The sequence below is a fragment of the Nelusetta ayraudi genome, unplaced genomic scaffold (assembly GCF_046127955.1).
Source record: "Nelusetta ayraudi isolate G7.1 ecotype Tasmania unplaced genomic scaffold, CSIRO-AGI_Nayr_v1 ptg000136l, whole genome shotgun sequence".
In the NCBI taxonomy this organism is placed as follows: domain Eukaryota; kingdom Metazoa; phylum Chordata; class Actinopteri; order Tetraodontiformes; family Monacanthidae; genus Nelusetta; species Nelusetta ayraudi.
The window spans coordinates 6,057,126-6,126,518 of NW_027466186.1; the positions used below are offsets into that span (position 1 = coordinate 6,057,126).

Sequence of the window (69,393 nt, forward strand, 5' to 3'; positions counted from 1 at the left end):
GACTTGAAATGACCTTGCGGTGTAAGAGGCCACTGTAATGTGATGAACCTCATGGAGTATTGAGCCCAGTTTTTATCTGCGGGCAGCCGAACAATGATAAGACTCCGATAGCCCAGTAGATGGTATTTATAGACCCCAAGGTATTATTGCTAATCCCTCAACCTTTAAGAAATCACAGTACAGGCACAAGTGAGGCCGAACGCGGAGGTGTAAATGATAGAGAAGGAGCGTGTCGCCTACATGTGGACGAGCCGCTAATGCATTTCCATCAGGCGGACGGTGCTGTTTGGTGTCCTGTGAAGCCAGAAAGCCAATTTCTTGGATAATAGAGCTAATGCTGCCATTTCATGCTTTATGATCTCCTATGATGACATGTTTGTCACTGCGAATCAACGACCCTTTGATTTTGTCCTTCGGGTAGAACATTTCCAAAAAAAAAAAAAAAGAAAAAATCCCGTGTTTTTCATTCAGTTCCCGCCTGAGAAACGGAGCGGGGAAAAAAAAGAGTCCACCAAAAAAGCAGCGGATTCTTTCAGGACGGCGTTTAAAGGGAACTTTAAAAGCAGAGGCCGTAAAAACGAGAGTTTGTCCTTTTTTTTTTCTTTTTTTACCCATACGAAAATTGTATGGCTGTTTATTCCCGCACATACCAAAGCTTCCATGTAATTGAGTGAGATATTGTGCAATTTTTTTTTTCTTCTTTGCAGATTGTGTTGCAGCTTTGATTCCAGACAAGAAATGCATGAACGATCCTAGCGGAAAATTCTGATATTTTCTGAGGCGTTGATGTGTTTTACAAGTCTGAGGATATGCTAAAGCTGGAGCTGAAATCCCCCTTCCAGAATAAAACCTTGTAATTATGGAGACACGCTACCATAATATAGAAGTTTAGGAGTTCAAATAATCCCACGGCGAGGTTGCCACAGAGGCAACTCTGATCGTAAATAATTTCTCGGCCAATTTTGTTTTTAACGATCTGTCTTGAGCGAAAACAAACAAAAAGAAATCTGTTCTTTAAGCTTTTCGCTTTCCATCATGTTGTAATTAAACTATCAAATTTCAGTTCAGCAATGGTTTGTTGCCGCAGACTGGCCTCTGTGTAATTAAAGCGTCGCTGAATTTAAGGCCCAGATTTGCCATATTGATCTCACGTACTGAGCGCTAAAGGCTGAGAAGGCTATGAATAGGACGCGCCATTGTGCTTGTTTTCATCTTTTAGAGTCCTATTGTCACAAAGACTGGTGTGCAAGTTAACATTTGCAAGTGTCCCAGAAAAATATTTGCAAGAGCCTCAAGAAAAGTCAACAAAAAAAAAATCTAAAAAGAAAAAAAAAGGGCCACTGTTCGATTGGGTTTCTCTGCTAAGTGGTAACTGAACAGAGTCCTGAATATTCATCAAGCAGATGGGGAGAGAAATTCCTGCTGTAAAACCATGACATGATAATAGTGTATTCAAGTGTTGTATAGTACTCGAGATTGGTCTTGCTTAGTCTCAAGACCACTTTGGAACGGTCTCGGACTCTGGGGCATTTTGACTGGGTCTTGTCTTGGTCTCGGACCGGGTGGACTCTGGCTTTTTGATCAAGACCAGTCGAGACTCAGCCAACACTACAATGACACGGAAAATAATCCAGCTGCTGCTGTTTTATACTCAGTTTGTGACACCCAGAGTGACACCCTGCCTCCTGATTCCTAGTTCTTTTATTTTTTTAATTTTACGAAGCAGTTGTTTTTTGAAAATGGTTCAAAATAGTTGGCAAAGCAGCAAAATGTCCAAGAAAATAATTTAAAGATACCTTGCTGAAAATAGTTGCTGTTCAATTTAGAAGCAAACCTGAATTTAAAAAAAGATACTGGTCTCTTTTTGCTGTTTTGTTGTTATTGTTCTTTGATATATAAGGTCTTGGTCTGGTCTCAATCTCGATACTCTCTGGTCTTCATAATGTCTTGGTCTCGGTTGGTGCAGTCTTGACTACAACACTAGTGTATTCAATGAAGTGATTTTGACAGTTAGTCGTCGTTAGCTTAGCTCTGAAAATGTGAACAACACATTTTTCCTCCACACCACACTGCAGAATTCAACGTTGCACCAACGCGGCGTAAATCTGTTTTGCTCTTTACATTGAAGCATTCCTATAATTCCAGAACTATTTCTTCTTTTCCGTTCGCACGTTTCCCCTCAACCTCTCGACAGTCGCCTTTTCCCCAACTTCTCATCAACGCTGTGACCAACCGTTCTCCTGTGAACTGCTGTGAGACACTTGCTCAGGTTGGTAGGAAATGTGGAGTCAGGTCGGTAACAACGGAACGAGCTCGGAGTAACGGCAATGCAGCAGATTGGAGAAAACAAATTAAAGCGATCACAAGAGACCAGCCAGCAGTATGTGAGGCCAGCAGGGCTGGTTGGTGGAAGAGACGGGATTTCTGAAGATGAGCTTGGAGGTGTGATTCAAACAAATCTGGCGCTAGGTGTTGATTCCTGATTGGGGACCACAGCAGTGGAACATCCACCTCTGAGCTTCAACTGAAAAATTTGGGGCCCTCACAAATCCGCTCTGTTCCGGTGAACGCGTGTTGTTGTTGTTGTTTTCACTTCACGTCCTTCGCCGACTGCAGCCGCCTTCCTGCCAGCGGTGTTTCTGCTGCTCAGGGTCTTTAACAAAGTCTGTTTTTTTTTTTCCCTCTCTAGAACTTTACCAAAATCTGCCCCACCCTCAGCTATGACTTTTTTTTAAATCGATCTTCTTTTATTCAGGCCGGACGTGGTCGTTCCAGGGCTGCACGTGTCCCCTCGGTGTGTCGGCGCCCTGCTAAACCTTCCTCCTTCCCTGTCTGAGGGTGGTGGAACGCCTCGAGACAGCGCAGACCTTGAGAATAAAGAGAAGCGTTTCAACATTTAGGGCGCATTCCTTGGGTTGCGTCTCATTCAGGTCACAGCATTTATTGAATAAAAGAGAGGTATATCATATCTTCCCAGACAGTGACGTGATTGAGGGCCACTCTGGCTTCCTGCGGGCAGTGTGTCCTTCAAAGCCTTTCATTAGTTTCACCCATAAAAAGAGATAAAAATGTAGCCAGATCTTAAAAGCGTAGCTACCTCTGCTTATTACTTGCGTCAAACTTCGTCCCTTTACTATGTAGCTTTTTTTTCCTAATTTTTTTGAGTTAAGGAAACTTTATTGCTTTTTTTTTTTTTTTTTTTTTTTTACATCTGTTTTCCCTGGCGTGGAGTTTTAAACTTTATTGATGATAAAGTTCAGTTGATCTTCTCACCTCGCGAAACGAATGGCGGCCGGGAACTGCACACGTCCTTCAGCTTTCTGCACAATAAGTTCTCCGAGATTGCACCTTCTGGCAGTGCCGGGCAGCACTGAAGTAGAAACACGTTTGCTCTCACTGAGTGTGACCTCTGCCACAGGTCTTTGGCTATGATTGTTTACTTATAATGTGTGCCCGTGCGCATGCGGCTCTTTTATCCCGCCAAAAATGCTTTCAACCACATCCCACCCGAGGACCGAGGTCTCCGGAACGTTACTTGAAATCTCTTGCACGTATTGCGTCTACGCTTCATTGTCAGATACAGTATATTTCCCAGAGGGGATATCTGACCCTTCATGCAGTGGAGAGTAAAAAAGTTAAGCTGTTAAATCTGCAAAGTGGGTTTTATAACAAGCAGAGCCGCTACGTAAATGCTCCGAAAAAGAAGAATATCCCTGTTTCACTCCATTCGTTTGTTCCGGCGATTCATTTAAGAGCCTTTTTTTCAGTTCCCCCTCACAGTTGGTCAATAGTTGCTGCACTTTACTTCTGCTGAAGTTCTCTGTGTGGAAGCCCATGTGTGTGTTGTCAAAGGAAGGACCGAGTCGAGGACTGCCGAGTTTAACAGAATTTGGTAATATATCCTCAACAGAAAACATATCAGAAGAAATCTCTCTATTGTGTGAAAATGTCACAAATGAATCGCAACAGACGGAACAAATCTTCAGATTTCTTTTTTTTTTTTACTTGTTCATTCTATATAAATGAAAGACAATAACACTTACCACTTACCAAACCCATTCCTGATGTTTCACCACAGACAGATTGCCCATCAGGTCGGGTAATTACTGGTGCGGACTCTCCCTTCCAGTGAATCGCACAAAAGCTGCGATGAATACGTATAATGAGGGAGCGATAGACGAAAACTGGTGCCGCCTCTTCGCCGCCCTGCTCTGAATCTAACATTTTCAAGGAGAGCAGCCGGGACCAGTGCAAACAGGAGAACATCATTTCCCCAGACCTCCGACACTCACTGAGAAAATTGGAGCGACGGCAGAGTTTGGCCACGTGAATGTTTTTGAAATTTCACACAAACAGTCGACTGGATGCCGTTTTGTTTTATTCCTCCTCAGCCAACATGCTGGCCGTTTGAACCCGGGCACTTTTTGAAATCATGAAATTCATTCCTGAACACATCCAGCGTAGCCGCACGGCCACTGGCGACTGCACGCTGTGACAAAAACTCCCCGAGTTATTTGAGCAGCTTTTTATTTAGAGGAGCCGGAACCAGACGCAGACGACTTTAGTCAGTCACACTTCCTCCTCCTACTCCTCCTTCCCCCCCCCTCCATCCTTCCTCTCTGTCTCACTTTCATCCACTTCTGATGTGCGACACTTTGATAGCGAACATCCCATTTCCCATGGTCTGGCCGATTGGCTTTACATGCAGATGGCTTGGCAATTTGCATCAACTCAAAGGTCTACCTCCTCTACCCGATGCTCTGCTGACAACGGCGCTCCCGCCATTCATCCCCCCTGTGTTAAGCATCCCCTCCCGGGACATCGGCTGAATTGCCGTCTCACGCTGCTTCAAGGCCCATTTTGCGTCGCGGCAGCTGCTGTGGAAATGGATTAGGGAGCATATTCCTTGAGAGAAAAGCATTTTCCCCTCTGCCGTCGGGATGGGCCGGCGTCTGAAATGGATGGTTCACTCCGATATCAAAGCCCGTCGCCTGTTTTTGTGCAAAAAAAAAAAAAAAAAAAAGTCTCACCAAGTGATCTCGAGTCATGCTGAGAATCCACGGGCACGCACGCACACACACGCACGCACACACGCACACACACACACACACACGCAGCGCTGAGGTTGTGGAGTGCTGCTGCACTATGGGGAGAATTATGAAGCCACACTTGAATTTATCAGCGGAGCAGGAAGTATAGTTGGACCTAATGCAGAGGAGAAAACTCCCATCAGCCCCGACCGCTCCTATCCTCACATCACCTTAAGTGGCTGCAGTCATCAAACCTCCTCCAGCCAACCTGAGAATCTGCCTTTGGAGAACCAATTAAGGTTTAACAGCCACCGAAGGACAAAACATTGCCTCTTTTATTTATTCCCGTTCGCTCCGCTTTGTCTCAAAACTGCTTAAAAGCTGCCAAATCTGAATTCTGCAGGTGTTTTGTTTGCAGTTTTTTCAGGAGAATTGAAACCGAGCGCCTCTTAAAAGAAGCGAAGTCTTAACAAAGACTGAAACATTCAAAGCCCCAGTCAGCATCCATATCCTCCCATGATGTCACCCAGGATGTGCTTTTTTTCCCTCTTTCCATTCCCAGATTCAGTCTTCCAGGTCAAAGCTGAAATGTCTCTTTTAAAATTCATAAGAAATGAATTTCCATGTGGAAGGCGGCGAGGAAGGAAGCGGTTTGATGGCTGCAGCTGATAAGTTGGATGGATACGCCGAGTGAAGGAGAGGCAGACAAGAGGGATGAAGATGAGAGCGGCGGAGTGACAACTGAAAGAGGGTGAAGATGAGAGCGGTGGCAGAGAATGAAACGCATCGGGACAGAGGTAGTAAACTTTAGAAAGTCGTCACGCGAACGTCTCCATCGATTTGGCCTCGCTACTTTCAGCAAAACGCAGTCGGAGTATGGAAGTTGCTGTCGTCGGTGATCAAACACAGTTTAAGCCAACACAAGACTAATTCAAGACTTCCCTGGGAGCGGAGTGAATGTTTTTTTTTGTTACTGCCAGTCTTCTAAATTCATTATTGGATCTTAATTAGGGAGACAGTGGCGCAGTGGTTAGTGCTGCTGCCTCACAGCAAGAAGGTGGCGGGTTCGATTCCGGGCCTGTGGACTTTGCATGTTCTCCCTGTGTCTGTGTGGCTTCTCTCCGGCTTCCTCCCACAGTACAAAAACATGCATATGAGGTGAATTGGAAACTGTAAACTACTGAAATGGGCGTTGAAAATGGATGGATGGGTATATTGATTAATTCAAATCATGAATTGACTGCATTCTTGCCTCAGTGTGCCTCAAACAACCAAAGTGCTTGAAACACTGCAGTTTTCTGCAACTCCAGCAGAACCTCCTTTGTATTTAATGAAAATGTTTGCATTAGTTTAGCTCAAAGGTCCTATATTATTCAAATTTCACCTTTTCTAACATCAGCGTGGCTCTCCAGAGTGAGAAAATGAGAAAAGCCCTTCCTTCCCTTGATTGCTTCACTTTTCATGCAGCTGTTGTACACTTCTGCAGCTTTGAGATCTCCAAGTGGATACTGATACCTCCTCCAGGTTGTTGTTTCCACTCGAAGGGAATTACTTTTATCACGTGGGGAAAGTGGAAGCGTCCGTTTTTAGCAGGAAGCTGCCTACAAAAAAAGTTTAGCGCAGGAACCTAAAAAGTTTTTGTATGCAAAAGAGAATTAATTATCCTGTTTTTTCCTGGAGATTTATTGAATATTTTGGGGTAATTTATCGCGCAAGGCTGCTTCGCCAGAGTCCAAAAAGAAATATTTGAAAACAGGTGAGTCAAGAATATTCAGCCCAGCAAAAAGTAAGTAACTCTAGCTGCAAAACAACAAGCCGCATTGGAATATATGATGGGGTAGGGGGGAGACTAATATTCACATTTCAACGTTGGCTTAAAAAGGTCCAATCGGGTCTATTTGATAGCGTAACAGATTCAGCGCGGACATGCCGATTAGTGCATCGTTTCTCACAACACGATGTAATACAATACAACACAAGGGGCGTAAGTCCAAGTTTGCTGTGTACTCGTTGCAAGTTGATTACAACATAATTGTCTCCTACACAAACACCATTCCAGACGATGTCCTGTTGTTGATGATGATGTTGTTGTTGTTGTTTTCTTTCTTCCTGTGCACTCAGCGTTATATATCTGCAGTGATTACGGAGCCTCCCTTCTATTGCTGTTATTATTAATAAATAAGGCAGCCGTGACGCCCCCCACCCCGCCAGCAAGATAAGCAGAGCGGGTATCGGAGAGGGCCGGTGAACGCGGCGCTGGTAATTGCCGGTGTAACAGTGTGTGCAGCCCCGCGGTGGCCTCGTAAGCGACCCGCTTTATTAGATCGGCCGCTATCGATCGTCGCTGCGCCAGGTTTGACTAATCTTCAGGCTGGGGGGGGGGAGGTGGGTAGGAGGTGGGGGGGGGATCGATGAGCCGGGATTCAATCCTGTCTCGAAACAGAGGTCATTTTCTTGTAATCATCGGCGCTAAGTGGAGGACGGGGGGGAAAATGTGCAAAACAACGCCCCCTTGAGGCCGAAACTGTGAACTGCAAACAGGCTGGCGGCTATTGAGAGTTTCAAAGGTCCCGTATTAAGATGATGGGTGGAAATAGGACACCAACAACAGCAGGATGGAGACAGGATGCGTTTAGGCAGAAGTTTTACTGGAGATAAAAACAGAATTTCCCCGTTTCCCCCAAGGCACATGACACCCCACCAACCAATCACAGGCTATGAAAGCTACAGATCAACTTCACTTTTAAACCTTACAAGACATGTCCATGGTCTGACAGTGAACCCCAAATGAGAAAGGCCACCACTTTATTCGTTTGCTTGCCAACATTTTCAGGAACAAAACCCCTCACTGATACCCCCTTCAGCTAAGTGCTCATCCCACCCTCTCGGATCACCCTTCCCCCACCTCTTCCAAATAGTTTGCCAGTCCGACTGAACAATTTTCCGCAGGAAAGCCAAGATCAAACATTTCTGCAGGGGAGTTGGCAAACAGAGTTCTGCTGTTTTCTGAAAATCTGTAGCGCTTCATGGATTATTAATAAAGTGAGGCTGAGCGAGTGGGAGTCTAGGATGAAAAATAAAGATTTAAAAGTGTCTTATAATATGGGACCTTTAAACAGAGTTGCAATTATGGGTGCTCAGCGCGAGACAGAGTAATCAATACGAGTCTGCCGGTTGACCTTCACCAGTCTGCACCAGAGGCGAGAACTCAAGTGCTCCAAAAAGGAGATTTCCTCGGCTTGACGGAAAAAAAACCCTCTTCGCATTAACTGCTAATTCACCTCGATTGATGCCGTCTCCTCGGGAGGTGATTGATCTCGTCGGATCGGGGCGACCAGACAAACGGATCCAGTGCGACAAAATCGGGTGTCGTACAGAAACGGCCGTGCCCGCGCTGCCATCTGCGTGCGAGATCCCCCCCCCCCCCTTAAAAATAGCACCGAGACAATGGAGCGAGATGACACAGACTGATGTTTTATTCAGCAGCAGTGAAAAACCATTACTTCAGGACGAGGCTGACATGTATAAAACAAATAGCATACACGCACGCTCGAAGCCTTCCCCACGCAGCAGACTTCTGCCGGGCGAGTAATTACGCGGAGACTCGATAAAAACGTCTCTGCTCTCCGCGGAGGGAGAGGAGGGGGGTGACGGGTGACACAGAAACGAGGCGGGCTTCGGTCAGGCGCGCGAGGTCCGCTCCTCTTCCTCGTTCTCCAGCAGGTAGGCCGGCCTGTAGCGCGCCACCCCTCGGCCGTCCACCACCTGCAGGGCGGCGTTCCGACAGGTGTTGTCCATGCTGCCCAGGGACGTGTATCTGCGGAGGGTGGACACAGAACCATTCAGGCAAAGAGTCCCGCATGTCAGGCTGTCATGTTGTTGTGGGGGTGGGGGGGACGAAAAAGAGAAATGCATAGCCTACCCTTTATCGTAGAGAATGCAGTAGGGCACGTATAGCGTTCTCAGGAAGGACCAGATGTCGTGATACGTCCAGTCCTGCAGAGCAGAGGGAAAGAGCGTCAGTCGGTTTCTTGGTGCATCCCCTGCGCATTTGTGTAAGGTTCGCCGCATACTCGACGACACTGGGCTCAATTCTGAGCCTGTTTTGTTTCTTTGTTGTTTTTTTCCTCTGTTCCTGACTGAGTCCAAGCCTTTTAGGTCACCGGCCGTAGACATCAAACATGTCAGTAACGTGCGTTTCCATGACAGTTTTTCGCAAAATAAAACTCGTACAAAGTACGATTACGATTCGCAGGTGTTTCGTTTCCATTGAATGGTATGAAGCATATAAACCAAAACTCTCGTAAAATCTCGTCCCGTGAGGCCCCACTTTGAGGAGGAGGGAGGTTCAAAAGATTTTGCGATAAATCTGCATTTTGAGGTTGTTTGCTGTCAAGAATGCTTGTCATATTTTTCTCTTTGATTACTTGTAAAAAAAAAAATTCTGTGGCCTCCTCCGTCCAAACATAACGCGTCATTTTCACTTGAAGTGAACTGGTCACGTGACCCCGTACGTCAGGTCCGCTGACATGCAAATGCGAAAAAAAAAGTGTTTCCGTGACACTTTTGTGATATCCCTCTGTATTGATATGTCTGGAAAAACCACCTCATGAGAGCGTTACAGCCTTTTAGCCAAGTTTGAGAGTTTTTTCCAAGTTTAGCTGTTCCCATTGCCAGTCTTTTATTGCGACGTGCGCAATTCAGGGGTCATGGCAGCTAGAGAGAGAAGTGTCAGTGAGAAGGAGCAGACCGGCAAATTGTGTACTTTACAGTCCACTCCCTTCCCAGCACTAACACTATCTTGCCATTCCACATTCTTATTTTTTTTTTTTTTCTCCTTTGTGCTTTGTCAGTGCAAAACACGGTGAAGGCTGCAAACAGCAGGCTGACAATGTCGATTGTGCTACGTGTTTCTTTTTCTTCTAAAGTTACGTCTGATCACTCAAGGACCTGTAGTGTCTTGTGTCTGGGACATTATGACGAGTGCTGCGTGGGTATTCTTGTGTTCTGGACAGATTGCCATTTCAGTGATTTTGGAGGATGATAATGTTTAAAGCTTTTTGAACCAGTCCTTGTACGACGGTGAGACCCGCAGGAAAACCAAACCATTACCGTTTGTAGCGTTAAGGATAAAATATCGGGGATAATTAATCGGCGAGTTTAAAGCCGCTGGAACACTGCAGGGCCGCTGACATGCGTCATAAACAATCCAGCGTTCGTCGTGTTGTTCTCGGCCCTGAGGATTTGCACTGTAAAGCTTGAGGCAAATAACATCAAGAGCAACAAAGGGGAGAGTGCCAGGTCAGAGCAGGGAAAACAGATTGATATCAGCAGTCGAAGAACTCCTGCAGCAGGAAAACATTAGCGATGAGGAAGCCGAGGCCCGGCCATTTGTACGATGTCGCAATCAGGGAGCAGCTCTTGAGATGAAAAAGAGGTGCTTGTTCAGCACAAGTTGGATATTTATTTTGTCAATTTCTCCTAGTTGGAGTGGGAGCATGATTTTGTGCTTTGGAGAATCTGACCTGTACGTTTGTGTGTGCGGGTGTGTCTTACCAGTAACGGGTTGACTCTCATGTATTCTGGCCAGCCAGGGTCGGTGGGGCACATGGGGGTGAGTGTGAGCGAGTAGGGGTCACTCCTCCTGGTTCCCATCAGCACGGCCTTCAGCTCCGGCCTCCTCTCTTGCACGTCGCTCAGCGCCTGCCTTATGCTGCCCTCCACGGAGAACAGGTCCAGGTCGTACCTGCGGCGGGCCAATAACGAGTCGACCGTGGATCAATGCAAGGTTCCCGCGTATGAGCCTGAAACGCGACGCGGATGAAAACGTGTGCGGAGTGTTGAGGAGCCTGGGAGGAAGCGTTGTGTCCCGGTAAGACTGCCTGGTGTTCTCACCTTTTTATCGTGTCCTGAAGGAATCTTTCCATTTCTGGGAATGGGGAGACAATTCGGATGTACAGGGCTTTTACCTTGTCTTTGCTATCTGGATACCGCCTGGGTCGAAGAGAGGAGAAGATAAAATAAGTTCCCATTTATCGTGGTCGTCATCCATCCCTGTCCAATTCTGCTTAACAGCCCTGCTGGTCATGTCTCGGCCCAGGATATCTCTCTGCTGTTGACATAACCTAGGCCTTGTTTACAAATGTGGCTATTTTAAAAACACTTTTTTTTTTGGTCACTTCCTTTTTTTGTGACACAGCACGTTGAAAAAGAAGTCTTATTGTTTTTCAATCTTTCATTCCTTTAACCTCTGATCAACAGTTTCCCCCACCAGATTAAAACGTCCCGTCTCTGTGTCCTGTTACCGTTTCAGCGCAGCGTAGTAGAGATGCAGCAGCGCCGTGCAGTCTTTACCCCCGTTGAAGCCGACACACACTGCATCTGTCGAATACTGATCCAGCGCCGCCTCGATGGTTTTCAGTGCAGACTTGACTCGCTCGCCCAGCGGTGTGCCTTGGAATAAAATCAAAATGACAGTGAAGGATTTTGTTCTCATCAAATAAAACCACAGTCTTCTTGAGCCTGAATTAAACACTTATTACTCACTCTGAAAGAATTTAGAGTAAAATAATCTGATTGGTCTCCCTGCCGTATCCTTTCAGTTGCACATTATATCCAACACGGAGACCAGAACGTTTTAATATTTACTAGTAGATACCAAATATCCCAAATCCACTTTTCAATGTTTTCAAACACTAATACGTGCTTCTGGCCTGTCCAGAGGTTTGTCCTTCTCTGTCCACTTCTTTTCTTGTTTTACTTTTCACACACGTGAGTGCTTAAACAGAGAAAAACAACCTCTTGTGACATCACAAAGGGCACGACTACCTCTTCCAGATTAATAATGACCCTCCCAAGTGGGAAGTGACCATCCCTGCTTTGGCACTACTGCGTGTGAAACAATATGAACCTGTTAACTGCACACTTTAAAATAAAAGTTCTGATGCTTTTTTTAAATCATGTTTTTGTAGAGAAACTAGATACTCTCATCCGATACTCATAAACACCAGGAGAAAATCAGACATACAGCAGGAGGCCAATGAGCAGCACAAAAGTGGCCGTGATCACAAATTTAGGACAAGGTTTGCAGTTTTGTTTGCCGTTGCTGTGGCACTAATGAAGCCTGTAGCGAGCAATGGACAGCTTGTTAGCACATGAAATGAATTGTGCAGCTTCTAATGGCTAAGCAACATCCTCTCTGTTGTTTTCTCAACTACTAGCTAGGAAAAAAAATAGTTCCTCCTCTGCTCTGGCAGTTACATAATAGTGCTGTGTACAGTGGAAAATGCTAACACCGCTTGGATTAAAGTGCAGATTCAGAGCAGAGTGCTTCCAAAGGTCACTGTGGCAGAGCTGCGGGATTCTGTTGCTCACCATTGTTGGCCAGCAAGTACACCTCGGCGGTGGCGATGGACACCGGGTCCGTCACCAAAGGCACCACGCTCCCCTTGGGAAGCTCGTCGAGCAGCTGAATCCGAGCGTTGTCCACCTCTTCCTGGCTGTCTGAGTCCAGGACCAGCCTGACTCTGTGATAGTTGCTCAGCCAGTCCGGGTAGGAGCCCAGAGCCACTCGGCGACCCCAACCGGCCTGCAGTTTGGTCAGCACGGGGGCGATCTCTGCTTCATCTGCATCCACAAACACCTAAAACAAAAGGTGACAGAGAGTTGGACTCAAACTATTCAAATTCATTATTAAAAGCCCCATATCGTGTCAAAAACTTCACCAATGTTTTCCCGCAATAATATGTGTCTCTGGCATGCCAACAGTTAACCCTAAAAAAAGTGAGTGCTTGAACGGTTATAAATGTCAACCCCTTTGTGATGTCACAGAGGGTATGATCCTTCTCCCAGGTGAGTGACAACATCTTCAGGCAAAAGACTGCTCTGCTCAGCAGGGGTGCCTGATCTATCAGAAGGTACAACGAAGCATTTAATTTACCCAACAAACCAAAGCAAGCAGAGGGATGAATACACTGGTTTGTGAAGCTCAATATTGAGTTTCTGAACAAAAATCTGTACAAGGCAGCTCAAGTGCAGTCAGGAATGAAAATATCCAGTCCCTTTGTAGCACCTACAAAGGGATATGTGGTGACAGCTAAGTTGGCGGTGTTACCTCTCTGGAGTAGAAGGTGGTCCCTGATCCAGCAAACAGGTGCTCCAGCCCAGAGAAAGCCCTCTCCATGAGAGATGGGATACCAGGGAAGACGAAAACGTTGCGCACACTGACCTGGGGGAAAAAAGGAGATGGACGCCTTTGTGTTATTCTTTAAACCAGAAAATGTCACTGTCACATCTCAGAATCTCGCTTACTGTAGAGGGAAGTGAGGTTGTGCCACCAGAAAACAGTAAAAAAAGTCAGATTAAAGATTTATAAACTGCAACCCAGTAGGTGTGTTTTTATCATGCTCTTGTTTTCCATCAATGATTAATGTGATTTACAAATGGGTTGTATGTTGTGCAAGAGGTGACTTTGCATTCCTGCAAAGTCTGGGAAGAAGTTGATGTTGCAATCACTACAGCGCTATAAAAACAAGCTGCATGGCATTTGCCAATTGCAGACTACTTGCCTACAGCCTTTTGCACTGACTTACCAGTGGATATCGAAGCGGTTTTCCAGTCTGTGGGTCCGTTCCATAGTTGAGTTTGGCCGAGCGAGGCACCATGGCGAGCTTCATCGTGGGACTGTTCTCATCCGCCACCCCGAAGAATTCCTGAACCAGACGGGAGAGCTCTGGGTGGACATGTAGCTCCTCTTGGAACGCCATGGCGATGCTCTCGAAGGTGACGTCGTCGTGGGTGGGGCCGATGCCCCCCGAAGTGATGAGGTGTGTGTACTGAGGTGACAGGAGGGACACTTCTTTGGCGATGACCTCTTGCTTGTCGGGTATAACGATTATGCGCTGCACGGACACCCCGAGCTTCCTCAGCGCTCGTGTCAGAAAGCCGCTGTTGGTGTCCACGGTGTGACCCTGAGAGATGACAACGGGAAGAGAATGACTTCAAGGTCTGGCTGGATGAAATTTCAGTGACTGGTCCCGGAGCAGTGAGGGTGTGCCGCGGCATTGAAGTGGACCAAAAACTTCATGTTTAAATCATTATTCTGTCAATATATGTATATATTTTTATGAGGCAAGGCTGAGCACAGCTGTCACGTCAAATAAAAAAAAACGTCATGGGACTTTACAACTTTTGAGTACAGGCAAATTAGGGCGTCCTTGAATGAAATACACATTTTATAAGCGAGAGTTTTTACTGAATTTATTCAGTGCAACAGGTTTAACAGAAGCATACTCATAGGTCCGTATGTATTTATGCATGTACATCAAATCTTGTATTTACCTTGAGTATCTCATCTCCGATGATTAAAATAGCTGCAGTAGGAGCTTCTCCACTGGCAGGAGAGGGCGGACTGGTGCCAGAATAGTTTGTGGACATGGTTGCTTCACAGAGATGAGCTGCCAGTCTCCTCAACCGCAACACCGGTCGCATCAGCATGGAAGAGGCTGGGCTAGAAGGCGAAAAGGCACACTTCATTGAGCGCTCTCGTGTTTGACGTGTTGATTTCCTCTCAGTTGCGATTTGTGATTCAGCAGTAAATTATCATCATCATTAGCTTTGGTGAATGGCAACATTTTAAAACACCACACACATTTACTTTTCGACAGGTCTTGTGCACGAAAATAGAAATTAAAAAGAAAGAGAAAAAAAAGAAGTCTAGCACTTCCACAATTATTGTGGGTAGTACTGTGTGCACCTTTTCCCTTTCTTTGTTTCAGAAGCACAAAAAAATAAAGCAAAATGCAATCTCTTCTTAACTTGTAATATGCTCTCAAATTGTTTTTTTCCTCAAACTGGGTACTGTCTATGAAGTTCCATGCCACTGAGTTGTTTCTCCCGATTGACGATCAAAATAAAGTTAATATACAAACAAAAGGGAAGGCATTTCATTTTGCACCTGGTGTGTGATATTTTTCAAATAATCCAATGGAATTTGAGCCTGAAGACTGAACATCTAAGCAACAAGCTTTAGACACTACAGTCTATATTTATATCATGCAAAAGAGAGCACAAGACTAACGGATAACGCGAAAACGTGAGAGGTGAAATTAATTTTCAAAGTTAAAATCACAAATGCTGATCGTGGGCGTTAAAGTGCAAATGCATGCATCTTGTGAGTGGGGGCGTGCGAAGTTTCAGATTCGAAGGTTTCGTGGAAAGTATTAGGTAAGTTCGAAGGTCATCGTGGCGAACGACGGCATCGTTGAAGGTTGTGAAGTTTGGTTGCATCGGTCTGAACGTATTCGACTGTTCAACCGTAAGACTAACCCGTGTATAAAAGGATAACTACATTATCCTTACTCCAATCCCCATTGCATGCATTTTCAATGAGTCACTAAACTAACGTAATGGAGAAGCTGTAACCATGGCCGGGGTCTTCAGCCGTCATAAACACTTCCGTGGATAAACTAACATCAAACGGAGGCATCAGATGTACGTTTCCCAGGAAATATTACCGACACGTCGTGTGCCTGTCCTTGCCACAGTGAATTTAGCAACGCGTTTTAGGCTTTACATCATTTTGTGAGGATGCTTTAGCAGCAATACAGCATTAGCAGTCACGTCTGTTAAGTGTTACGATATGAGCTCTTCAATTGAACAGGAGTTGTTCAATTAAAGCGGCTACGTCGCAAAAGGGGACGAAGACAACTATTTATGATAATCACTGTCCGATTATAAGCCATCGAGCTCGGGGTAACTTACTCCTGAGCTGCATTTGTCCTCGTTACGTATCCGACAGATGACAGCCGAATGTCACTTTAAAAGACACGTCGTTTGTTGTCCAATCCCAGACACGAAGGGACGTCTCAGGGCGACCCAGAGCCAATCAACTTTCAAAAATATATATCACGACGGGCAGTCTTTATAACATATGGAAGCGGGTTTTCTGCCGATGGTAGACCCCGAACTATATAATAATCTAAAAGAATCTTATAATACATTCGTGTAGTAGACTGGTAGACTTCTCCTCTCCGTTCCTGAATTTGAAAAAAAGGTTGCGAAGCAATACATATTTCCTAAACGAATGATAACGAGGTCGCAGCTTGCAACGCTACACTCGTTAGCATTATGCTAGCCGCACGAATCACTCTCTCCTGCAAAGATGAAGACTATTGCACTAGCGCGCCCCTGCTGGCTGGAGGAACGCATTAACCGATGGTTGACCTAAATTCCTACATTACCAGTTCCCTTCCTGCCTACAGATGGCGGGCGTGTAACTGGATTTTGCGGATTCGATATTTGTAAGGTCGCCTATTTTTATGTACGACAATACATTTTACTGTAATTAAGTGTACTTGTGATTTAACTTTACCGTGATGTGTTTTTGTGTGAAATAAGTAAATCCTACATGGTGAATGAGGTAAATATTGGATAGCAGTGATACAAATATAAATCATCGACTTATGATTAGTCAAGTTGTGATAGATTTTGGATAAGCTCCGTATGTAAGTTCATATGCAATGCGGTACAACTAGTTTTAGTGTGACAGTCTATTAATGTTACATGTTTGTTTGTTTCATTTATTATATGAATTCTCACCTCTTTTGTAATGATGCATTATAGAGTTCTTCTGGATTTTTTTTTTTTTTTTTGTAGATAAACAATATTAGCCTATTCAACGTATTTTATCATTAAAGTGTTCAGCTCCATCACAAACTATCTGTGACTCGAGAGGAAGTCTTAACAAGTTATCATACTGGGCGACACGTTGGCGCAGTGGTTAGCGCTGCCGCCTCACAGCAAGAAGGTCAAGGGTTCGATTCCGAGCCTGGGACCTTTCTGTGTGGAGTTTGCATGTTCTCCCCTTGTCTGCGTATGTTCTCTCCGGCTTCCTCCCACAGTCCAAAAACATGCATGTGAGGTCAATTGAACACTCTAAATTGTCCGTAGGTGTGCATGTGAGTGTGAATGGTTGTTTGTTTCTATGTGGCCGTGCGATGAACTGGCGACTTGTCCAGGCTGTCCCCTGCCTTCGCCCTATGACAGCTGGGATAGGCTCCAGCAGACCCCCATGACCCTGAGCTCGGGACTAAGTGGGTATGGAAAATGAATGAATGAATGAATGTACATACTGTATATCTGGTATGAAAATGCATGCAACCTCTTTTTATCTGCATTTTCTGTTATGAGCTGTAAGCGGATGTGGAGTCAGTATGCTGTGTTCTTTGTAAGAAGAATTAATCTTTTTTTCTTTTTTTTTTATCACGTGGTTTGACCTATCAACTTGAGGTAAGATTGTGGTATTTACTGATGTTTACTTTAAAGCAGTGCCCGTGCTGACAATGCTGCTTATTAAAAAAAAAAACAAAAAAAAAAAACACATCGTTTTTTAAGCATATGTCTGAAGGCATCCACTATTAAATATGCTCCAGGCTTCTTAAGCATACAGAAACAAATTATATTTGTCCTTCAGTTCACCAGGAACTTTATAAGGAACAAGTGTAGCTACAAGCAAGGCCCAGGTGTGTTTCAGAAACTGCTAATGCAGTTTGCAGAAAATGGTACAAGAAGAAAAAATAGCCAGAGTGTCAGTTCCTAAAGGAACAACAGACAACTCAAATGACCACTCATTACAACCAAAGTATGCAGAAAAACATGTTGGATGCGCAACATGTAATCTTAAAGCAGAAGGGCCACAGCAGCAGAGGACTACAATGGTGACCGCGCCTGTCATCTAAGAACAGCAATATAAAGCTGTCATTTGCACAAATTGACTAAAAATGAAAAGTAAAAGACTGGGATAAAGTTCTAATTAATCACAGTTTCTTCCGCACCATTCAGATGATATAGGGTCAACATTTAGCGCTTTAAATTTTAAAGCATGGATTCATTCTACTTTGTTTAAATAGTCAGTGGTGTAAGGGTGCGACAGATATTTTCGTGGCAAACGTCTGGGCCCTTTGCACAAACTCTGCATGATTGAAAACGCCAGAGCCTACCTACCTAGCGTTGTCACTGACCTCATCCATCTGGTCAAGACCACAGTCTACCGTCTTCTGAGGGCGACATCCAGTAGGATAATTTGCCATGTCATGATGCTATAATAAACTCAAACTGCTGCCTTGAACTTGAAACAATGAATTCATTGTACTCACATGGTCTTAGGGATATAGTGGAGCGAGATATTGGCATTATGGACATGCAGCCAACAAATCTGCCTCAACTGTGTGTGTGTGTGTGTGTGTGTGTATACATATATATATATATATATATATATATATATATATATATATATATATATATATATATATATACATATATATATATATATATATATATATATATATATATATATATATATATATATATATATATATGTATATATACACATATGAAATGTGTATATTTGTATATGTCATCTATTGTAAGTGAGAGCAGAGTACAGCAGTTTCTTACAAAACATATTAAGTACTGAGAAACCATTGCATTCTGCAGGGGAAAACAGTATACTGACATTTGGACTAATCATTGGCTCTCAACGCAAAGTGTTCTATATTCATACCTGAAAGCTACATCCTCCAGAGTGTCCAACCAGCTGAGTGAAAATCCCTATTTTAAAAGTGTTACCTCACACAATGTCACAAACTTTCAAAAGATGGAATATGCGTATATGTGTTCCTTTTGACCAGGGATTAAGCATGCAGCCTTGTGTGGAGGACGATGCTATCCTGCCTTTCTTTCACGTTTGTCGTACGACCTACTAGCAACTAAATAAATACATAAATAAACAAATAAATAGATAAATAAATAAACATGAATGTTTCTATTTGTCTTGTTTTGTTTATTTAAAGTACAAATGATGTTTCTGTTTAAAGTGTGCGACCACGAGCGTGAAGTATATAAAAAGCACATATACAAAAAAAACATAAATATCTCGATGTGTAGAATATGAAAGGTGTGGGCGGTAATAAATGATGCACAAGTCAGAAGTGTGTCAGTTTCCCACACAATACACAGAGTGGGTTGAAAATGTTGCTCTGCGCAGAAGAGAGGGAACTACTACTAGTAGTAGTAGGGGCGCTATAGAGGTCACGCAGTCGACGCTGCTGTCTGCGTTTTCACAGGAAAATAATAAATACGCACGCTTATTTCCTGAGCTCGTCCGTTCTGACCTACAGATACACAGACGACCGCGCTGTCGCCCGCAGCTGTTTGCGCCGCAGCGCTTTTGTCTTGCTGTGTAGAGGTTTTGTTTTTGCGTAACCTACAATTGAATGGGCCAGGTGCAAGGCGGGTACACACACACACACACACACACACACAGGTCCGCGCACAAGTCAGGCAGGAGCCGCGGCCGCATGACGTCACCGCTTATTCGCGGAAGTGGCTTGTGTCGTTGCCGTGGCTGAGGGGAGGGGGGGCAGGAGGAGGAGGAGGAAGGAAAGGAAAAGGAGAGGAAAGAAGAAATTAAGAATCCTCTCTCATGAAGTTCGCCGCAACCGAGAGTCGCCCCTAAGTTTAGAGGTTTAGAGGACCGTCGACTTTGTAGACGAGTTTCGATGCGGCCGAGCTTAAGTTTGTGACAGCAAGAAGTCGAGGAGCAACTCGAGGAGAAGGGAGTGAGAGGGAGAGAGAGAGAGAGAGAGAGAGAGAGAGCTGGTAAGTTGCTCGTTAAAAGTTGACCACACTTTTCTGTTTCTTGGTGGGGTGGTAGGAAGTGAATGGTTCAGGGTCGTGTGCTCGACTCTGCCATTGTTGTTGTACACAACACCACAAGAAGTTTTTTTTGGGCGACTTTTATCTGCCCAGCCTCGTTCTTCTCGTTGTTTGCTGTTTTATTATTATGATCATTATGATTATTAATACAACGCTGTAGCTTCCGAAGCTTACTGTAAAGGTGACGCTCACTAGCGGACACACCCGTTCTATTTATTTATCTATCTATTTATTTATTTATTTATTTTAACAAATGTTTAGCGAGTTTGTCCTCGCCGTCGTAGAAGCCCAAAGCCCTACCAAAGACTCGGCGTAGCAGCCAGTTGAGCAACAGCGTGCAGCTGGAGCAACTGTCGAAGCGCTTGAGTTTAGTTGGCTTACAATCGGCAGTGATGAGAAGTCAACCGAGGGGCTTCCAGCTCATGCTTCTTTCCGTAAATGTTGAGGAATATGATTAGTCACAGACTAAAATCCTGATCACGATCGGTACAGTAAATGTGTTTTGACAGGTTTTGTGTTCCAAGTCTTGAAAGAAAATGACTGGTTCCATCTTCAACTTGAAGGCCGCATGTTATACTTATTTTCAAATTTTTAGTTGTCATCACAGTGTAATTTGCAGCGAAGCTGTCTTACGCAGTTTTTAAGCGTTTAAATTTTTTTTCAGAAATCAACAGTTTTAGTTTCCTGCTGTAACTGATGCAGTGTATGTTTTAGCACCCACTTTTTGAAAACAGGAGTAAGCAAAAAGAAAAAGTAACAGTTAAAAAGCTCGGCAGTAAACTTCACTTTTGGAAATTCTATACTTGCTGTATTATATTGTTTTTACCGTCTTGTGATTCCACAAGCGTCACTTGTCAGATAACATGTCATATGATTTTATAATTGCATCTGTTACTACTCAAACTTAAGTTTATGCCAGACATACACATACACACATGCTACATGTTTGTTTCAGCATACACACACACAAATACACATCCTGTTGTGAAATGTGTGTACAGCACAGAACCCCCACTGCATGCGCCACCTTTTCTTTCTTTTTTTTTTGCTGCTACAGAGACATCAGACCGGGGCTTAAAAATCTACTCATATGTGTTAAATTGGGGTCACACTAGCAACCCTCAGTACATCATAAACGAGTGAAGGACAGAGACGATTACGGGAAAGTTTGTGGAATGATTGAGGTGACCAGAAGCAACTGAGCTCGCGACTTGGACTGGACTTATCAGGGTCGACCATGCGGCTCAGATCGGCAGCCCCCTGACACCATATTATATGGTGGAAGTTATCTTCAGTGATGAAACGGTGGCGAAGAGAGGGTTCAATCAACACCTTATTGGAAAGAAAAAAAACCTGGGAGATTCAGACACATGTCAAAACCCAGTCAAAGAAGAGCACACAGACACACAGAAATATACCCACGTTTAAACACACACACACACACACACACACAAACAGAAAGACTGATACAGAATCTGTCAGTCACAGGGTAGCATCTTGGTCACAGCGATGGCACGAAGCGAACCCCACTTGATTAAAATTGGATCTGTCCAATTCTGCCCGAGCCGTGTCAGTGGCCAGTGAAGGCTTTAGTCCTGACTGATGGCACAGTGTGACACTTGTGCCTGTTACAATTTCACTCTGACAGGTGACAGGTGTATGCAGCCATACACTGGCCAACACACACACACACACAGCCAGGTCAGAAATAGACTTTGATTTTTTTTTTTGAGTGTTATTGCTGATATTAGCCTTGAATTAAACTGTTGCTGATACATGAACTCAGCTTGTTAAAGCACACCGGTGGCTCTCTAAGCTGCTTTTAACATCCAGAGTGATGACAGTTACAGGAGCCAGCATGTAGACATGCTATGCTGAGTCTCTTTGCCGGGTGGGTTGGTGGACCGACAAACTGTCTGCTGTGTTTTGTTTGTTTTTTTCAAACAGAGTTGAGTCGCTTGTTTTTGCGTGTATGCATCGTACCTCTGCCGCGTTTCCTCCCACACTGCATAAGGTCAAATGAGACAATAATGAAACTCTTTCACTGTCAGCTCGATGCATATGTTCTTTTGCTCAGTGGTCAAGTGAAATGCCACCACCTACTGTGTTGGCTGTGCATATACAAAGTTCACCAATGCAAAGGCTGACCAGTGACGAGTGCGGTGTAAATCAATTGGGCCTAATGTGAAAATGGACTCAATCAGTCTGGGTTCATGCAAAAGCTGACATTAGCTGTGTTTCCATGACTCCTAGAATTGCGCAAAACCTAATTTTGCACCTCCATCCTCAAAGTGGGATCTCGCAGGACAAGATTTTACGAGAATCACAGCTTATGCGCTTCACACCATTTAATGGAAACACCTGCAAATCGCAATTGTATTTTGGCGAAACTTTAGAAATATCGCTTTTATTTAGCGAAAAACTACAATGGAAAGGCAGTTATTGTAAAACTGGAAGCCACACCCCCCCTTTTCTCTTGCTGTGAGGCCACGCCCTAACCAGCTGTCATCACGTCGTTGTGCCGGATGTGACGTTGAAGCCACAACTCTGCTAATTAAAGTAACTCTACGGTTGGGTTGACACTCGGGCGGGATAGATTCTCATTTCCTGCTCTCTTAGCTGGCTGAGCTCTTATCACATTATCATATCACAGATTGTTACTGCTAGTAAAGTAAATCATCACTGTGTTGATAGTCTTGGGGCAAAGTGCTGTTTTGACTGTCATAGAAGTTTAAAGAGGTTAAAACAAGTTGAGTTAACGTTATTCTGTTGATAGAAATTGGCTTGGGGAAGGAAAAAAACAGGCAAGAAACACCTGACTGGCCAACTGCAATATAAATGAAACCTTCTTTTGATAATCAACAAATTGTTCATTTTTGAAGTAATTTCTTTGGCCAAAACATTTTGTCACGAATTAGCTTCTTTTGTGATTGATTACCGTCATCTTTATTTTGAAATGTTGATGAGAAGCAAGTAATTTACAAGTTTTACTTTAGGCTCTAAGTGATATCGATGAGAATATATACATATATATATGTATATATATATATATATATATATATATATATATATATATATATATATATATATATATATATACATATTTTTTTTTTTTTTTTTTTTTTTTTTTTTAAGTTTTAATTAATGTGGTGATTAATTGGAAAATGCATTTGTTAATTCATCTGTAACTAGAAAAATAACTTAGGGTAAAAGGATTTTAATATTTTACCAAATAATATTGACATAGTAAAATGAAGTAAATGAACATTCTGATCTGGTCTGTGTAGTTGCACAACTTAACATTTTGATTTGGGTTTTTGCCGTAGGAGCAACAACTCCCGGTGCGTTTGTAGTCACACCTGTCTGACTAGAGAAAGTCTCGTTAATAGTTTGCAGTGAAACAGGGAGCAGCCAAGTGCCATTAAGTAACATTTTGATTCCCTGAAGGCTTGTCTTTAAAGGCCCAGTGTGCGGCAGAACGCAGGCGCCTTCTGCCGCATGCTACTAATGTTTCTCCAATGAGCAAATTTCATCCGAGAACTCTTCCCTGCTTGTAAGTCCCTGCTCTCTGATGTCCCGCTCACACCCATGACATTATCACTCACACCCATTTGATCTCACACCTCTCTTATATCAACTGTAATGTTGAGGTGAAAATGACAAGCCCCTGAGCAGAACATGGAGCTGTGCCACTGTATAAGCATGGTGGCACATTATGGTTGTGCACCTCCACGAAGAGTGGCTCTTGATACAAATCTTATTTTTTTATTTATTTATTATAGAACGATTGAAAGCACAGCAGTTACTTTCAGCCACACTGAAACTACCTCATTTTCTCATCCTTTTTATAGCCATAGATCACAACAGTTCACCGACCAACTCAAAGAAGCCGACGTCACAAGAGAAAGTTTGCTCAGCTTGTATTTCCCTTGCAGCAAACGTGTTGTTTATTGCTTAAATGAACCGATTTCTGACTGACGTCGATGCAAACGACAGCCGACAAAGCCTTCCGCCGCGTTCGGCGAGCGGCGGCCCCTGACGACGCGTCACCGCTGTCAGCTTGGCACATTGTATTAAAGCCTGACATGGAACCTTGCGTGAGGAAATAACCGCCTGTGACACCAACCGTTTGAGCTAATAGGAAGTTGTAAATGGGGAGAGGCAGAGAGTGGCAGGAGGAAGGGACTGATGGGAGGAGATTGTGTGGATGTGAGTGTGTGGTTGGGGTGGGTGTGGTTGGGGTGGGTGGGGAGGGGTGGGGGGGTGGTAGTGACACAACCCAAAATAGCCGTCTCACATGTTTGCTATGTGGAGCTAGCAGGACGGGTCTCGCTCTCTCGCTCTCTCGCTCCCTCCCTCCGCGTGTCTGGCCAACATCAGGTTCGCTCTCACCCCTCATTTCTCCAATTTGAGCGGCTGTTTACCGTCTGCAGCCGCCGTTTCCCTCAGCGCCCGTCCTTTTCATCCCCGCCGTCTCTGGTTTGGCACTTTGACGTGCTTGACGACGACTCCCAACTTGAGACAGCCCAGAAGGGAGCAGGTTCAGTGACTCGGGCCTTGTTTACTCATCTCTCTTCTCTTCTTTTTCCTCCTTCGTGGCCTGTTGGTTGTGAAGGCGGGTCGAGGAGCGAGCGGCCGGTCAAATGAGATTACACGCAGCCACACTGTAGTTTAAGAGCAGAGCGCGGATGAGGCCCTGCATTCGTCTCAGTCCATCTCGAGATTGTTTCATCCAATAAAAGCTGACTAGCAGCAGTTACAGCTGACAGTGTTTTTTTTTTTTTTTTTTTCATTTCATCCCTCCCCAACCTCGTGCGCGGAAGCAGAGAGCAGAGAGAGGCAAGCCGAGGCGCAGACGTCCTACACGCGCGCTCGCTCGCTTCCGAGGCCATTCCGTTCATTCCACAGGGTGTGTTTCGACACGCACGCCGCATTGTCGCTTCTTCTCACTCTGCCTCCCCCCTTTTCCGCAACTTCCTTCAAATTCCTGCTCCGCTGTCTCGGCTGTGTGTCAATGTTGTATTTCCGCGCGCCCGAATCCAGCCGGAGGGGGTCCCGTGACCCTTCTCCACAGCTGATCCTGGGCGCAAAGCATGCTGGGAGTCCAAAAAGCAGCTGCGAGCCAAGCGGTCGGAGCGGGCCGCCACCGTGTGCTTGCACGTCTTTGTCGTGTGCGTCTTGTGTGTGTGTGTGTGCCCAAGTGTGCTGACGTGCACTTTGGTGTTTTTAGGGTTACAGACCCGCAGACAGCCTGTGCTGCTGGCCAATGGATTATATGGTAAGACTTCTATATGTAAGAGCCAGACAATGGGAAGCGCACACACTCACAGTGGCAAAGGGTTCGCTTTGTTCAACAGAGACACTTCTCCCATTTTCCAATTGAAAAAATCGAAAATAGAGATTTGGAGATTCTCATCAAAGGCCTTAAATGACAGTGCAAACAAACTGGGGCTGCATAATTCCAACGAGGTCATTTTCAATTTGCTTTGCAAAACTTCTGAAGGATTCTGCTGCCGTTTACAAGAATTCCAGTACTCATAAGTGATTATAGTAATATAAATATTAAATTACATTTTGAACTGAAAAGGTCATTCATTCTCTGCCTGACCCATTTACATGTGTTCTGCAGACAACTGCAGCGTTATTTAACCGACTCCTAACAAAGCAAGGCCTCATATTTTTTGTGCATTATGAAACATAATATATTTTGCATCCCTGCCGGTCCGAGGGGATATTTCTGGCCTCCTCCACATGACACATTGGACCTCTCAAAAAAAAAAACTGCACGTTCGGCAGCAGACCAAAGTTATTGTAACCTCTTCCTGTGAAACTGGAGACCTGAGAGTCGCAGCGCACGATCATGCATTAATAATTATGCAGCCCTGCGTTACTTTAATGTTGCAGTTTTTCACATGACTGTTAACATGAGTCCGGACGAGTTCAGCTCGGTTTTAGAATCAATTCGGGACCTTTATAAGAATTGATTGACTTTGTGATGATATATATCTGATTTTTGCCAGCCCTGCGCCACAGTGTGTGGTGTGTTTCAGTGCCGCTACTGGTGGTGGGCGCCGTCTACGCCATCCCCCTCACCTCAGTCTCTTTCCCGTTTGAATCGCTGTGAGACGAGCGACACTCTGTTCCTCCAACCCCTTATTTCGGTTTCTCACGTCCTCGGCTGAACCCCTTCCGTGTGTGTGTGTTTGTGTGTGTGGCCAAGCGCAGTACTGCAGGGGCTGAATGTTGGGGTGTCATTTAAGGACTCACTCTTCTCTCGTCTGCGCCGGGTTGTTTCTGGGTACTTTTCTTCCTCTTTTTATTTATTTTTTTTAATTCCTTCCCCCACCTCCACTCCCTGCCTCCTATCAGATCTGCCTGGATGTCGGCTTTGATATGCTTCATTTCCACTCATGCACAGTCACCCAGCTGTAAATGGTGCTTCCCTTTTATTAACCTGTCCCTCTTTCACCCTTGAGAGCTCTCGCCATGCAGTCACACAGGAAGTAGTGTTCAAAAAAAAAAAAAATACACCTCCCTGTTTGTGTGCCCGTGTGTGTGTGTGTGTGTGTATCCATTTTCATCAAGGTTATTAAGTGACCTTGGGTCACGCGGGAAGAGGGTGAACCCTCTTCCTCTTCCTCTGCCTCTCTCCATCCTCCCTCTCGCCTCCTCTCTTGCTCTTTCTCAGGTTACCAAACATGAATAAGGGAGGAGCCTTGAACAGCCGACATGGACCACATATTTTCCCCATATAACCCCCCCACCCCTCCCCCCCATCCTTCTTTCCTCCCCTCCTCCTCCTCCTCCTCCTCCGCGTCTCCATCTCCCGTCGGAGAGTGTGCATTAACGTGGAGGGGCGCAGCATCTCCCGGCGCGCGTACACACGCACACACGCACGCCACTAAATGAATGAGGCTGCAGAGAGGAGGTGGGTGGAGGGGGAGGAAACAGGAAGGAGGTAGGATGGGAGGTGGGGAGGGCACAGGCAGCAGCAGTCGCCTGTGTGTGTGTGTGTGTGTGAGTGTGTGTGTGTGTGTGTGTGTGAGGGAGGGAGAGAGAGAGAGAGAGAGAGAGAGCGAGGCGGTAAGAGAGAAAATGAGAGGCAGCATAACCCACCCAGACTGGGAGGAGGAGGGAAGGACAGACAGCGTGATCATCCCCAGAACAGCCAGGAGTGGAAGGGAAGTGGGAGCGAGAGGCAGACGTGAGGGGACACGAGGAGCACAATGAACGCGTGCCATTGTCCACCGGGGCGGCGCTGACTTCTCACAATCTGCCGGAGGAGACTGGAGACACGGAGGAGGGAGGAGAGGAGAGGAAAGGAGAGGAGAGAAGAGAAGAGGAGCTGCCGCCACTGACTTTGTGAATTAATCGAGCGGATCAGAGGAGAAGCACGCTGGTGTTTTTTTTCCCCCTTCCTTCCTTCCTAGGGAGTGGACGGACAAGAGAGAGCCAGAAGAGGGGGAAGAGGAGGAGGAGGAGGAGGAGGAGGAGGAGGAGGGATGACCGGACAGTGGGATGCAGCTCAGACATTAATATGTTCTCGTGTCGGCCCGACTCTAGTTTAGTCACCGCGGATTATCAACTGCATGCGTTTTAAAAGCCCAAAACAAAAAGGGAAAAAAAGAGGAACTACTACGCCCGCCGATTTCTGCTTTTCCATTCATTAGAAACACTGCAAAAGCTCTTGTCGAAACCTGCGGGAAATATTTGATACAGAGTAATTTCACTTAAGACTTTTTGTGTCTTTTGTAGTTGTTGACTCTTTTTTTTTTTCTTTTTTTTTTTTTACTTTTCACTCGTTCGGTTTTCTATTCTCTTTCATTGTATCCTCTACTCTGCAGGACAATCGTTACGTGTTTTCAGCTGCTCCAAATCTTCAGGTTGTTTTTATGCACTTTTATGACTTTGGGTGCGTTGTCTTTTTGTTTTGTTTTTAAATAAGTGCATTGATGGCATTGTTTATACTGTTACTGGGCGCTTGTTTGGAATCAAACCGATAGAGAGTTTTAATCGTCCCTGTTTGGAAGCGCTGCGTGGCGGGTCAGAACTGACGCTGTCAGACTCTGGTCAAACTTTGATCATTTCCTGAAACCTATCGATCGGTCAGCGGAGCCCTCTTTTCCCTCCTGCTGGTTGAAAAAGACGCTCTAATGTGGAGCCACGGATGCAGCGACTAATTGCCGCCTTGTGATTCAGCCGATCAGCCGTCTGTCTGTCTGTCTGTCTGTCGGAAGACTTCTGCGGCTGTTCAGACTTCTGCGTGTGCAGATATCCTCCGCAGGCATCTCGTTTAATGTCTGTTGCCATGGCAACGGGCGGCAGCCGCAGACGGAACGGCATGTAAAGTTGATTCATTGTCCCATATTTTCAAAACTGGTGCTCTTCTCTAGTTGTTGGTGCCAATCTGATCTGAAGCAGCGGACGCGATCAACTTGTGTCCGTGTGGAGTTTTTGGTCTATATCTTAAACAGGCAGTTTTTCTTTCTTTCCTTTATTTATTTCTTTCCTTCCTTTCCCAGGCTGTCTTTGTGTGCGCGGTGCTAGGCAGACTCTGGGCGTCAGGGTTCTTTCAGTTCACCTGTCTCTCCCCCCCTCCCTCCCCTGCTTGCCGTGTTTTTCTTGCTGCTGCGTCTCGTTCCCTTTTGTCCTCATTTCACCTCTTTTTTCTCCCCCCCACGGCAGCAGCTGCCGTCTTTTATCTCCCGAGCTGTGGTGCCACAGCGGGGGTAAGTAAGCGAGCAGATGTAGGAGTTAATCGCTCCCGACTCCGATCTGTACGTACGGCGCAATTGTTTCCACCGATGGCTGCGTGTGCTATGATTAAGACAATCAGTTCCTGTCACTGCCTGCCAGGAGGTGACTCAGGATTTCTTGTTGTGTAGACGGAGGGTCATCACCTCTGCAGTCACCTGACCTACCCTGTGCACTGAGACACCCTTGTGCACTACCTAGACGGTGCATTTTCAGTCCTTTCTTGAAGTGCCGCTCCAGCCTAGTGGGTTTATCAGGCCGGAGTGCGACGGACCCTCGTGTTTGTCCCCGCACGTTCTTTGATTGTACACGCGTTGTGGGTCTCTCTTGTGACTTTTGCAGCCAAACTTCACAGCTTTCCTGGAGACCATCCCAGCGTGTCTGGCACAGCGCGTTCACGGGACTGGATCTTCCGATGGTGCTTCTTTTGGCCAAGACCAGATGGACGACTAGCTGGAATTGCTAGACGCTCCCTCTGCGGTGCTAGACTGGTGTAGGCGACTGTTCTCCTCTGCCATGCGTTCAGTGCCCACTGCAAGCTGGCCCCTTGCACTTCACACAGAGTTGTGTCCCGGTAAAGTTAGCTGTCAGGGTGTGGGCGGCAGGGGAAAGAAGAAATTCACGCATCGCTCGGCTCGTCCGTGACACGCTGACGCCAAATACCCACCTTTGACAAGGTTGCCTAAGTGGTTGTGGTGAGGTGCGTGCGACCCTTGTTCTCCTCGAAGGATAAACAGCCAGGAGATTGTAAATATGACAGGTGCTTTGTTAGTGTCAGTGTGGGCCGGCGGACCTTCTGCACGGCTGTAGGTGTAGCCCAGCTTCCTGTTGAGCTCAGGCTGCGGTGGATGACTGATTCTTGACGTTTGAGAGACTTTGGAGGCGACTGTTAATGTAAACGGACTGTTGTTTGCCTTCGAGATTGGTCTATGCAGAAAAAACGAGATGATATATGGTGCTCGAACAGTAATTTGTTGTCCAACGGAGTGCTAACCTGCTGCTTGATAAGCACTGCCTTAGATAAGGAAGGGGAGGCGGCTCCAGTACACAACAACCTGACTTGTTCATATCACACGGGGCTGTGTCAGCGCTCCTCTCTCAGGTACCTGGCTGCAATCTGGGGCTTGTTCTTGGAACAAGGTGGGAAGGTAAAGAGCAGGGGATAAAACCACACAGACGGAGAGCGGTTCCGACCGAGCTCTCACCCAGCTGGGTGAATGAGTTCCGGCTCCGACGAGCCGCTAGCACCATTCAGGGAATCCTGGGTTAGGGAGTACAAACCGGACCATTCAAGTCCCATAACCATCACAGCAAGCCCACCGGTAGTCATCGTCAGCCAATGACCTACATTCTCTCCAGTGTTACATCACCACTGTGCTACTGCCGTGTGCATCACTGTACCAGACACGGACAAGATCTCAGTATCAGACTACCGCTATCTAATGGTGCTCCATTAAGGGAAACAAAAAACGAACATCTTTACCGAGGTTGCCATTCTTATCAAACACACTTGAACCGAGGCAGCCTCACTTCTTTTAGCCATATCAGGAACTTCAGTCAGGAACAGGCCCAAACACTGCGGGCCCCGTTTTGAATACTACACTTTCTTTCTTTTATATTTCTTTTATATTGATGTCGAGACTGCTCAACATGGCCGGCCTCTAGTCGACCCCCACCAGCGCGAGACAGAGAGGCAGAGAGGCGAGGCTGACCTTTTTGAACCTTTCGTGCTGCTTAAACGGGACAGCCTGGAGAACGGGCGAGCAGACGAGGGAGGGGGCGAGGGGGAGATCGTCTGGAAGAGGCGGGAGGAAGTGGTGGCGCGCGAGAAGGCGGAGGCGCTGGAGAGGCAGAGGCTGGCTGAGTACATCGTGTGGAGGAAGCGTGAGGACTTCCAGGAGAGGCGCGAGGGCAGGGAGAGGACGGGGAGGAAGGGTGCGGAGAAAGGCGGCGAGGCCGCTCCCGAGGTGATCTGGAAGAGGAGAGGCGAGGAGGAGGAAGAGGAGGAGGAGGCGGCAGGGAGGGAGAGAGCCAGTGCCATACAGAGAGGACATGAAATCATTTGGAGGAAGAGAGAGAGGGAGTGAGAGAAGAGTGGAGCTTTGAAAGAAGGAAGGAGTGCTGTTTGGGATAGTAGCCATACATCAGTAGTGCTCTGGTCTTAAGCAGCTCTGCAGGTACTCACTGTCAAATCAGCCCACTGGAACCTCGCACGTGTGTGTGTGTGTGTCAGTGTATCACTGTGTGTGTGTGCGTTTGTGTGCTATATTCCTCGCGCCGCCCTCGACGGCCGCAAACAGGATTTTTTACGGGACTTTTCTCGAGCCGCCGAGGGGAGTCGCCTCGCACGCACGCACGGCGACAGACGCACACCCAGATAATCTTAAAATACGGCGGCAGGAAGCTCGCCTGGCGTGCGCGTTGAATACACCACGCGAGCGCAGCCAAGGCACGCACGGCGGGGGCGGCCGTTGAGAGACAATCACTTGTGGCGGATTCTTCACGGTGCTGGCGACAGCCGCGTAGCTGGCCTTCACTCAGTAGGCCATTAAAGCCGGGGGACAATATACTCCCAGATATTGTTTTACACTCTGGCTGAAGCCCCAGGATGAACACTGGCAGTAGCCTCAAGACTGGGAGCGCAGCTAAAATGCGTGCAGATCCCAACGCGCGCTCGATCGCGACATGATTTCCAATGGTGCACTAAAAACTAGAACTTTTTCACTTTTCCACTGGGTCTCCTGTCGGCTCCCACCGACCGTTTCTCCCCGCGACTTTCTCACCCGTCACTGTGGGAAGAGTTGTTTTACGAACGGTGGATGATGGACGCAGATGGGACGGGTCCATCCTTTCCGAAAGAGAAGCGTTGAGCGGCGAGACGAAGACGGCGTGATCGCTCGTCGAGAGAATCTTTTGCGCAGACTAAAGAACTGATGCTCAGAATGGAGCTCGTTCCCAAAACCAAGTACACCCACTTCCGCAGCGAGTCGCTGAGCTCCGCCGACGAAACCACCTCCAATCCCTCCTCGTTCCCTCCCTCCAGCCCGGCCACGCCCCTCACCCCCTCCCCCGGCCTCCCCACCTCCTTCTCCTCCTCGTCCCTCACCCCCATCCTGCCTCCCTCCTCGCCCCGGCCGGCCGAGAACAGCCCCACCACCCTCTGCTCCTTCTTCCCGAGGATGGGCTCCCTCCGCTTGGGCGTCTCCGCCACTCTCCTCCCAGGACTCAAGGCGTCCAGCAGGCCGCCGCCTCAGCGGCAGCAACGACCTCTGCCCCTCCAGGCCCCCGTGGAGTCCTCCGGGGATGAACGGAGCAGCTCCAGCTCCTCTCCCCCTCTCCATCACCCGCTCCCTCCTCTAACCGCTCCCTCTCCCCCTCCCCGACCGCCCCTGCAGGACATGAACCGGCTGGGAGGGGCGTCCAGGAGGGCCCGGGTGGAAGGCGGGCAGCTGGGCGGCGATGAGTGGACGCGCCACGGCTCCTTTGTCAACAAGCCCACCCGGGGCTGGCTGCACTCGGACGGTGTGGTCAGCACGTCGGGCGTTGCCTACTCCGTACGGGTGAGTGACCACACACCAGCAGCCGAGTCAGAAGTGTCTCCTTCATATCATGACTCACGTTGGAGTCTCAATAAGTTGGATACCTGAAAAGTCTCCACGACTCTTTGTTACTGCAGTTGTTTGTATTTATTAAATGTTTTCAGTGTGACCTTATAACAGTCAGCCTGTCACCATTCAGATGAATTAGAGAACAGGAAATCTTCACAATGTAAACCCTTAATAATAAACCCACACTACCAGTCAAAAGTTTGGACACACCCTATGAATTTAACGTCTCTTCTTTCATTCTCATGACTTCATGACTGTTGACATTGCAGTTTCTCGCTGAAGGCATCAAAAGTACCTATGGTCACACATGGAATTATGTAGGAAACAATAAAAGTGTAAAATAAGTCGTAACACGTTTTGTGTTTCTGAAAGCGCGACAAGGATCACACCGCTTTCTCTCTCTCTGTTTCGGCCCAATGAGGCTGTTGATGAAGGAAATGTACTGACGCTAACGCTGCCGGCTTCCTGTTTCCCGGCCAGTACATGGGGTGCGTGGAGGTTCTGCAGTCGATGCGAGCGCTGGACTTCAACACCAGAACTCAGGTCACAAGGTGAGGCCGCACACGCTCGCTCGGCTGCCGCGGCTCTCGACTCTCGAGTCTAGTCTGTGTCTGTGGGGGCGTCACGCTCGCCGCATGGTTAAAGGTTACATTTACAGAAATGTCGACCCGCCTGCCCCCCCACCCCGGAACACTCGCCTCACACGTGCACTTTTGCAGCTTGCTCTGTTTTTCCACATCCACTGTGTGATGCGCTTGCTCTATTGTTTCTGCCGTACTACAAGTGCATGCGCGTGTATGCTTTTCCCACTACCGAAATTAGAGTGTTCTGGAATCCTGGTGGCTTCCATCTGGTTTGTGCTGCACAGTCGGACCAGTGAATCCAATAAGATGCTACAGATTCTAAAGCTGAACCGTGTGAGGCGAGCGCTTTAATGGCAACACTTAGAACTGGCATTGTTAATGTTTCTCTTTTAAAACTCTTTATTTGTTGTCATCACATTTCGTTCACACATATTGTACATATTGTTGCAATCTACTGTGTATAGAAATGACAACATTTTTCGACACGATGTGAGTAAACGTACCACCCACTAGCATGTGTTTCCATTTCCCCTAGAATTGCGCAGAACCTAAATATCGCAATAAAAAAATGGTAATGGAGACCTAAACTTCCAAAAACGAAACTCCTCAAATATGGCTCAAACCGGTTTTGACGCTCTCATGAGGTGGTTTTTCAGACCATGTTATGTTTGGACAGAGGAGGAGACTGAATATTTTTTTTTACAAGTAATCAAAGACAAAAATATAATAACCAACAAACTTAAACGTAATTCTTGGAAAATCTCATCCCTCGAAATTTTATGAGAATTACGTTTTTTGCACTGCACACCATTCAAAGGAAACACCTACAAATTGCATTTGTACTTGCGAAAAATCTCAAGCTCATAACTGTAAGAATGAAAATAAGAAAATCTAATTTCATAATTCTATTTTCCCCCTTATCAAGGTCTCCATCTTTCTCAATATTAACTAGAAACAAACACCCAATGAAAAAGTGAGGAAGAAGAAAGAAAAAAAAAACCTAAATGTTTGTTAATGTTCCAGGGAGGCGATCGCCGTGGTGTGTGAGGCCGTGCCCGGAGCCAAAGGAGCCCAGCGCAGGAGAAAGGTACACACAAAGCACACTATAGCGCGTCCACCCTCACTGGACATTATTTATTTATGTGGCTTAAGTGGGCGGCAGCGGGGGAAGGTTTTTCTGGATTAGACCTAGATTTAGCTCTGCCATCCACTACTGCAGGTTAGCCACATGCGTTCCCCTCCCATTGAAAAACACACACAAGCGTATGTTGACCCGACCTCTCGGTATAATAATAACACACAACTCGTCCATTTTCAGCAGTCTGCCAAAGGGTCTCTTGGTTTTTGTGGAACCAGCAGGAGCATCCGTGGATTAACAGACGGCCACCAGGCTGCTGTTTTACAGGCTTACGCACTTAGTGCTGAACTAGAAACGTCTCACCAGGCAGCCTGTAAAAAACGGGCCTGTTATTGTGAGTTGAGTTTTTTGACCGTGGAATGTCTGGCAGTGCTGCACACCAGACAAAACACTTTTAGGACTCAAACCAGAATAGAGCGACGCGGTCGGGTCCGTCTGATCGGGGAGGGCCAGGGTTCACGCGGCCGAGCGCGTGCGCCTCCTTGCGCCCGACGCTGTTCCCCTCGCAGCCTCTGCCAGGTGCTTGTGGAGAGGACATGGGTCAGAGCGGCGAGAACAGGCGGAGGGTTGCGGACAGCTCATCTCCAGTAATGCCGTCTGCCAACTCCGCTGTCTCTCCTCTCCGCTGGTCACAGTTGTTGGCCTTGGAGACGGGGATCGCTTTCACAACTGCAGCTGTTCTCCCACTTTCCCGCACATATACACCCACATGCCCGCGCGCAGCCAGCGAGCACTCGACAGGCTGCGGTGCCTCGTAGCGTTAAAATACAAGATGATACTGACAGAAATAGCAATATTTTTGGGGGGGTCTGTTTCTCTCGGTTCGTTTCTGTCTCTTATTTTTGAATCCCACTTGTTGCCCTTTGCAGCCCACCTCTCGATGTCTGACCTCCATCCTGGGAAAGAGCAACCTGCAGTTTGCCGGCATGACAATCAGCCTGACCATCTCGACAAGCAGCCTCAACCTGCTGGCCTCTGACTGCAAACAGGTGAGACTGAAGAGGGTTGACCCTCCCCCAACGGAAGATGATTCTGCAAAGCAGGCACACGCTGACCTCGGCTGCAGACAGAGTTCAGCCGTGCTAAATATCGGGAAATCCTTCAGTGCGGCTAAGTTATGTGTTTGAGCAACGCACATTTGCGAAATGTGACTTCACAGGACGCACAAGGGCTCTTTTAACGGCCGGCTCAAGTCTGTGCAACAGGATGCAGCAAAAAAAAAAAAAAAAAAAAGAAAAGAAAAAAGTCATTTTGTTGTAATTACTCCCCCAGCCAATCAGAGACAGAAACTCTGATGCAGGTTGAAGGTGAATTATCAGTGTCATTGTCAATTTCTTTTTAATATTTATATATGACTGAAATCTTAACCTACAGAGTCCCCCGGGGTCATGGAAAACCTGGGAACTTTTTTTTAGGTCTGGAAAATTATTGGAATTGTGTAAAATCACTGACTGAGCAGAATATGAGAGTTGACGATGCTACGGCTCCATGAACAGAATTAGCCTGGCCGACCAGCTCGTGTGGGAAACAATAAAAGTGTAAAATTGCTAAAAACAATTTTATATTTAAATTCTTCAAAATAGCCACCTTTCATAAGAAGCATATTTAGAGTTATTTAACATGTTTTTATTTGCTGCATAATTACTTAAATCTTACTCATATATTTGATGTTATCAGTATCAATCTGCCGTGCAGAAAGTTGTAAACATTAAAAAAAATTGCATGAGAAAGTGTGTCTAAACTTTTGACTGGTAGTGTATTTATCACTAAATATTATCATTTGATCAGTTGTGTTTTCCAGTTCTCAGGGAGCTTCCTCCCTTTGTTTGCCTTTGTTCTTCCGATCGCCTCTTCAACCAGCTCAACCACTTCAGTGCAGCGTGTCGAGACGCCATCACAGCTCTGGAGTCCTTTATGCTTCTAAACGATGCTTTTTGCTTCTGTGGGGGAGGTCGGGGTGGGGGCGTTGCTCAATTAGTGCACGCCGAGCCACAGTGGGGGGAGGTGAAGTACGCCGTGCACATCCATCCATTCATAAAAAGAAGCCCCATGGGCGCGGAGGGCGTCCCGAGTCCTTATTGATCCGTCGTGGGCGGTCTTTGGACACCCTTAAGATGTTCCATCCGTTTGTCCCCACTCCAATGTATCTCCGCTGCAGTTGACGCCACTCGGCTTGGAGAACAAAGCACTTCCCTCCGTAATGGTTCCGCATTTGTCCCTCCATCCACACGCTTTCATCTCACTTCCCACATGCGTCACGTCACCCACATTCTCTCCTCTTGTCTTCCCACTCCTCTCGTTTCCTCTCCCTGTCCCTGTTTTCTCCGCAGATAATTGCCAACCATCACATGCAGTCCATCTCCTTCGCTTCTGGAGGAGACCCAGTGAGTCACCCTACACACACGCTCTCTCTCTCTCTCTCTCTCTCTCCCTCTCTCTCTCTCTCTCTCTCCCTCTCTGGTTTTTCCGCCTTCCCTCTTTCTTCCTGACTCACTCTTCCCTTCTCTCTCTGTGGCAGCGTGAACCCTAATCTGGCCCCTCGCCATCAGTTTTCATCTTTCATTTCCTTCCTGTCCTCTGTCATTGTCTGCTCCTTCTAATGTCCCTCGCTCCATTTCTGCCCTGTTGTTCTGTGATTCCCCTCCTCTCAGCTCCGACTCACGACTCCCTGTCCGTCCTTTGTTGGCCAAACGTGTCTTTTTTAAACTTTTGTCGCGTCTGAAAGAATGCTGCAGCTCCTGCTCTGTGTACTTTTTTCCTTCTTTAACTTTTTTTTTAACAAACTTTCTATCCTTAATCAGCCTTTTTATTCCTCCCAAATCGCCCCCTCCCTCCTTACCTTCTAACTGTGTTACCCTGTCCTTCTCAGGATACGGCAGAGTACGTAGCCTATGTGGCCAAAGACCCAGTCAACCAGAGAGGTGAGAAAAAGCAGCATCTGACAGCGTTTGAGAAAAAAACGTCCTGCTTGGGAGAGAAGAAAAAGAGGCTCCCATCTCTCAGCATAATTCTTTGGGGTGCATGACTTCTCTCAGTCAGTTTTCTACTCTCAGCAAATAGCGTAGATAAATACATTAAGCTGTTTAATTTAAAACTCAAAGGGTCTCATTAAATGTCAGTGGCCTTTCTATCCTTTTAGTCCTCACTGGACTGGACACACTGATTTACACCAAAGCAGTGTGTTCCAACTACAGCAAATAATGCATACACAGCTAAGTAAGCTTAGAAATTAATATAGGCGCTACATTATTATTGTTTTTACTTTATGTGCGGTATTGTTTCTACCAGCATTTAAAACTGCTTCTGTACTACCAGCTTGCCATATCTTGGAGTGCTCGGAGGGTTTGGCCCAGGAGGTAATCAGCACCATTGGTCAGGCTTTTGAATTGCGCTTTAAGCAATACCTGAAGAACCCCCCCAAGCTGGTCACTCCTCATGACAGGTAAATATGAAAAATCTCCCAAATTACCCCAGGCGTCAGCATGTGTCCCTAATGCGTCTAATCCGTCCGCTAATCTGCTTTGTGCACCCCCCACCACCTCTCTCAGAATGGCTCCGTTTGATGGCTCAGCATGGGAGGAAGAGGATGATGAGGCTCCTCCGCCTCCCGATGTCCCTTACTACAATAATTTCCCAGGAAAACAGCCTCCACCTGGTGGGCTGATTGACATGAGGACTCGTCCAGGTGCTACGCTGGTGAGTTCCAAGAGAGCTGTTGTTGAAAACGGAGAAAAAGTTGACAAAATTAGACTTTCTATGTGGCAAAATCCTCAGTATTTTTTCAGTTTGAACATTTATCAGTTAAACATTTTTCCTATTGAATTTCTTCATCCAGTTAGCTTTTGCATTTCACTTTTTTAAACTGGTTTATTCGACATAAAAGCTGCAGGCACTGACAGTTGTAGACATCAAATGAAGAGTTAAAATGGCATTGTTAGCCCTGTGTGGAATTGTCCTCTGACTGTAATGTACACACATTTTTCAATTATTGAAATCATGTGTTATTAATAATTTGGAAAGAAAATAGTTTATAATAGTATATAAAAATTTTTTCAAATTTTTTATTCATTTATTTCCTTTTGATTTTGGTAGTTTCAAGGAGATCATGATTACATGAGTCTCGCTGAGATTTGACACTTATAAGGGCCTTTAATAATAGAAGCAACAAATGATTGAGGAAATCTGAGCTCTAATCCAGCTGGGGTTTCTCACGTTCGGATGGACCCATTGTTTCTTTGGCCTATTGTTGTCCCTCCTATTTCTGTACGAAACACTGGGCCGTGCTCGCATGTGCTGTAATCTACTTGTTTTATTTTTTGTACCTCTGTGTCTGCAGCCGTACGGACAGCCGGGCCAGAACGACATTCACAAGCAGCCGCTGCCGCCTCTTCCAGGTGAGCTGCGATGCCTCCAGCGCGCCTGTGTTCCGCTCTGTTAGTCACGGCAATTAGTCATTGCCGCGCTGCCTTTTGTCTGCTCTCCTTAAAGAGCGTGTTTTTATCTCTGCGGCGGGTCAAGAATAAACAGAAAATGTAATAGTCAGGAACACTCTGCTTCTTATTTTCCCAAGTTGGAGCCAAAGAAGGGGGAAGGGAGCTGTTTGATGATCCGTCTTACGTCAACGTGGACAAACCCCGCCTGCAAGCTGCTGCCAATGGAAATGTTAATAGGGATGCTTTTGACATGAGTATGTTTCTTCTTAAATCTGTTCTTTTGAGATTAATGTTCTTTTTATTGCGAGTGTGATTGGAATCCCGTAAAGCTTTGGAGAAAAACAAACACTTTTACTGTGTTACACAAAACTGTCAGAAACCACTTTGGTTTCCCCAGACCATTAGTTTAGCTCGTCAGTCGAAAAAGTCTGCCAGAAATCTATTTCCCTTTCCTGTGTGAATGGACTTGCTCCTGAGAGATTCGCCAGAGACGCACGCTAAATCAAATGTCGGTATTTTTAGAGCCTTTTGACGACGCCCTGGGGGTTGCCGGGCACAGCGGCCCCGGTTCTGCGATGGCGGCGGCGCCCCCCCTCGTCCAGCAGCTGCAGTGCGAGGCCTGGTTCCACGGCGGCCTGAGTCGCAGGGAAGCCGAGAGGCTCTTAACCCGGGACGGCGACTTCCTGGTGCGAGAGTCCGGGACCACGCCCGGCCAGTACGTCCTCACCGGACAGCAGGGCGGTCAGGCCAAACACCTGCTGCTGGTGGACCCGGAGGGAGTGGTGAGTCCGGGGGGAAGGAAGATGTGGGCGCGCAGCATCTTTTAGCGGTGTCAAACTCGAACACACAGTGAGCCAAATTTTAACTCTTGGACAAAGTCGTGGGCCAACATTGATATTTTCCTCCAGATATAATATTGAACCTTTTTACACGGACCCCAACAAGTTTTACTTCAACCTGATTAGGGAACAAGCAAAGCTTAATAATGTACAATAAATAAATAAGAAAAACTAATAATTCATATTGCACACATGCAAAATTGCAAAATCACATTTCAAATTATAATAACTCATCAAAATAAAGTCATAATAATATCCTTCAATGAACGTCCTGTCCTGATTGAGCAGAGCCTTCTGGGATTTGTAGTAATTAGCAGTACGTGTGCTGTATAATAGCGGCAGGCCAGCTCTAGCAGTGACTTTGTGTTGCCAAATATAAGTACACTGCGGGCCAAATTTGGCCAGGGTTTGACACCTATGTTTTATGCCATATTTGGCTTGAATATTTATTTATTTTTGTCCTCTCAGGTCCGCACAAAAGATCACCGGTTTGAAAGCGTGAGTCACCTGATCAGTTACCACATGGACAACAGACTCCCCATCGTCTCAGCTGGCAGCGAAGTTTGCTTGCAGCAGCCGGTGGAGCGCAGAGCCTGACAGTGAAAAGCCGCCATCCGACACAGCAGCGCTGCCGCGGCCGACGTTTTTCACGCATTGCGGTAACGCGAAGCGACACTACAGACACAGCATTACACCACCAGACTGCACATGCCTATATCTTCACAAAGAACGCAAAGCAAACAAAAAAAAAGGAAGAAAAAAAATCTCCAGTTTCTCTGCAAAATCACGCATTCACTGCTGTTCCATTGCTGCTTGCCGTCGATTTCCCCAAAGGTCAAATTGTGACCCCTGGCCACATCAGGCACATCCCTCCACATGGAGGAGCACTGCTGCAACTTCCCAACGGCTTAACTGTGAACGAGGGCGGAGCCTATCGCTTCTTTCAGGACGGGGTGGAAACCAAATGCAAAGTTGTTGTTTTTTTTTTTTTTTAAATAAATAAATAAATCTTTGTCAGTGACTATGGGAAAACAAACAAAAACACTTCACTAATTCAATGTTTTTTTTTTCTATAAAAATGTGGAAGAGAGAGATGACAAAGGAAGCATAAATGGGACGAGGAAAGACTTTTTCACCGCTTCAAAGATGCGTTTTTTATTTTCCTTCAGGGAAAGGATTCCCCACTTGAGACTATCGCTGGAGCATTCAAGGCAAAAAAAAAAACAAAAACAAAAAAACGAAAACAGAAACCGCTCCTGGTGGTTGTGTGTTTCTCAGATTGTTTCTGGCTCACACATGAACTCTCTCAGTCACTGGAGCGCTTCAGCTGGAAACCTGATTGAAACTGTAGTATTTCTGTCCTGGGAGTATGCATAAATGAGTTTGCTTCCAATCGAATCAGGAGGGCCACCAAACCCCAACCAACTCTCATGTAAGGACTTGTGAACTGTGATCCCAGAGTGACATGGACGAAAGCCTGTATGCAAACCTGGGGCCTGCTATGCCAATGACCTTCATTGTTTTCTTGGTTTTTGTTTGTTTCTATATGTTTTTTTTGTGGGGGGAGGGCGTTAAAGGATGATCAACAGCTGCATCCGTCAAACACACACACACACACGCACACACTTTTTGCACTCACCGTTTACCACGCCAAAGAACATCAGCTTGGTCACTTCAGACAGCGAGAGCCAATAATCTTTGTCTACTCGCTGCATTGCAAACAAATTTACATAGAGAGAAATGCACGTCACAAAGGTCCCTTTTGGAAGATGGGGGCGGAGGAGGGGAGGGGGGTCATCTGTGTAATTTTTGCCGGTATATATTATTTAACGGTGAGACAGTAAGCGTGATTTAATGTGTTGACGTCATCCACAAACTAGTACAATCTGAGAAGCAAAGGAGCAGGTCAGTCATCCAACCTGTTGCTTCTCGTGGATTCTTAGTACCTGTTTGCGTTGACAATCTTTGGATTCAATCTTGAGTACGTTTTTCTTTTGTAGCGAAAGCAACAGGAGGTAAGCCGGGAGAGCAATGAAAGATGAACTGGCGTCCACAGTGTTCTTCCACCTCTCCATAAGTGGTGCAACATTGGCAGCAAGAAATGAACTGTCCTCATTGTTGTGATGTTGAATTTTAAAACAGTGGGAATAATTAAACTTTTTTTTAATTTTTTTTTAAGTGAAAACTTGTGTCAAATGAAGCGGTTTTGGGACTCACTTAAATGTAAAGGACATGCGTGTGTTTGGAACGTCGCTAAACGTCGAACTGTTGAAACCAAATGTTTTTCCTCTGTGTGCTATTTTCACAACTTGTAAAGATTTCGGGGGTTGGGGCGGAGGTGAAACTTCAAACAGCTGTTTCTTCCTCCTTTTTCCTTTCACTTGGTTCATGATGACGTCGTTTGTTATTTTAATCGTGCCTTCTTTCTTCAATGCAGTCCCGTCACTTCAGTGCAGTCACCTTATGTACTTAAGTCAAGCGTAGTCGACAACAGGAAAATCTTATACACAAAGCCTCTCAGTTAAAAAAAACGACAAAAAAAAAAAACAAAGACACTGCAAAAACGACACTCCACTCACTCACACAAACACACACATGCGCAGATCCAGTGATGGCAATCACTCCTCTGATGCACATTCTTGCATTCAGCTTATAGTCACAGATACTTGATGTCACCATTGGAGGGGGATTGTTTCTCCAGCATCTGTAAATAGCAATGTTTTGGGTTTTTTGTTTGTTTGTTTTGGTTTTTTTCTGGACTGCTTGGATTCTTGTTTTCAAAGTTGTAATATTTAATGACTTGGTTTATGAGGAAAAAAAAAAAAAAGAGCCAGCGCCACAGCAGCTCTTGTCAAAGCCATTTGCCCTCATTGCAAATTAAATGTGTGTGGTCTTTCAACCAAAACATTAAGTGTTAACTATAAATCGGACCCCAACTTGGGCTCACATGTTAAAAATATATATATATATATATACACACACACACACACACACACACACTAGAGAGGCAGCTGGGTTGGACAGGTGCTCACACACTGCCTGTTAAGATGTTTGCTGGGTTTTGAAAAAAAAAAGGAAAGAAAAACCTAAGGCTCGTGTTTGGATGTGTGCCTGTAACGTGTGTGTGTGTGTGTGCGTGTGTGCGTGCACATGCTGAAACGGACCCAGCTGCGCCTCATTCGTGAGCTTGTCCAGCGATCTCATTTTGTCATCGCAGATGCCTCTTTTTTTCTTTTGCATGAAAATCTTTTGCAAAAAGAAAAGGAAAATCTTGTTTGTTGTCGTTGTCGTTGGTGGTGGTTATCGTGTTGATGATGCTGTCGTATTTTTTAAGTTTGTGTTATTTGAAAGCCAAAGGTTACTTTGAGAACAGTCTGCACAGATGTTGATTTGTACTTTGTACGTTTCCATTTTAATACCTTCTTCTGTTTTTACAGCAAAAAAAATAATGTTGGTTGACACCTGTATTGGGAGAAAAAAATAGATTGCATATATAAATACATATATCATTCATCTCTCTCTTTGTGAGTCTGACTTGATATTTCAGTGAGTTACTTAAAAACAAAACAAAAAGAAAACTCGAACGGGGGTGGGCAAATTTTTTGCTGGTGGGCCTCAATGGGTTCTAAAATATGACAGAGGGGCCGAAGCAGATGGATGGAGTGTTTTGGTGACCCACCTCATAGGAGGAAAAAATATATGATGGGATATGTATAAAATGTGCTTTAGTGTCAATTGAAAATGAACAAAAGCATTACAACAAAATCGGAGCCTTTGTAGTCCCACGAGAATGAGCTCTTTATTTAAATTACTCTTAGAACACTGAAAACAATGATCAAATACAACTATTTTATGACTTACTTACTATTAATATATAAATTCTTCAACTTCGGCAGGCCAGATTAAAGAGTTTAACGGGCCGCATTTGGCCCCTGGGTCGTAGTTTGCCCATGCCTGCACTAGAAAGTGTGATTGCCTGACACACAATGTCCTCAACAAAAGGCTGGTGGTGCTGGAACTGGCTGGAATGAAGCTACTGGAACTGTCCTGTTTGTGAGCAGACGAGCGCGTGCCGGTGCGGGCCCGATTCAGGGATTAGCGGGGGGAGTGGGTGTGTAAGGGAGCGCACAAAGGAGACAAAACAACAGCGGAAAGGTAAACAAGGCCTTTTAATTAATCAGCGGCTGTTTGAAAAGCACGGAACAGTCGAGAAGAGGCGGGAAATGAATAGTGGCGTCCTGCATTTTCCATAGGAGGTGATAAGTAAAGGGGCCGACTGGCGGCCAGAACACAGAGCAGAGCGCCAGCTGCTGCAGGAGCCCAGGCCCGTCACAATTTCTCTGCCTTTCTCTCTCACGGACTCGCCCTCCGCATCCTCCCCTGCTTGTGTTGTTGTTTTTCTTCCCCCTCCCACTGTTCACAGCCATGCATCCTCAGCGTCCTCTCCCCCAGGCCATGCCCTCCTCCACGCTGGGACAACACCTACGGGACATGGCCATGGGTTTCGGACGGGGCAAGAACTTCCTGGGTGGAAATTTTGCCTACAGTTTTATCCAGTCTGTCAAGGAGTGCCTCTATTTCCTCCTGTGCTGCTGGTGCATCAAAGAGATCCTGGACTGAGCCTGAAAGTGGTCACACATTGATTTTTTTTCCCATTTACTCCCATTGGCTCCCACAGTGCCATTTTTTTTTTATTTAATAAGGAATGGAGCGTTTGGTCGGCGGTGCTGAGCTTTGGCAAGTATGAGTCCTCTCTCATATGACAGTTATCACCTTCTCTCAAGCTAATAGTGAAATGAATCCTTTATAATTTATTAAAAGAAAAATATTTGCTCTTCTGTTTGAAATGAGGTTCTCACATTTCAGAGAAGTACACATTTTTATTGAGCAGTGATCTTTTTTTCTCTCTCTCCCAAACTAATTATTGTATTTTAAAATATATTTCTGTGTCTGTTTTTCAGTGGCAATAGGATGCTCTTCTTGGGTTCCGGGAAATATGCTTGCACAGTCGCACGGTGTGCGCACATTGTGAGAAAGGGTCAGAGTTTTCTGGGCTGAGAGGTCTTGACAAATGGCTTCCCGGGTGTTCACAGCAAGACAGACTGGTGTGCAGTTAATAAAACAAGTCATGAAGAGAAAAAAAGTTATTTCCCTTATTTCTGTATTTTTGTTCATTTTCTTTCCATTAATTTTATAGTTCACATATCATGTAGTTATGGGCTAAATAAAACGCATACGTTTGGTCATGGTGTCCAACTAAACCTTATTTACCTTTAATTCGCCGTTTGCTTAAGTAGTTGTGCTACAGATGTAGGATTTATTGATTTATTGGATCCGTTTCACAAGCCGTCACGGCGGAAAACTGAGCCTGGAATTAACTCGCTGCTGAGCAGTTCCATCTCGAACGACGACTGAAAGTGTGTGTGTGTGTGTGTGTGTGTGTGTGTGTGTGTGTGTGTGTGTGTGTGTGCGCGCGCGCGCGCGCGCGCGGAGCGACAGACATGTAAGAAAGATGTACGCTTTGCTAACTGGGCATCACCTGCGCCGATCAATCAACCCGGACGCTCTACCGGTCAAGCACAGTGAAGCCGCATTGCCATTGGCCCAACCAGAGGCACGGAGGCGGGACTAAGATTAAATACTCACCTCTGATTGGACGAGACGCGCGTTGCTCATACAAGCACAAGGAGGCACGTTCCAAGTTGTCAAGTTGGATGGGAAAGTCGCTCCAGTGTGTGTCTACTGCGTCTGTGGGCTCAGAAGTAAGACAACGGACCGGGGTAAGAGTTTCTTCTCAAGTATTTTCAAGTGCTTTTGAACGGAACAGCTACGCTTTGTCTTGCCTTGCTTCTTCTCCTTCCGTCAGCGTCAACCTGTCCTTACTTCACTTTCTCCCTGCTCGCTTGTTGACTCAAAGTCCCAGCAACGGAAGTGGGCAGGCTTCCTCATCACTCACAATTGTTATGTTGTGATATAAAAGTGCACATGTCCGTACCTTAAACAGTTTCCGTAAATTTCTTGTAGACCTTTAACTTTTATTCTTGTTTGTTGTTTGTTCACCTTCGTGCGCCATTTCCTGTCATCGCTTTCAAACCGCTCTGCGCAACCGTATAATCTCTTTTCAAATACTATACTAGTTTCCTCCTTTGACTTCCTGCTGCTTTGATAATGCAGTTTTTAAACGGTGCTGTTAAGAAAAAACAAAGCTGGTTCTACTGCTCACGCTAATCATCTAACATCGCCGTTTTAATGGCTCCCCTTCCACTTAATTCTCTTGACCTTATTTGGCAATTCTCCCTCTGCTGAGACCAGAATAAAAACATTCAGGCTTAGATCTGCGCTCATGTATTAGGGTGCATTTTTGCTCTAGACAAAATAACGAGTGCCAGCATTTGCATTAAATTCCGGGGAAAATGCATTCATGGAGCTGAAAGCAGGCCAATGTTGTTGTTTGTTTTTTGGTTGTTGTATTTTTTTTCCCCGAGAAGGGTTAATAATCTCATATCATTAGAGGGTTATTTGAAAACCACTGTGTAAAACTCCTCTTAAATGTCATCCTGAATCCCACAGGCTGTACTCTGAGGTTAAATGAGATATCTTTGTGAAGACAAGAGAATAAGAACCACACCGTAAACTTATATATATATATATATATATATATATATATATATATACATATGTGTATATATATATATGTATATATATGTATATATATATATATATATATATATATATATATATATATATATATATATATATATATATATATATATATATATATATATACATATATATATATACATATATATATATATATATATATATATATATATATATATATATATATATACATATGTGTGTGTGTGTGTGTGTGTGTGTGTGTGTGTGTGTTCCCTTGCCAAATGCCACAGGCTTTGTGGTGGATTTAGATAAATTAAATATAATAGATAAATTGTCGGAAGAATGTCCTCAGAATACATTTCCGGCTCTTTTGTGTTCCCGATGGCCGTCCTCTTGCGTGCTCCCTCCTTCTGTCTCTACTCGGTCTCAGGCATGGCTATATTTAGCTGCTATCTATTCCAGCCATTTCCACTATATGCTCCACAATGGTCCCAGGGCCTGGGGCTGGATTCAGAGGACTCCTCTTGGGAGGCACTCAATTAGGAGACCTAAATTGTTAAGCTGAGATAGGCTCGACTTGAGGAAGCGAAGTGTGTCATCAGTCGCTTTGGCCAGTGATTCTCCTTGTGTTCGTTTCAGAAAGCCAGACGACACGCGGTAAATGAGCCGCTTGGGTTATTCATCCTCTTCCATTGGAGGGAATCCTCTTGCACCGCATCGCTGTGCAGTTGAATATGACCAGTGCTAAAAGTGAAATATCAGCAAGTTTCCAGTGGGAACGTTGTCAGGAAGAATATATGTGCAATAGGCAATTATTTACATAAAAGAGGCTGCAAGGGTTTTGTTATTCCAACATTTACTGCCATGTGGGTACAGTTCACAAACTGCCGCTTCGCTGTAGATGTATATCTTGCGACCAGTGGCTTTGAAACTGCGTTCCATTCTGCTGTCAGTATCTCCAGAATGGTCTCGGCCTTAGTTACCAGAGTCTCTGCCAAAACATTTCCCTGCCAGTCCAAAGCGAGTGCGACCAGAATTTCCACGGCACACACAAACTACTAATGAAGACCTGAATCAATAGTCCACTGGGAAACTGATTTTCCTGCGCACTTAAACATGCAATTTCTCATGGGCCATGGAGCGACGTGTTGGCAACATGTTACTGTAGTTCCTTTATTGGTGCAATGGGTGAGGCTGTGTTGCAAGACCATGTATTCAAATGGCGTGTGCACGCAAACACACCATGTAAATATTTTTTTAGAGCTGCACTTCTCACTCTGACGATGACATTGCACACTGCTGCAATGTTGCATTCAGTGAGCGCATAGCCTAAACCTCTTCTTTTTGTGCAGGTTTGCGTTAACATATTGGTACAAACCTAGTTGGACAGCTGCATAAGCGAACAGAAAGGAGGATATTGATTTTTTTTTTCCCCCTTCCTCTTTAGTGAATTACTTTTCATTTGTCTCTGCTGCTTTTTTTCTTATCTGTTGCAGGTGACTGGCAAGGCCTCTAGGCAGCCATGTCTGGGGGCAGTGGTGCGAACAACAGCTGGACCATCCTGACTTCAGAGGTATCACCGTAATGAACGCAGGAGATCCTGGTGTCACTTTGAATACCGAAAAACTGAAAATATATTATGCTTAAAAAAAGAAAACCCCCAGTCCCAAAAGAATTTTTTTGAGGTCACCTGAATAGAAAGTAGGTTTCTGTGATATGGCTGTCTTTGTATAATTCCCTTTCTTATAATTCTCTTTAAACATATTCTTTTTTTATAAGCTCCACTGTCGCAGAGACGAGCCAGCTACCAACAGAACAAGTGTACCTGTGTGTCTCTGTCTCTCTTCCTTCTTTTCATTTGTTTAACTGCCTCTGCCATTCATTGGTGACACTTTTATTTTCATTTTCATGTTTACAAAGAGCAAACCAGTGTTTTGGTTAAGTGGACAGGTTTGGTGACCTGCTGAGCGACAAGACTGTCAGCTCTGCGTCTGTTTGACGCTGTATTTCATGGGAAATACACTCCCAGTCAAAAATTTGGACGGATTCTTTTTTTTCTTGACTACAAATGGACGCATACGGAATGTGTATGACACACACAAAAAAAGTGAAATAACTTGAAGAAATTTTGGATGATCTAGAATGGCCAACCCATATAAAAAATATATATAACATAATATATATTGGTATTTAACTTTTTTTCACCACATTAACCCTCATGTCCTGCCCATATATTTGATGTCTTTGGTATGTATCTACAATGTAGAAAGTAGTAAAGATAAAGAAGAAACAGGTATGTCCAAACTTTTGACTGGTAGTGGGCATGTTTAATACTTTTCAGAAAAATGTATTTCTGGAATAGTGTTTATGCAGCATACATGATAATTATGTTTGTTTGATTCAACTGTTGTTTCTCTGGTTGTTGTAGTCTGTTGCTGAACCCCTGAAGCCTTCAGCAGAAGGGACAGATTGCCGTGCAGAAGAGCCAACGCCTGCGTCAGGTGATTGTCCAGAATTTAAACTGCAAAAACAATAATAAGGCAAAATGAACTAAAAAAACAACAAACATATTGCCACTCCATAGCAATTCAAATGCTATTACAGGACAATCATATAGTCACTTACAAAATGTAAGACCAAAAGTTTCCATATTGTCCTTGTGGTGGGGTTCAATCGCTATCGCTGTTCCTCAAGTTTGCCCTCCGACTCTGCTCAGTGATCCCAGGTTCTGAGGAGAAGCAGCCTGCCAGCAGTGCACAACCTGCAGAAGGGCGCCCTCTGGAGGGAGAAAAGGCAATACACCAGGGTTTTGTTAATTTTTTTATGTCATGTAGTTTTAAAAGGACAGTGAATGCGAACTGATATTTTGTATAAACTAAATTTAAAAAATGCACATTCTGAACCCAGAAACTGAGCCTTTTAATTGTTTCAAAGTTATTTTTATCTAAATATGTGTTATATGTATTGTCTATCTGACTTGAAAGAGATGGATTTAATCTACTCATTCCAACAAACAGGTACCAGGAGGAAAGCCAGACGAGCTCACATCGGACACGAACACAGAGCAACGTACCTCTCCGACTGCAGCTGTCGGCGCTTGCACTGCTGTTGCATCATCAGTCGGCTTCTCCTCTGACAGTGATGCACTCAGCCAGTCGGAGGGCCTACCGGAGGGCCCGGCGGTGTCAGCCCATGATCCCGATTTGTTTTCTGACTCCTACTCCCACATAGCCCCCTCCCCTGATGAGCCTTCTGCCACACAGCTGAGCATAGAGACTCTGGGAGGGGCAGAGCCTGCACAGGAAGAGCAGAGGCTCTCACGGGAAGGAAGTGCCCATCATCTCAGTGAGGAGAAGGGAACACATGATGGGGCGGAGCCTGAGATCTGTGAGAGGACTGGTGACGTCGGGAAACCTGCTGGTATGTACGTATAGGCTGTTTTTGCCCGTGTTTTTCCTTTTTTCTTTCCTTTAGGTGTGTAATGTGTGTGTTTAAAGTGCACTTAGTGGAGTAGCTGGTCATAAAAAGACTTAGGATCTGGGCTGGCACTTTCCTGGAGAGGCTGTGATTGGATGCACGGTGCATGATGTGATGATATTTATTGGTTTATTTAGAATTTTTGCTTCAGTGAGCATAATCGTTAGCAAGTTCTCACAAGAACCTTTTTACTCTTCCATTGCTTCTTAAAAACAACTACTAGCACAGAAAATTTGGAATCATTTTGAAAATATTTTCCTAAATTGCTAAAAATAAAAAAAAAAATACTTTGGCCCATTTCCCTGTAATTTATTAAAAAGAGAAATTTTAAGGAGCAAATTTGCACAACGTACATGATGAAACTTATTTGACACTTTGACTAAATTATTAGCTGCTCTAAATATCACTAAATGTCACCACAGTTATTGCTTTTCTTTTTCTTTCCTCCTTCCACCGCTTCAGAGTCTCCCGTGGAGTCAGAGGTGGGTGAGCAGAAGACTGCGGAGGAGGCGAGCAGGAGACGTTCTCTCCTGGCGGCTCTGGAGCGGATCGGAAGGACGGAGGAGGAAGAGGAAAAAGAGGAAGAGTTGCAGCCGCCACAGCGGGACGAGGGGAGTGGATTCACTGTGAACAAGTGCATCCTGGGAGCTGTGATTCTTGTCGGCATCGGCACAGTCTTTTTCTCAGGTACGCATCATCCCGAGCTCATAGAAACATTCAAATTAAACATACTTTTTTCTTTAAAAAAATTTTTTTTAAGAATACTGTTTACCAGCTTCTGTCTTGTTATTTTGAATTTAGACAATGTCGAGAGATGTGTGAGAGTAGACGGCCTTTCTTTAGATAGAATTTCTCAAAATGAATTTCAAAGCTGCTCTTCTTGCTACCGAACTTTGCTGAGTTGCAAATGATAAAAGGTTATTGACAAATTGATAGGTGTTGAGGAGGAGGTGTTGATGGAAACTTTGCAAGTGTCCTTCTCACGTCAACACACTTCAGACATCGTGCTGTCTGCATTGTGATGAAGGAGCTGAAAAAAACACCAACATGAAACCGACCACAACAAGTCTGTGGTTTATGTTGAGGAAGTAGTGTGTCGGCGTGGTAAGGAGGCGCTATAGAACAAATGGAAGGAGACTTTCTTGGTATCTGATGCACCTTAAAGGTTTAGTGTCTTGTGGTTACCTCTTAGATTGCGGCGCTCGCCATTTCAACCTCCCTTTCCCACCGTGAGATTTTTTGATTTTTGTTTCCGAGGAGGTTTTTGGGATAGCCATGCCCCAAACTCTTTTCATTGGTCCCTGCAACGTCTCTTCTTCTTTTGTCTATCTTATCTTTTAGCTTTATCTAATATAGAAATCATAAATCAGGCCACATTTTACACACTGGACCTTTAATGACAGACCAGATTCTTAATTAGTTGAAGAATTCTGACTGTCTGTATTGTACCTGCAGGTGTCTTCATGGACCTGGATGAGGGTAGGCTGCGTTTGCTCTCACACAGCATGTATTGTGACGTCAAAGTGCATGTTTGTGTCGACCTCTGTGAAATATCACCACATTTGAAACCGATTCTTTAATGAAGTGGTTTCTTTATGAGTAAAAGCCCCGGAGCTGCACTCAGGAACAATATGAATTTGCATGTACAACCTCTAGCCACCCCTGCCTAGCAGCTGGCACATCACGTGGTGTTGTGGTGACTTTCACTTGCTAACCCTATGTTGCATGCCGGGAAATGCACCTTGTGATAAGATCGGGCACAAATATCCCTACGTGCTCATGTGTGTAGTGCTCTGCTTTACACTGCAATCTTGTCAGTTCAGTTTCCCTCATATAATCTTTGTTTTCAAAATCATGAATTTATTTATATTATGAATGTTAAGTTTAGGAGCTCACTCAAATGCTCTAAAATCTTAATCTAATAGCCAATTGTACAATTTATTTTCCTTTTTTAAAGGCGATTCTTTATTGGACGAATGTCTGAGTAGTTTTCTTAAAACTGAAAACACTCATCCTAGGATGGAAATCGGAACTATAATTAGAACATTATCCCGCTCTGTGTCTTTGCTGTGTATGAACGTGTGTGTACAATGCATCTTTACAATTGCATGCATATGCTGACAGAGAACACAGTGTTTTAGGTAGGCGGCCTTCCTCCAGTAACATCCGGCGCCGTATGAAGGTTTTGCTTGTCTTCTCTCACTGTGTATTATTCACATGAACATTGAGCTCTGCCTAAATTATTTGCAGGCAGTGACTACAATACAAGGGAGCTGAGAGATTCGGAGTTACCAACAAAACAGGTCAGTCTGACGTCAGTCTCCTCCTTTTGTTGCCTTCCCGCCTCCATTCCTGTCCACGTCCTCTGTGGTAAAACATTTATTCATTATTCTGGCAATTTGCGTGTGCCCATCTTACGGCACGCTGTGTTCCGCCGCATGAATTTTTTGTATTTTATGCTCAGCAGACCACCCACACAGCTGGCAGCGTTAACTGCTGTCCTTCGCCGTCTGTGCTACTTCCTTCTCATCTCTCGGCTCCTCTGTCAAAGATCATTCCGGGAAGTCTTTGAAAGCGTGTCTCTCGCTGCGTTTCCACAACCCCTAGAATTGCACAAGACCTAAATATGGCAATAAAAAACTGGTCATGGAAACACCTAAACTTGGAAAAACCTCTCAAATATGGCTAAAAGGTTTTTACGCTCTCATGAGGTGGTTTATCAGACGTATGGATATAGATGTACGGAATATTTTTTACAGGTAATCAAAGAGAGAAATATATCAACCATTCCTGACAGCAAACAACATCGAAATGCAGATTTATCGCAAAATGTTTTGTACCTCCATCTCCCTCAAAGTAGGGTCTCGCGACAAGATTTGACGAGAATTACAGCTTATGTGCTTTACACCATTCTCTGGAAACACCTGCAAATCGCAATTGCACTTTGTCGAAATTTTAGATGTATCACTTTTATTTTGCAAGAAACTGTCATGGAAACGCAGCTTCTGTTGACAGGAGGACTGGCTCAATCTGGAGGCTCTCCCACCAGTCGACGCAGACAACAAGGAGCTTCTGAATAAGTTAGCCAAAGGGAACGAGCAGATTTCTGTCCTGAATGCCCAGATCCAGGTGCTGCTCGGCTCTTCTCACCTGTCCACTGTAAACATTCACACATACGGGTCTTTCTTTTCTCACAGGATCCATTTTTCTTCTCCCAACAGGCCCAGAAAGAGGAGCTAAAAGTGGCCAAGGGACAGGCAGCGGAGGGAGTGAAAGAGCGTCTGCGGTGGGAGGAGGTGGAGAGGGAAAACAGTAGGTTGAAGAAAGAGGTGGCTTCTCTCCCTGTCCTTCACAAAGAGAATGAGAGGATGAAGAGAGAGCTGGAGTCTGTCCGGGCTCTACAGAAAGAGCTAGAAACACTGAGGGCCACTCTGACCGAGTCCAAACTCCTCGAAGGTACCCATGGATGAGGGTGGAACATATAGACAGATGATAGATACTGTAGAAGGGAAAGCGCAGTCTTACTGCTTTTCTTCTTTTCCTGCTTTCCCAATTATATGGTCTTTGTTTAATCCCGTTGTGGAAATGACATTTTGTGTTTCTGTCAGCAGCCCCCGAAACTGCTCAGACATCCACGACATCGCACTCGAGTAGCCAACCAGAGGACGGCGTGCCAAGTACAGCTGATGGACAGCCAAAGACGGGGAAAAATAAAGAGGTGAAGGAGGAGAAGAAGAAAAGGGAGGAGAGACTGAAAGAAAAGTCTGGACGGGACAGAGAGAAAGGGGAAACAAAAGATGAAGGAAAAACAGAATGGAAAAAGGAAAAACATGATTCAGGAAAGTTTGACAAGGAGAAATACAACAGAGACAAGCAGAAGAAGAACAGCGCCGAGCCAAAACAGGAGAAGGAGAAGGACTGGAAGAGAGAGAAGGCTAGCAGGGGCGACGAGGGGAAGACCTGGAAGGACAGGGAGGGCGGCAAAGAGAGGAGGGAAAAAAATGAGAGAAAAGAATGGAATGAGGAGAAAGACTGGAAAAAGTCGAGGCACGGGGAAGTGAGTGACGGCAAGCAGTGGCAGGGGAAGAAGAAGAAGGAGGAGAAAAGGGACTGGGAGGTGGGGATGGAGCATGGAGAGAAGCACAGAGGCAAGGAGGAGTGGAAGGGAGAGAGTAAGTGGAAGAAAGGAAAAGACGGGGTCAAGGAGCAGTGGCAAACGAAAGAGGGGAAGAAAGACGATGACCGAAGTAGGAATGGCAAAGACCATCGAAAGGAAGGCAAATGGGAGGGGGAGAAGAAGAAGAAGCCGTGGGAGGAGAGCAAAAACCCGGGTAGAGATGGGAAAGGCAAGGATGGAGGGGGGCCGCACAAGTGGAGGGGTGACAACGGCAAATCTGACGCGGAAGGGAAGAGGAAGGCTGAAAGGAAACAGGGCGAGAACAAGTGGAGGAGTAAAAAAGACAAGTCTGAGGAGGGGTGGAAGAGCAGAAGTGATGAAGAGGACAAGGAGTGGAAGAGGAAGGATAGGAAAGAGAGTGGGAAGAAGAAGGAGGAGGAAGAGCAGCAGCACTGGAAAAGAGGTGAAGACGCAGACACAACAGGCTCCCACAGGCACAAAAGTGAGGGCAGGTCTAGCCACGGCCACCAGGGGGCGCATATGTGGGGCGAGCGGAAGCCCGCTCACACACACCGGCGGCGGCCCTCCCCGGGCCAGCCGGAATACTGGGACCTCCAGCGCAGCCGCATGCAGCACAACCCCCGAGCGTCCGAGTGTGGCTCGGCGGAGGCCTGCGCCCGGGCCGAGGGCCTGCGCCCCGTCACCGCGTCCGAGTTCCAGGCCGTCCTCCAGGCCTACCTGGCCCGGGCTGGGGAGCTGGGGGCGGATGCAGCGGTGGCGGAGCAACTCAGTGGGCTGACGGCCGAGTTCTTCACCGCGGAGGAGGGCGGCGGCGGCGGCATGTTCGCGCACGACCGCGTCGACTTCCGGGACTTCGCTGAGGACGTGAGTGACGTCCTGGAGGACCTGGTGGAGGGGGGAGGGGCCGGCGAGGAGGACGGAGAGAGCAGCGCCCTGGAAGACGAGATGGAGGAGTTCCAGAGGGAGGTGGTGACAAGGTTCTCGCTGCCCGGTGCCGGCGAGGGAGCGGAGTGGGGCAAGGGGAGCGGCCGGGCACGGGCCTAAGAGGAGGGAGGCAGTGGTGTAGACTAGTTTATTTCAGTGGGTACACTGATTTTTATCTCCCTCCAGCCTTCAAAACAACAACCACATATAAATGAGATCCTGAAGTACTGATTGTGTATTGTCTAAATGTAAAAGTATTGTAAGCAACACAAGCTATATTGCAGTCCTTTACAGCTGTCGAACAGCAGTCTCAACACAAATTTATTTATTTCACAAATTTATTTCATTAGAAATAAAATAACAATTAATTATAATCAACACATTTAAAAGAAGTAAATATTCAGCAATCAAGTGCAAAAAGTGGTGCAAACACAGAAATCCATTCTCTGAAGCGGCACTAAAGCAATGGCTGACTCTAACAGATCAGAACATCCTTTAATCACATTTTCAAAGTCAACTAATACGTATCTTTGCGCATTTTCTTAGTGGTTGTATGGTAATTCTGACCTTTTCTGGTGGTTATACGGCGTATCCCTGCCTATCACGTAGACTACACCACTGGATGGATGGACGGATGGATGTGTCGGCAGCTGCTCAGAGCGCTCACAGTGAACAAGGGCTTATTCAAAGGGAACACTCTCACATGCACGCATTCAGCATCAGCCTGTCACGCAAATACAGCCACTTATTTTACCTCCTCAAACTACGGAGAAAGTAGTGCAGCTTCTTTTTTTGTTGTTGTCAAAGTGTACTTTTTATTTTACTGTGGCACATACATATGCAGGGGGAGACGGAACCTGCTGGTTATAGTTGTGCGTCGCCGTCCCTTGATGTCACCCAGGAATGGAGGCATCACAAGCAAACCATCCTCTGCAAACAGCGTTGCGCACTGACCTGCAGTCCACTCGTTCTCACGCCAGGTTCCACAGGACTCCTGTTAAGCTGCTTCATGTCGAGTCTTAATTGCAGAGCATTTTTAGCTTGTTAGTGGATAGTTTTGTATTTTTAATAAAGATTGAAGTGACGTGACCTCTGAAATAACGTTTAACGTGACGGTAGCGAAAACCTTTTCTAACGGAAAGATGCTTTTCCTTTGAAAGTTTTGTACATATTGCATTAAATGTGTTGGGCTATGGTGAAATTCATGAATTAACTTATTTCGTCGAGGTTGCCATATCAATAGGAAGAGCCACTGTGTGACACAATACGATGACATGTTGAGCATGTATGTTTACTTTGGGGTTCAGAACGCGCCATTGTGCACTAAAATGTCTTAGTTTGTGTTTTATTATCGTAGCGATTTGTTTTATTAAACAGTTCAGTCATGGCCTCGCCGTGAGGTGTGTGTGTAAGGCTGTTGATGCAGGAGCGCATGTACTGTGTGTCAGCATAGATCGTTTGCATTGTTAAGGACAAGCTCACAACGCTCTTGTCATTGTCATAATAATAAATATGCTGCACACCTGTGATGAAAAAAATGTTTTTGTCTTTTTATGACCTAATTTTTTGTCATTCTTCTTCCATGAATTCTGGTTCCTGCTCTCATTTCTTTTAATATTGTCTATCTACATTGATAGGGCAACAAAAAAAAAAATCTTTTTTAATCTTTCATTTGATGTTTTTTTTTTTCATTGGGGACCTCTAGCCAGTTTAAATATTACAACTTAGACAAATACTGCATATCTATATGTGATTTAAAAGAAATACCAGTGGATGCCCACATACGGAAAGAGTTCATATTTTGGCAGTCACGACAGAGCATGGCATTCAACTTTCATTCCTCACTATAACTTCATGCTGCTGGATTCTAATGTTACAGTAACCACAAAAAAATAAAGTCTGTGTTGTTGTGCCAAAGCAGTCGCTAAAACAGGTCGTTGGTGATTGTTCGCTTACCTGAGAGCCAAGCAATGCTTTAAAGGTTCACAAATTTACAAGTTTTTACAAAAGAGAGAGCAAAAAAAGAATGTCTGTGCACTTCATGAGTGTACTCACATTCATACAGACTTTCATTATAGTCTGAAGAATGTTTTGAAGCATAGTCAAGGCAATATTTTGGAACAAAGGCAGAATCTAGATTCAAGAAGTCTATCATAATACGACTAGCAGCTATTCTTGACCCCGACGACCCTTGAGAAAACAGCACTTGCAATGTTCAGTCAGGACCAAGGCAATGGGAGAACATAGCGTCATTTGAATTACTGTATTGCATTTTGGCTTTGTACTTGAAACTCCATTGATTCTTTTGCGAAAGTTGTCTTTACCTATTGTAATATGTTTGACCTAAGCCATTAACGAGGATTCATCCAGGTATCTGCGATCCCTGTAGGACACTGGTGACAATTGAAGTGGTCCACGTCATGACGACAGGTCAGTACTGTTTGGGAAACATTGTGTACTTGTATGCATAGCATAGATAAAAGATTGGGTGCAAATATGTAAAGAGAAACTACAGCCATTGATTCGTACATTTATTGTGTTCCTACATGTACCAGATCAGGTGAGTCGATAAGATTTGTGTCATCACATTAACGTTACAATCTATTTTATTTTCAATTTTGTCTTTTTGCATGCAAAATTTAGAGTTTCATCAAATAACATTTTCCCTTTTTATGTCTCCTGATAAGGCCAGATCTCCCCGGTGTGCCTCTTGACACAATAAAATTCTTTGTGTAGTTTCTCTGCTGTCACTGGGTGTGTTTCATAGCTCAAGTCTTGGCCTCACACATGATTAGGAATGGATGACTGTTGTTACATTTCTGGGATAACATGGGACACATGGTGTATGCTGCAGAAACAAAAGAAATGCACGTGCATCAAGCATTTCCAGCATTTTCTCTCGCTCCTTCAGTCAATCTGTTCCGGGACAACCAGGGAGGAGGGTTTTTAAAGTTTGCTCAAAACCACTTTGTCAGCTCGGTTTCTTCTGAGCTGATTCATACAGAAATATGTTTCAGCTGGTGACCACACAAGCTCCTTTGCCACATGTAATTAACTGTTAGTCATACTTTTCTTTAGAGGCCACCCGTTTCCTTTTGCACTGGATGTTTTGAGTGCATTCGTTCCTGCTGCACTTTTTGATGGTGAAAAATACATTTTTCAGGATATTTTCTGACCACTATCCTTCATCTTTAGAGGAAATCGGCAGTTATGTCTACTGATGGGACAGGAAATGACATTTAACATCTCAGTGTCTCTTTTTTTTTTCATTAAAAAATAAACATATCAAGACTAGCTGGCCTTTGCAAGACTCTCCTTCTGGTCGTCATCTCCCAAAGAACAATGGGGCAAAAGTTACAGTTCCTTTGGGTCAACATAAAAAAAACGGAAGCTTTTTCCAAGTGTGGAAAATTCCATGCGGCTTTGCCTGCCCATTCGGCTGAAATAATCAGATTGACCACTAGATGGCTACAGAGTCAGGGTCGCCTGCGCTGACGCGGCGTGATACGTGCCAAGGACTCTGACACCTGCAGACATGTGGTTAGCCTCTCAGCTGTTGACCGCATGATCTTGCTGGAGTTGATGGACAGCACAACTTACTGGAGTTCTGTTGGCCGCTGATTCACCCGATAAGATCCTGAGATACTCTGCCGCAGCTCTGTCACTTACAAGTCTGAGTTACACAGGCTGAGGAAGCAGCCAAACGGGAAACACCCTAAAGTCTGATTTCAGGATGCTGTGTTTTGTTCTCATCAGCTTGCATTTCTTTTCATTCCATCCTGTTGCCACCGACCGCCGAGGAATAGTGTTCAAATATAGTTAATCAGCCAGTCTGAACCTTCTGACCACACTGACTCTCACAGCTGCTTGTGCCCACAGGTTTGTGTTTTTGTGACTGTCTTTCGCATCATTGTCTTAAGAAAAAAAAAAAAAAAAAAAAAAAAAAAAATGGTTTAGTCACTTCTAAGCCACTTATCTTACTTACATTCTTGGACTCCAGGATTTATCGGAACAGTTTATCCAAAAATAACAACGTCACTTGATTTTTTAAACATGTTTTCGTTCATCATGGTCCTGTGGTTTTCCGCCCTGTTAAGGGTCTTCTATCCGTTCCAGGTCTTCTTTCCGGTCTTTTTGTGAAGCGAAAAGTGGCACCTAACCGCACCAGTGGCTGTGTTTGTTCAGGTTGTTTCAAATTTCTTTTTAGCTTGCTTCACACATACAAACTTTAGTACACAAAAACACACTTCATAACAATAATAATAATAATGATAATAAAAGTTATGGTCTTAACTTTACTTATAAATGAAGTCCATGCGCCGTTCCTTCTGAACAAAAGCATCGATAACTTGATCATAGAAGTTCTCCTTGCCGTCGTCCAGTTTAAAAGTATTTTTGTCTCAATGGTCACCGCCAGGGAAGAAAGTCGTCTTTGTTCAGTCCTGTTTAAAAAGTATGTTTTGAGTGCTTTCAGTGCAGAGAATGACCGCTGTAGTTATACGTGATACTTGGTGTGCACGTATAACTGTAACCGGTACAAGCAGCTGTTGAATCAGTGCACTTTTTTTTTTTTTTTTTTAATAAACTCAAGTATCTGTACTTTGACCGAAGTGCAGAACGTGAATTCTTTTGCCACCTCAACACACAAGTGAGTGAAGTTTCAGGGTGTGGTTGGGAATAAATCTATCTGTTGGGAAAGCTTTGAACACACGCGCACCTACGAGACGGGTGCGCGTGCTCGCGCTAACACGTTGCCAAAGAGTGCGCCATCAAAGTAATCAGTAATAAAAACCTGTGCAAACATTTGAAAACGTTTCTTTCTTACAAACACACTCGGTTCCCTTGAACTGCTGCGATGTTTGCTTGTGGAGGGAAAAAAACAACGTTGAGAGGCAGAGAGAGAGAGAGAAAAAAAAAAAAGCAGAGGGGGCAGCTCGAGCTGCACCTCTTTCCCCTTGCTCCTCCTCCTGCCCCCGCAAGCACACGCCCTATGACGATGGAAAAAAAAAGTTGGCTGGATTGAGTTAAATCACGGAAAAGATATGCGCTAGAGCCCCATCCAGACCAAGACACCAGCGGAGGATCTGTGAGGAAGAAGAGCGCCACTTTCCCCCCCTTTTTCTTTAACTTCGTTTTGCGCGATTTCTCTCCTGCCTGACCGGTGAGTCTACGGCTCCTCTCGGTTCCTCTCCGTCCCATCACGGATTTTTGCTGTGTGCTTATCATGCTCCCTCCCTCCCTCTCCTATGATTAGTTTCGCTCATTTTCTCCACTTTGTCATAAATGTTGCATCTCCCTTGTCGCTCCCCGTGCTCGGTGAGTGTGAGGATCAAGTTCCCCTGGTCGGGAACCGAACTCCCGGGTGCCTTTACACTCCCGCAGAAACGCGAGTCAGCAGTGGCGTTTACTTATTCATCGGGCTGTTCGTCAGTCTCCCTCGCCTCTGGCCGCCCTACAAATTGTCAGGATTAGTGCGCCGGGGGGCTTTTCAATGACCGCCAATGCGGGCAAGCCCCCACTGGATTCTCCGGCGCTGTTCGTCAGCAGCCGCGCTGTCAGATTGGGGCTCCTGATGGCTCTGAATTATTCACATCGCGATAAAGAAGAATAAGAAGCAAGGCAGAGAGACTCTTATGTGTTCTTGATGACAGGTGACGGGCGGACACCTGGTGAGGGTGAGTCGGCCACGCCCAGCGCGAACAGCACGGGGCGGACGCAGCTGATTGGTCAGCGGCGGAGAGGTGATGGGCGGGGCGGGGTTGATTAACCCCACGTTAATCAACGCTCATCGAGGCCAGGTGTGCAGTTTGTGGTCCACCTTCGTCGCCATCACTCGTCTGTTGACTCGTGATGGGAATTTCAGCTCTTCTCAGTTCAGAGAACCGGTTCTTTTGGCTCGGCTTACTAAAAAAAGAGCCGGTTCTTTTGGCTTCCTAGTGACTCTTGTTGCTTGTATTATTTTAATACCAAATTATGTGAAAAATGAATGATTAATGTTGTTGATCTCAAAATATTAAATGTGTATTATGTATACACTCAACATGCAACATAGCGCTGTAAAAAAACAAATGAAAACAAACACACACCCCAATACAACTATGTACAAGGGAGAACACATCAATGAAGCATCACAACAAGATGAAAAGGAAAATTAGGAAAGGAAACAAAAAGCAGCATTCAGCTAAAATTTTTCTGTGTGTGTGTGTGTGTGTGTGTGTGTGTGTGTGTGTGTGTGTGTGTGTGTGTGTTGAGGTATTTATTATTTGGTTTGGTCCGTTTCTAATATTCTCTTTTTTTCTCTATTGCACAAAATCTCCACTAAAACACGTTCTAAATCGCCACCAACTATGCAACTGGATGTGGATTGACACATTTTCAAGTTTCGGTTGCCGATTAAAAACCCAAACAAATGGCTTCCAATCAGGAGCCCTGCTCTCTCTGTTCACTTCAAAGAGCTGGCTCTTCCAACTGGTTCGACCCATCACTACTGTTGAGGACACACGTATGTGCGTAGCGCCTGGCTGTGGGTGACCCCACATGACCCCGCTGTCTGAGACCGGCTCATACACGTCGAGCCTGGAGCTTTTGGGTGGTTGCCTCACTGCATGTCTCACCGTCCCAGCAGGGGCGTAGCTATCGAAGGTGTTGGCTCTGGGAAAACTTGTCTAATTCACAAGTACAGCTTGCCAGATAGCTGTGAGTGTGAGTGCGCACGTCTTTTGTGTGTGTGGCCCCTGCTCACATGAACTCAGCAGTGGCAAAGGTATTCACATTCTAAAAGTAACTAACAGTAACTAAAAGTAGAGATACTTGTGTAAAAAAAAAAAATACTATGGTAATAGTACAGATTCACACCTTTACTCAAGTAAAAGAGTCTGAAATGTACTTACTCAAACAATACCTTTGTTGCTAAATACATGTTTACACTTACACTGAATAACAATATTTGATATTATTTTCTATGTTTTATTTTTCCCTGAACTAGAAATGTACTGGACACAGAACTGAAGCAGAGGTACTCTAAAATATGATCCAGTTCTATATTGAACTATATAACAGCACTGTTGATAAAGCTCTGCTTCAAGCAACAGCAACTGTAATAATTGATAAGTGAATTATTTTGGAAAGAATTTGGATCTTTGAAATACTTTCAAACACAAAGGTAACAAGCATATTTTTTGAATGTAAGGTGCACAAAACACGGATAAGTAGGGAGTAAAAGTACAAAGTTGTCAGAAAGAGAAATACTTAGGTACAGATATCTGAAAATACCTGTACTTTGTTATTTCTCACCTCTGCATAAACTGGTTAATTGTCCCGGGTGTAACCCTGACCTCTGACACAACACTGGTGGTGTAGCTCCGGCACCCCATGCAACTGTGAGTAGTATAAAACTGATGGGTGGATATAGAGCCCTCTAAATCCCATTAGCTTATTAGTGAGTTAATATTGGGTGTTTCTGTTGTTTAATCTATTTTCTAAAGCATGTAATCAGTTCGTAAAGCTCATAAAACACACAATGCTGACATTCGACGCAACATTGTGTGAACTGTTTCAGCAGAAGAGTTTTACATTTTACTTCTGGTGCTGTGCTGCAGTTAGTGTAGTTTCCATCAGTGTGTGGGTGTGGTTGTGTAAGTTTTGTGTGTGGCTTTGAAAGTTTATTAGAGTTGGTGGAACAAACAGGCAGGTCGGGTGGATTATTCATATTTGTGGTGTAACTTCCAGTGCATAGGTACGACCAACATGTACTGTACCGCAGGGGTCCCAACCCCGGGCTGCAGACTGGTACCGGTCCGTGGGTAATGTTGTCCTGGGCCGTTGGACTGCCATCCGTGCGATCTCCACCTGTTGACGAGTGACGAGTGACAAGTGAATTATTTTGAAAAGAATTTGGATCTTTGAAATACTTTCATACACAAAAGTAACAAGCATATCTTTCGAATGTAAGGCCAGTTTACGTTGTTGCGACCCTTCAAATGTAGGCAGCACAGCAGGCTGACAGCCGAGTTCTTCATCGCGACAGCGTGTTCGTGCACGACACGCTCGACTTCCGGGACTTCGCCGATGACATGGGCGACGTCCTGGAGGACCTGGTGGAGGGGGGAGGGGCCGGCGAGGAGGACGGAGAGAGCAGCGCCCTGCATCAAGCATTGCCCTAAACGGTAGTTGCAATGCGGACGATCAGCGTTAAACCCCTGCAAGGCTTCAGTGAGATGGTATTGGAGCAGATACTCCGTGTTTGTCTCGTTGGATTAATTAACCTGTCCATGAATCTTTCCTACTCATTTGTCATCCTGTGGTCACGATAGCTCCAGATCAGGCCCCTGAAGCCTGCTCGGTTTCATGTTCATCCCTTTAAACCCTGAGGAGATGCTAATGGGCGACGACCCGACAGGTGTTCTGACATATGGCTGCTGCAAACGTGCACAGACACGGCGGTCGGCCTGCTCCTCTGCTACCGCACGTCCTCTGGAGGGTGTCGGGAAGGTGTCGGGGACAATTATAGTCGCCTATTAAATTAATAATGGATGGGACGCCGATGACAGATGCTCACTTGTTTGTCGGAACGGGTCGTGTGTACGCCTCTGTGTTACTGAGTGTGCGTGTGTGCGGGCGGGGGGACATGTCAGGGAGACGTGAAACAGAATCCAGAGTTTCGCTGCCCCGGCTCACTCGGTAATTAGGTTAATGCAGCGCAGGTCCTAATTGGTAGATATTTGCGGGCCCCCGTATCTCTCAGTGCGATCTGTGTTACTGTGACAGTGTGTTTTGGGAGCACTGAGGAGTGACGCCCATGTCAGATGGGAGATTTATCCGCCTCTACAGTTACTCAATTAGCATAGACGCGACCGTCATCATCATCATCATCATCATCATCCATCATGCGCTGTCTCCCGTCTCGTATTCAACACAGGTTGCTAACCGTGCAGTCCATTCAGGACTTCTCAATCCTCAGGGATCCGATGCTACAGAAAAAGCATTGTCTCGGCGTGGAGGAGCGGCGTTGTTTTCAAGAGACCCCTCTGTCTTGCAGCATAGCAGGAATCATTTGGCTTCGCATGCATCAGCTCCACCACTCACTGCTGCAGTGACACAATTTTTGTCCAGGTTTAATTTGACAAATGTGCACATAAGATGCATTATATTGGATGCTACTTTTAGCCATTGTATTCTGCATGGCTATTATGGTGAGAAGGAATGCAGTCATATGGGACAACAAGCCAACACTGTGGTTGTTTCGATCGACCTTCTTTCCTCCGGTTTATTTGAAAGCGGAACATTTTTGACTTCCTCTGCATACTGACTCACAACTGATGTGTGCAGTAAGTCTCAAGTGAAAATATGAAGCGGTGTAAAACAGTGCTAACAGTGACTTGGTGATGCACCTCAAAATAAAATTGGTTTAAATTTTTGGTTTGCAGCAGGAGTGCGCTTCCTGCGTTGCATTGTGGGTGAACAGTGGGGGCTTGACAACAGGGAGATCAATTTTCCCCGATTGGCTCCTCCAATTCTCTCATGCATGTTGACTGTGCTAAATAGGCGCCCCTCTGTATGAAGACACTTAATAAGACATTTTTACAGCAATCACGTTGTATGCTCCCTGACCCTTCACACTGGCGCCTATTTATGGTTTATACCCCAGCACAGTTTACGCCGTAGGGGAGGCGTGCCGCGGCAGACGGGCAGCAGGCGGTAACCTGAACCTGTGGCCCCGCGTGCGCTGGCTTCTGGGGGATCAGATGTCCACCGTCAGAGATCACAGCTTCCATTGTGTTAACCTCAGAGACCCCCCCACCACCACCACTACACACACACACACACACAGAGCTCCCAGACGCGACCCCCTCCTCCACCTCTCTCAACATCTCACTTTTCGTGCATGTTTGTATTAAATTGAAATAAAAAAGTTGCTCACAATAAGGTTTATTGTTTTACCTGTGCCACCATGTTTCATAATGTATGCATGTATATATGTATATATGTATGTACGTGCACATATGTGTGTGTGTATATATATATATGTGTATATATATATATATGTGTGTACATATATGTATATGTATATGTGTACATATATGTATGTATATATATATGTATATGTATATATACATATATATATATATGTGTGTGTGTGTGTGTGTACAGTATATACGTACATACATATATGTGTGTATATATACACACACATATGTATGGACATATACATATACAGTGTATACATTATTATATATACACATACATACATACATACATACATGTGTATATGTATATATTTCCACATATGTACTTGTCAGTGGCCCCTGAGCATTCTATGGTTGTGACGCCCTCCCCCCTCCACCAGTGCAGCACAGAAATAAGCTGTTTTTCCTCCCAGTTGCATGTGCACACACGTTTTTCTGTTGATAAAACTTGCAGCGTCCGGTGCCCAGTGGCATGATGCGTGAGTGCCGAAGATACGGCAGTATCTCCCGTTTGCCGCCTGTGCATTTAACGCCTTTGCTCTCCTTATCTTCCTCACTCCTTCAGATATGGAGGATGCCATTAAGACTGTGGTGACCACATTTCTTAAATCTGCCAAGGGGAAGGATAACCTAGACAGCAAAGGTTTCCAGAAATTAGTATCCAAACAACTCGGTGGCATGATGGAGGTAAGGAGTGGCATTTTTGCTCTCTATAACCGTTGCGCATTTTTTGACACATTTTATTTTTTTAAATATCAAAATAAAAAAAACAATAGCTGTATTTTTTTGTAACCATATCAGCGCATATATTATCTTCTGTTTGCGTCCGTCTGCCACAGGACACAGACAACTGTGCTGCCATAAAGGAGATGCAGCAAGGGCTGGATGAGAACAACGATGGAAAGGTCAGCTTCCAGGAATTCCTCAATCTGCTTGGCTACCTTGCCAAGTCCCTCAGCAACAAGCAACATCCGCAGAATGCTGGAGCCGAACAAGACGCTTCATAGATGCTTAAAAGGCTGCAGTTTTGGAGAATCAACACAGTCGCACTCTAACCTTTTCATTAAGTGCCAATTAACATCTTAAAAGTTCTCAAATTAAAAAGAGTTAAATGTGATTAAGCAATTCTAAATACATCTAAATACGTCTGTCCAGATAAGTATTTTTTGGCAAACTGTTCATATTTTCTGTCAGGACTGTGTTAAAGGAACATTTACACAAATGATGCACAATGTATCTTCAAAATAAAGTCTTTGTATTAAAAAAAAAAAAAAAGAAAGAAAAAACTAAAGGAAAATATTCCTGTGATTGCGTTTTACTTGAGCAACAAAAATGTCATCAACTCTTCCAGAGAGCCAACAACGCCTTGCAGCTGTAAACAGCTTCCCCGTTTTCACATCCTCTCTCGCAGGGGCCGCTTCTTTATACCTGCTTCTCCCATGCACCGTTACCGGCAACAACACTTGCTAAATATAGACGTGACGAGTCAAAAAGCCTCGATATGCATCAACCACTGCAACGAGATCCCGACATCTAGTATACGCTTCCTATTGTGAGCCGCTGCTTACACTGCAACTCAATACCTACAGACTTATGGCGCGCGTGCGCGCGCACGCACTCGCGACGCACTTCTGCAGTGTAGTGAAACGTGCATATTTTAACAATAGTGTTTGAAATCTGTAGAGCTTCAGTTAAAAAGAAGACGTCTTCTATGCTTGTAATTTCCTTCTTATTACACAATGGTTGTTCATGTGCAATCAGACCAGTGGAGCTAAGTTGCATCCTCAACCTATTTCTCTGTAAATAAGCCTCCGTAGTGGGTTTAATGTGTGCAGAGTGTGCAGAGTCGGGGGCTCGAATGTCAGAATATCTTTGCCACGGGGGAAACATTCAACGCTGCTCCGCTTTATCCCTCACGCGCTGCGTCAGGCGCGGCCGTATCTCTCGCTGCACAACACCCATACAAGCTTGCTGCAGCCCGGCACCAGAGACTTGTCACACTCAGCCTCTCGTTCATCGTTGCCCTGGCACGCTAATTATTGAGGCACTCCCTCCAAAGCCCTGCCCTTGTTAGTCATGCGGAAGCAAGACGGTGGGTTGGGTGGTGTTGCGGGACAGTTGCAGCTCGGGTTGTGTCTTTCTTTCTTTCTTTCTTTCTTTTTTTTTTTTTTTTTTTTTAACTAATTCTGTATTACGTCAGGTTTTATGTTTTTTTTTTGTTTTTTTGTTTTTTTATGTCTCTTTGCTCGTGGTCTATATTAGGTTAAATGCTTCTTGTAACCCTTTGAGATTTCTTAATGTAAAGTGCAATATAAATAAAGTTTATTATTATTTTTTATTAATAGAAAAAAAAAAAAAAAAAGTTGGCCAAACTGTGATGATAGCAAACAAACAAGCTACGTTCACGGCTGTTTGTCTCACTACGTACACTCGGCCTCTTTTGGATGACTAAACTTTGACAAGACCTCGTGTCAAAGATAAGCAGAAAGTATGAAAGAGCGCAAATGTTCAGACTCGGGGTTGAAATGCAGGTGCTGTGCGCAGCTACGAGCTGCGAAAATCAATCGAATCAATCAAGACACGGAGGCGCGCGTGAGGCGGCACCTTCGTCGCCCCCTCCCCTCCCCTCCTCTCCCCTTCCCTCGGCGGAGGACAGGTGGACAGGTGTTTGGTGCGTAAAAAGAGAAGGAGGAAAACAATAAGGGAGGAGGGGGAGAGGAGGGAAGGGTGGGGAGCGGGATGTATTTAAGACATTGCGCCCCTCGTCCTCCTCAACAGTCGCCACTGACTCTTTCTCTTTGCATCCGACAGGCAGCCCAGCACTCATCTTACTCTCAGGTAAGAGCTCCTACCTCTGTATTTCTCTCCAGGAGGACTCCGAGCCTTTTTTGCCTTCTGAAACTCTACAATGTATTAGTTTGTGTGTTGCAAGATGAACCTTCAATGACTTTGTGCTCATTTTTTTTTTTTTTTTTTAATCTTCCTGCCTCTCAATAATTTGAGAGTCTGCATCTATGGAGAAAGGCTTTGATTGGCAGGGGTGCTCACAGTTCAGAGGTGATATGTCGGATCACGAAAAGAAAAAGAAAAAACAAAGACAAGGACCTACACATGTCTGTGTTGTTTCCTGCCACTCAGCCGGCCCTGAGGTTAAAGCTCCGATCGGGTTGCCGTTGTTCATCCCGGTTACGTCTCCAGCCTCTGCTGGCCTACTGCAGCTTAGAGTTTCACTCTTATCAGGCCGGCTCACATGTCCCGGCTGCTGACTTTCCCCCTATCCCTTCTAGTGGTCCCCTCGCCAGGGCCAAGCAGCAAACAGTTTGAGGATCTGCAAAAAAAATCTTATCGGGAGTTGCTGGCAGAGAGGAAACACTCCTGATGGGGAAGAGCTCCTCACCTCTCATGTCACTTGACTGATAGCCTTAACTCAGAGGGGTGATAGTGTGATAACTTGTAATTGTTCCCCCCCCCCCCCCCCCCCCCCCCCCATAATTCATCTGGCAGCATGTCAAACAGAAGGAAATAAAAAAGGAGAGCTTATTTTAGTGTGCAACAACATTTTTGTCTCAAAAATAATTTACAACAGATTTGTCCTCCACTGTCTTTCTACTCTCCAACTCCACTAACACAGGTTTATTTATGTATTTATTTATTTTGCATTCCTACAGGATGTCCATGCCCAATTCAGAGAATGCCTCCACTCTGGAGAACGCCATGCAGCTCTTGATCCAAACCTTCCACAAATATTCTGGAAACGAGGGGGACAAATATACACTGAGCAGGTCTGAGCTAAAAGAGATGCTCACCGCAGAGCTGGGAAACTACTTAGGGGTAAGGCCATGTATTCTTCAGGTTGTGTGCAGGTTGAGATCTCTTTTTTTAAAAAAAAACAAAAAACATCCTGCCTACATGTGTCTGTGTTATGTCCTGGAACGTGCAGAACGCTCAGGATAAGGAGGCAGTGGACAAGGTGATGGGAGACCTGGACTCCAACAACGACGGCGAGGTCGACTTCACCGAGTTCATCATACTGGTGGGAGCTCTGACAGTGGCCTGCAACGACTTCTTCCTGGAGTACAACAGCAAGCAGGAAAAAAAATGAGCCAAGAAGCCGGCGCCTCGCGTTCAAGGACAGCCGACTCTGCGAACCCACCACGCTCCAGGGAGGAAACAGATTTGACGGAGGAGAGAAGAGGAGAAGACAGCCACAGCCGATGCCCACTCATGGCCTCGCGTGGACAAATACACACACACCTACGGAGACAGACGTACGTGCATTGAAGGCAGGGTGTTTGTGTATTTGTCCGCGCTATTCTGATCAACCCGGTACAATGTGAACATCACGAGAGTGTAAATCCGTTTTTCAGCACTTGTCATCGTTGAACATGTAAACGTGTCTCTTTTTTTGTTTCTTTTTCATGATATTTTGTAACACAACCAAGCAAGTGAATCTCTCCCTGGAAAGAACATGAATAAAATGTGACCTTTACTGTAACCACTTTGTGGCTGCTTGTGTGCTTTTTGTGACAGCTGGTAAAAAGAGCGAGAAAGCATAACGACCACCAGGGGGCAGCAAAAGGCCCCCCCAAAAAGAAAAAGAAACGGCAAAAAAAACCCCAGAAGATCTGATAAAGCAGATTATTGCATTACCTGTAAATCGGTTTAGCACATTAACAGGAGCAGCAGTGTAAGATATGGATCAGGACAGAGATGTGTGTGAAGATGGATACTGATGCTGGTGGAATGTGCAGGGGAAGAGGTCGTCCTCCGGTCGGAAATTACTTACCTATTCGCCGTAGTTCCTCCCATGGGTGTACACATAATCAGGTACTGAGTGTACCCCGCGTTCCTGTTTTTACAGCAGAATAATGTGAACCTGGCCTGGCCTTGACTCAGATCTACACCCGTAATTGTTTAAAAGCACCGCTTCCTAGAAGTAGAGAAATCACAGCTGAACTCTTCCTCTGTGTGTGTGTGTGTGTGTGTGTGTGTGTGTGTGTGTGTGTGAGAGCACACTGAAAGGAAGCTGCCAGCCTCTATAACAGAAAGCCAGGAAGCGTTTCCCTCTTTGTTCTATCCTGTGGTGTAAGATTAAAGCTGGAGTAATATGAAAAAAAGCAAAGACAGATCCTGTTCGTGTTTGTGTGTGTACGTGTGTGTGCGTGCG

General features: G+C 45.3%; 5 protein-coding genes across 10 annotated transcripts; 4 read left to right on the forward strand and 1 right to left on the reverse strand.

Moving 5' to 3' along the window:
• Window positions 1–8,483: 8,483 nt before the first annotated feature.
• flad1 (flavin adenine dinucleotide synthetase 1) lies at window positions 8,484–16,168 on the reverse strand. 2 transcript variants are annotated; one of them, XM_076012688.1, is made up of 10 exons: window positions 15,792–16,168; window positions 14,370–14,538; window positions 13,622–13,999; window positions 13,144–13,257; window positions 12,405–12,672; window positions 11,336–11,483; window positions 10,926–11,024; window positions 10,587–10,776; window positions 8,953–9,026; window positions 8,484–8,847 (listed from the first exon to the last, which is right to left on the reverse strand). In XM_076012688.1, exons 2-10 carry the CDS (start codon window positions 14,523–14,525, stop codon window positions 8,712–8,714), a joined length of 1,563 nt encoding a protein of 520 aa, XP_075868803.1. In that variant the 5' UTR covers window positions 14,526–14,538; window positions 15,792–16,168; the 3' UTR covers window positions 8,484–8,711. The 2 variants fall into 2 exon arrangements, with proteins under 2 accessions (XP_075868803.1, XP_075868804.1); XM_076012689.1 differs by having other exon boundaries at window positions 16,029–16,166.
• A 3,372-nt stretch (window positions 16,169–19,540) lies between these two features.
• On the forward strand, window positions 19,541–42,058 carry shc1 (SHC (Src homology 2 domain containing) transforming protein 1). Of its 3 annotated transcripts, none has more exons than XM_076012946.1 (13): window positions 19,541–19,688; window positions 31,895–32,059; window positions 32,588–32,658; window positions 33,715–33,778; window positions 34,699–34,818; window positions 36,160–36,213; window positions 36,699–36,750; window positions 37,145–37,271; window positions 37,378–37,525; window positions 38,166–38,223; window positions 38,400–38,516; window positions 38,785–39,044; window positions 39,570–42,058. In XM_076012946.1, exons 2-13 carry the CDS (start codon window positions 31,898–31,900, stop codon window positions 39,696–39,698), a joined length of 1,362 nt encoding a protein of 453 aa, XP_075869061.1. In that variant the 5' UTR covers window positions 19,541–19,688; window positions 31,895–31,897; the 3' UTR covers window positions 39,699–42,058. The 3 variants fall into 3 exon arrangements, with proteins under 3 accessions (XP_075869061.1, XP_075869060.1, XP_075869059.1); XM_076012945.1 differs by lacking the exon at window positions 19,541–19,688 and adding an exon at window positions 24,359–25,023; XM_076012944.1 differs by lacking the exon at window positions 19,541–19,688 and having other exon boundaries at window positions 26,799–32,059.
• Window positions 42,059–42,195: 137 nt separating this feature from the next.
• lenep (lens epithelial protein) lies at window positions 42,196–44,344 on the forward strand. Its single transcript, XM_076012955.1, has one exon. The coding sequence runs from the start codon at window positions 43,527–43,529 to the stop codon at window positions 43,719–43,721; it is 195 nt and encodes a 64-aa protein (XP_075869070.1). The 5' UTR covers window positions 42,196–43,526; the 3' UTR covers window positions 43,722–44,344.
• A 402-nt stretch (window positions 44,345–44,746) lies between these two features.
• On the forward strand, window positions 44,747–55,799 carry pbxip1b (pre-B-cell leukemia homeobox interacting protein 1b). 3 transcript variants are annotated; one of them, XM_076012939.1, is made up of 11 exons: window positions 44,747–44,881; window positions 47,219–47,295; window positions 48,151–48,223; window positions 48,439–48,515; window positions 48,740–49,142; window positions 49,662–49,886; window positions 50,655–50,678; window positions 51,450–51,502; window positions 52,215–52,328; window positions 52,421–52,655; window positions 52,808–55,799. In XM_076012939.1, the coding sequence occupies exons 2-11, from the start codon at window positions 47,245–47,247 to the stop codon at window positions 54,379–54,381; spliced, it is 2,829 nt and encodes a 942-aa protein (XP_075869054.1). In that variant the 5' UTR covers window positions 44,747–44,881; window positions 47,219–47,244; the 3' UTR covers window positions 54,382–55,799. The 3 variants fall into 3 exon arrangements, with proteins under 3 accessions (XP_075869054.1, XP_075869056.1, XP_075869057.1); XM_076012941.1 differs by having other exon boundaries at window positions 52,421–52,511; XM_076012942.1 differs by having other exon boundaries at window positions 52,421–52,511; window positions 52,811–55,799.
• An 11,155-nt stretch (window positions 55,800–66,954) lies between these two features.
• LOC142879431 (protein S100-A1-like) lies at window positions 66,955–68,721 on the forward strand. The gene is made up of 3 exons (XM_076012741.1): window positions 66,955–67,064; window positions 67,895–68,057; window positions 68,167–68,721. The coding sequence occupies exons 2-3, from the start codon at window positions 67,896–67,898 to the stop codon at window positions 68,326–68,328; spliced, it is 324 nt and encodes a 107-aa protein (XP_075868856.1). The 5' UTR covers window positions 66,955–67,064; window position 67,895; the 3' UTR covers window positions 68,329–68,721.
• The last annotated feature ends 672 nt before the right edge of the window (window positions 68,722–69,393 follow it).

Coding starts and splice junctions, on each gene's coding strand:
- flad1 (XM_076012688.1), bottom strand. CDS start 14,525: ATGCTGATGCGACCGGTGTTGCGGTTGAGGAGACTGGCAGCTCATCTC. Junction 11,484..12,404: donor GTACTTGCTGGCCAACAATG/GTGAGCAACAGA, acceptor TTTTATTCCAAG/GCACACCGCTGGGCGAGCGA. Junction 10,777..10,925: donor CTTCAGGACACGATAAAAAG/GTGAGAACACCA, acceptor GGCCCGCCGCAG/GTACGACCTGGACCTGTTCT.
- shc1 (XM_076012944.1), top strand. CDS start 31,433: ATGCTCAGAATGGAGCTCGTTCCCAAAACCAAGTACACCCACTTCCGC. Junction 36,214..36,698: donor TCGCTTCTGGAGGAGACCCA/GTGAGTCACCCT, acceptor TGTCCTTCTCAG/GATACGGCAGAGTACGTAGC. Junction 36,751..37,144: donor AGACCCAGTCAACCAGAGAG/GTGAGAAAAAGC, acceptor CTGTACTACCAG/CTTGCCATATCTTGGAGTGC.
- lenep (XM_076012955.1), top strand. CDS start 43,527: ATGCATCCTCAGCGTCCTCTCCCCCAGGCCATGCCCTCCTCCACGCTG.
- pbxip1b (XM_076012939.1), top strand. CDS start 47,245: ATGTCTGGGGGCAGTGGTGCGAACAACAGCTGGACCATCCTGACTTCA. Junction 50,679..51,449: donor CTTCATGGACCTGGATGAGG/GTAGGCTGCGTT, acceptor AATTATTTGCAG/GCAGTGACTACAATACAAGG. Junction 52,329..52,420: donor TCCTGAATGCCCAGATCCAG/GTGCTGCTCGGC, acceptor TTCTCCCAACAG/GCCCAGAAAGAGGAGCTAAA.
- LOC142879431 (XM_076012741.1), top strand. CDS start 67,896: ATGTCCATGCCCAATTCAGAGAATGCCTCCACTCTGGAGAACGCCATG. Junction 68,058..68,166: donor AGCTGGGAAACTACTTAGGG/GTAAGGCCATGT, acceptor TGGAACGTGCAG/AACGCTCAGGATAAGGAGGC.